The sequence below is a fragment of the Glycine soja genome, chromosome 14, assembly GCF_004193775.1.
Source record: "Glycine soja cultivar W05 chromosome 14, ASM419377v2, whole genome shotgun sequence".
Taxonomy (NCBI): Eukaryota; Viridiplantae; Streptophyta; class Magnoliopsida; order Fabales; family Fabaceae; genus Glycine; species Glycine soja.
Window position 1 is genome coordinate 28,660,688 of NC_041015.1, and position 72,089 is coordinate 28,732,776.

Sequence of the window (72,089 nt, forward strand, 5' to 3'; positions counted from 1 at the left end):
TTGAAACTTTGATGCACCCTCATAACATTGTTTGACCGCATTCTTGACCGCATCTTTACTATCAAATTCCATGCCAACATATAATTCTTGGCCAACATTAAAAGTGGATGGCATCTCCAAACCACAAATGTCCTCCTCATCAGGATGACTCCAGTTGATATTATTATAATGCAAAGCATCATTCCAAAATGGATTCTGAATTCCTTGTACATCTTATAGTCCAAAAAAAATTCAAATCATACTTATTTGGCATTAAATACAATTGTCGTGAAATAATAAATGTATTGAGTGAAGTATTTTTTAAGAGGAAATCATACATTCTGCTGGGTGAACAATTCTTACTGGTGGAATCATGTCGGGGACTTCATTGTATGTATCTGATATACCCTCAACACTGTCATCTTCGTCTAACGACTCTTCAACGTATGAGTTAGACACAAGATAATCATCATCATCATGATCATCATCTTCGTCAAGATTTAAATTGCTCATATTTGTTGGCGGTTGTGTGTAATCATTAGATACATAATTTTCACATGATGTAAGGAAATTTGCAGAATGAAACATTGAACCACCAGTCACATCATTTTCTATGTACAATTCTAGAACTGACATTTCTTGTTGTTGTTTAAAACTTTCCAGCATCGTTTCAACGTCTTCGTCATCGCAAATTTGCAAGGCAATATATTTTCCTGACACTAAAAATCTACAACTGATAGCAGAAATAATTTCATTATTTTCTAACTTTACCTTGTCTCCAATTTTTTTCTTCAATGCATTGAAACTAATTCCACGTTTAATCTGAATCGCTTTTTTGCTGCCTTCAAATATTACACCATCATTATCTTCATATACCCTTCCAGTGAAATACAACACTGTTATAACCAAATTCATCATGTACCTACAAAAACAATATTTTAATTAATTATTCATAATAAATTCAAAATAGTAAAATGTAAGAAATAAAAAAATGATAATACAAATTATTTTACTGCAAACTAAGAAATAAAAAAAAATACTTCAAAAAATTTACTTGAAAGTTGAAATCTAGTTTTAATTAAAAATTACTTAAAAAATTTATAATACAAATTATTTTACTGCAAACTAACAAATAAAAAAAAATTACTTGAAAGCTGAAATCTAGTTTTAATTAAAAATTACTTAAAAAAATTATGATACAAATTATTTTACTGCAAACTAAGAAATAAAAAAAATCTTCAAAAAAATTACTTTAAAGTTAAAATCTACTTTTAATTAAAAATTTACTTCAAAAAAATTATCATACAAATTATTTTACTGGAAACTAAGAAATAAAAAAAATTACTTAAAAAAAATTACTTGAAAGCTTAAATTCACTTTTAATTAAAAATTACTTAAAAAAAATTATCATACAAATTATTTTACTGGAAACTAAGAAATAAAAAAAATTACTTACAAAAAATAACTTGAAAGCTGAAATCTAGTTTTAATTAAAAATTACTTTAAAAAAATTATAATACAAATACAAATTATTTTATTAGAAACTAAGAAATAAAAAAAATTACTTAAAATTTTTTTTTTAAAGCTGAAATCTAGTTTTAATTAAAAATAACTACAAGAAAATTATGATACAAATTATTTTACTGCAAACTAATAAATAAAAAAAATTACTTAAAAAAATTACTTTAAAGCAAAAATCTACTTCTAATTAAAGATTACTTAAAAAAATCATCATATAAATTATTTTACGGGAAACTACAAATAATTACTTAAAAAAATTACTTTAAAGCAAAAATCTACTTCTAATTTAATTATAAAATTAATAAAAACTATACATTCAAACTGCTATAAATAATTACTTACATAAAATTATAACACAAATTATTAATTTCGAAAAAGGAACGTATTATTTTGACTTCCAAAAAAGGAACGTATTATCAATTACAATTTTTTTAATATATATAAGAACATGTTATTTTTAACAAACTATCAACACCAACCTAATCTAATTAAAAATATACTAAAAATTTCATATTTACCAAATTTTTTCAGGACTCAAAAATTTTCTTTAAATAAATATCATGACATATTTCTTCTATTTTATACATACAAACAAGGATATAAAATATAAAACTAATTTAATTAAAAAATTATTAACAACTATAAATTCAAACTGGTCTCAAAAATTACTTCAAAAATATTTTATAATATAATTTATTTGACAGAAATTTACGAACCTCATTCACAAATTTAACCCTCAAGAACCAAATTTCAAACCAATTAAAATTATGATGACAAATTTCTTCTATTTTTTACACACAAACAATCATATAAAATATAAAACTAATTTAATTAAAAATTTCATAAAAACTATACATTGAAACTACTACAAAAAATTACTTAAAAAAAATAATAATACAAATTATTTTACGGGACATTATGAAATAAAAATATAAAACTAATTTAATTAAAGAATTACTAAAAACTATACCTTCTAACTGCTATAAAAATATAGTTAAAAAAAATTATAACACAAATTATTAATTTCAAAATTACAAACCTGATTCAAATATTTAAGTTCAAGCAAACAAATTTAAAACTTTATGCAGATAAATCCCTAAACACTCAGAAAACTCAAAGCTCCTTGTGCATTCAGAAAACTCAAAGCCACTGATTGTGAGCACACACAGCTGAAAGAGGAAAGATTTCTTCGTCTAAGCTACTTCTGATTTCAAGAACAGCTAAAAATGTTATGTGATTGTGAGCACACAACTGAAAGAAAACGTTATGTGATTGTGAGCACACAACTGAAAGAAGAGTTTTCGTATTTATAAGCACAAAATCGCCACTTCTAATGGCTATTTTTTCTGCCCTAAATCGCCAATGGGAGTTGCAACTTGCAGGCAACTCGCCAATGGCAGTTGCAACTCCCCTTTCTCTGAAAAAAGCACCTGCAACCTAGCCTGCATTGAAAAAGCGCCTGCGACGTAGCTGCAGCCTCAGACCATGGAACTCGCCAGTTTTACTGGCGGTTCCCTACGCTTTCTGCATATCGCCAGCTTTAATGGCGATTTCAGGACTGCATGCACATATCGCCAGCAGCATGAGCGATTTGATCACTGAGACCAAACTCGCCATTGGCAATGGCGGTTTGGGTCCTGCATGGCATGCACTTCACGTTAAAAACTGCCCCCTGCCAGAAATAATAACAAAAGAACCCCATCTGGGGAAATACTTTTTAAAAGAACCCCAGATGGGGAAATTTGCCGTCCTGTGTCAAACATGGGTGATTCCACACAAAGAAATATTTGTGAAAGCATGGACCAATAAAGTAATGCATCTATGAAACACAACCTCTAACAGGTATCAATATTGTTTTTTGTTTGTGTTCATTTGTTTAAGTGTTGACTTAAATGAAAATGATGTGGTTGTTTACATGTTTTTGTATATTTCATCTGTAGGATTGAGGCGTCAGATCCAATCTTTCACTTGGTTATTATTCCTTCCTAGTTAAGTTTTGGTATTCATTAATCTGATTATCCAAAAGTGAGAGAGATTCAATAGCCAAAAAATAAGAGGAATACTATTTTGTTATTATCAACAAAGTATGTATATAATGCTCTTAATTGCTTTTCATGAAATTAATTCAATAAGTAAAAAATTCTTACTCCAAAGAGAAGACTTGCATAATTAAACAAAAATATATTCCCATATTATTACTACTAAATAATCAAGAAAACGACTGATATCAACTAAAAGCAGAAAGAGTGAGAAAACTGATGAGTTCGGACTTTACACGCTATGCTAATACCGAAGGCAAAAGACTAAGTAAGCAATGGAAAATCCTAACATTGTTCAATTAATTTTATTTTTTATTTTTCATGAACTTACTATCTTTTGAAAACGAAAAGTTTGCTACTTTATTTTCTATCGTACAAGGGGAAAAAGAAAATGAAAAGATGTCTTCTTTTCAGAAAAGAGAAAAATCAAATTATAAAATAAACTCGACCAAATAGAAGGTTGAGAAACACAAGAACCTGGTGAGGCTTGGGATGAGAAGACAAGCAGCGTAGAATCTCGACAAGAGGAATGACAAAAGCTAGGGTTTTGCAGGAACCCTTGAAGCTGCAGAGCAAAGGAATGGTGGCGGCTTGGACGAGGGTGCAGAACTCAAAGCCAGAGTGTGATAGAGCTTGGAGAAAAACGTGTGCTCGTTAACACTTTGTTGGGGAACTCTGATCCCATGGTTGTGCGCCGAATGCAGGTGCAGGAGAGGAAGAGGAGGCCAAGGAGAAAGAGGGTGGATAGGAAGAAGAAGAAAAGGAGAAAGAGAAAAGGTGGAGATTGAACAGGACGCGGAGGGATGTAGGGTTTGTAAAGAGGAGGGCAGCGCGGGTGAGCTACGAATTTAAAAGGTGACGCAATGTCAATTTTGTAATTAGAGGAAACGAAAACTAACCGTTATTTCAGTTATAAAAAAACTAGTCATTGGTAAAACTAACTGTTGAAAAACTAGTCATTGGTAAAACTAGCCGCTAAAAAACTACTCATTGGTAAAACTAGTCGTTGGTAAAATTAATCATTGTAACTCTTTACATATTCCTTCTAATGTTGTAAGATTTTCACACATCTAAATTGTGCAACACTTGTATTAGTCTTTTAGAAAATTATTACTTTGTAGTGTTGCTAAAGATGGATTCTGGCGATTCATCTCTTGAAGATGAAATCATTGATGATTTGCTGAAGGATGGGTACACGAAGAATATTACATGAGGTTGTTGATGGAACAAATACAACAACAACAAGACATTGAGAAGTAGTCATCCACGAAAATACATTGACAGATATCGTAAAGAAGGGCAAGAAAGATTGTTCAATGATTACTTCTCCAACACTGTAGTATACACAAATGAACAGTTTTGATGAAGATTTAAAATGCAAGGGATGTTTTCCTTTGCATTGTACAAGGCCTTGGCAATCATGATCCATATTTTCAGCAACATGTTGATGCAATTGGAAGGATGGACTTTTCTCCATTGCAGAAATGCATCGATGTTATTCGCATATTGGCATATGGGTCATCGATTGATAGTGTCAATGATTATGTTCAAATTGGAGAAATCATAACTTTACTATGCTTGGATAAGTTTGTAAGGTGTATCTACAATGTTTTTTGAGCTTAGTACTTAAGGAGATCCAACAATAATGACATCCAATACCCACTACAAATAAGTGAGCACCGTGATTTTCCAGGTATGTTAGGCAGTATTGATTGTATACATTGAGAATGGAAAAATTGTCTAGTAGCAGGGATAGGTCAATATTGTTGTGCTTAAAGTTGTGGCATCACAAGACTTATGGATTTGACATGCATATTTTGAGGTTGTGGGTTCAAACAATAACATCAATGTACTCAACGAATCTCCTATGTTTAAGGATGTTATGGAGTGAGAGGTCCCTATAGTACAATTTACAATCAATTGAACCAATATAACATGGGGTACTTTCTAGGAGAGGATATTTATCCAGACTAGGCAACGCTTGTGAAGATCATCCCAAGGCCACAAGGTCATAAAAGAAAATTGTTTGCTTAGAATCAAGAAGCGGCAAGAAAATATATGGAGCGCGCATTTGAAATGCTTTAATCTCGATTCACGATTATACATGGCCCTGCGTGTGGTCGGAGCATGGACACAATCAAGCATATATTATATGCGTGCATCATATTGCATAGCATGATTATGGAAGATGAAGACACACATATAATGAAAATTATGATCCCCATTATGAACATCCACTAATTATGTGTTGACAACTAACATACATATTGATCCTCGTCCAACCCTTGAATAATACTTGTTTAGGAGAAGAGAAGTTCATGACGTCATCACCAACTTCAAGTGGACTTTGTGGAGCATATTTGCGAACATTTTGGATGTGATAATCATCAAAATTAGTTATTGTTTTAATTATGTAACTTTTATTATTTAATTATTGTCTTTTATGTGGCGCTATTTGTGTGAAGTTAGTCACTTTGATAATTTTAAATAAAATATAATTTAGTTCTGTTTTTATTTATATTTGATTTTTAATTTTTGAATTTTTTAACATCCGCAAAAAATATTTAACATAATAATGCACTAAAATTATTCTTAGTTTTGAAAGTTTAATTAATTTATATAATATAATTATAAATCAATAAAGAAGTTATTAATAAAGTATAATAATAAATTCTTTTGGTGGAACTCATTAGAAGCAACAAAAGAAAGTTATTACATTGTAGAGATTTATTGCATAGAATTGCTTGTATATGAAAAAGTAAAAGTCAATCATGTATACACGCATATCCCAATGGAAGCAACTATTGTGAATTACTACAATGTGATGCTCTAACAACACTTCATAGGTATCGTTGAAAACTTAAAATGCTTCAAATAAACTATGAAGGTGCTACTCAAATAAATTACTCTGGATGATAATGCTTAATTTCTATGGGTGGCTAGCCACACATAGTGTGTTTTGTTTGTGCAGAACTCCTTGGAAAAGACCCCTACATTCTCAAGCGCAAGTATTGCATGCATATGCACTACAAGAATTTTTACAAATTTTTTATTATGTATTAGGTTATATTTGACAAAGTTGAAAAATTACTTGGAAGTTTAAAGGAAACTGTAAAGTTAGTTTATTGAATTATAAGTGTTTGATAATTTTTTAAAAGCTAAAAATGACATGCTAGTGCATCACAATGAGAAAAGCGATCCCAACCAAGTTGCTCAATCCTCACCGATCATTTGTAGCACACCATAGTATATTAAAAGATAAAACAAACAAAAACAACACAAAATGACATATATCAAACTCATGAACAATCATGTAAACCTAAAGTTCTTATTGGATAAAATTAGGAATAGTATCCCACCATACAAAACTTTAATGCTAGCCCATGCGAGACAAGTTTATCTATGCATTTGTTGCCTTTATGAAAAATATGGAAAAAAAATCGGAAGTTCATATGTTTAGTCAATTCTATACAATTTTTCCATATATTCCTAAGCCTCTAAGGAACCAACAAAAAAATATAAAATGATAGAAATAGAAATATTTATGTGATGTTTTTATATTAATAATAATTTTATTTGATTGATAAAAATATATTTAGAGGTATTTATAGTTTTAGTTTTTAATTAATTTTAAATACTTTTACTTTTCTTTATAAATCAATTATTTTAGTTATACTTTTTGTTTACGTATTGTGTATTTTCCTATCACTACAAGAAAAACTAGCTTTAACAGGGGCTTATTAACGAGGGTTCTTCTAACTGTCGGGAACTCATGAACTTAATAGGGGTTTATAACCCTTGTTAAGTACCTTTGGTTATTTAAATTGAGTATTTTCCGGCGGTTTCAAACAACCCCCAGTTTGTGTTAATTTATTTTCCTCTTTTTAAAACAATGTTTAATTTCTTTTATAAAAAAATTCTCTCTTTTTTTGTTCCCTCTCTCTTTTATTCTCGGGCCTTTTCTCCTTTATGACTCTAATCTCTTAGTCTTTCCCATTATTGTTCGGCCGAAGTACCGATTGGGTGTAATTTATGACTCTTACCTCTTAGTCTTTATGACTCTAATCTCTTAGTCTTTTCCATTATTGTTGGGCCAAAGTACCCATTGGGTGTAATTTTTTTAAAAAATTATCATTTAAGAATAGATTTTAAATTAATACTCATTTAACGATAAATCCTAATAAGTATTACAACTTCTAAATTGAAAGTCATAATTACTATTAGGATTTTTTTTAACATTGAGGTCATAAATTTTTTTACGACTTTAATTATTTTTTCTTAAATACAACTTTAAAGTCATAAGCTTTTTTGTTTTTATGATTTTAAAGTCATAATTTTTTTTTTCATTTCTTTACTTCTTTAAAGATATAAAGTATTTTTTTTGTTTTTTATATTGAAGTTGTAAATTAGTTTACGACTTTATTTTTATTTTATTTAATCATAAATAAGTTATTTATTTTAATTATTTAAACAATTAATGTATTATTAATTTTTTTTATTTAATATTTTTTATATTTTTTATATGGTTTTATTTAATATTTTCTATATTTTTCATATGGTTTTATTCAATATTTTTCATATTTTTTATAACATTTTATTTAATATTTTTTATATGGTTTTATTTAATATTTTTACATTTTTTCATATTATTTTATTTAATATGGTTTCTATATTTAATAGTTTCTATATTTTTTTACTATTGTTAAGAATTATTATTTATTTTGTAAATTAAAAAATAATGTAAAAGACTTAAAATTTAAATAAAAAATATTAAAATGTACTAAATATTCGTTTAACAAAAATAAAATATCAATGAATATGTAATATATTTTAATATTTTTATTTAAATTTAAATATTTTGTTTTATTTTTATAATTTATAAAACAAATAATAATCATTAACAATAGTAAAAAAAATATAGAAACTATGTTAAATAAAACAATATAAAAAATACTAAATAAAATAATATAAAATTATTAAATATATTGAATAAAATCATATAAAAATATTATATATATATATATATATATTAAATAAACTCATTTTAAAATATAGAAAATATTAAATAAAACATAAGAATAATCACACATTAATTTTTTAAGTAATTAAAATAAATAAATTAATTATGATTTAAGAAAAACAAAATTGAATTCGTAAACTAATTTATGACTTCAATATAAAAAACATAAAAATGTTACTTTACGACTCTAAAGTCATAAAAAAACAAAAACTTACGATTTTAAAATCGTAAAAAGAAAACTTATGACTTTAAATTCATATTTTAAAAAAATTGAAGTCGAAAATTTTTTTTTGACTACAATGTTGAAAAAATAGAAGTCGTAATAGGAATTACAACTTTTAATTCTGAAGTTATAACATCTTTTACTATTTACCCCCAAATGAATATTAATTTAAAATCTACCCCCAAATGATAATTTTTTAAAAAAATTACCCGAATCAGTACTTTGGCCATTATTGTTCCCTCATTTTCATCTCATTGACATTTGCACATGTCATACGCTTACACCCCCTTTGTTTCTCCTTCTCAACCCTAATTGTAGTAATATGTAGAGCCCCCATCACATCTATGCATCAACGATTTGTTCTGTTAATTACGATTTGTACTCTACAGATTTTACTTTGAAAACTTCTATCTGCTTAGGGTTTTGATTGCAAAATTGTGGTTGTAATTTTTGGGTGAGGATTTGACTCTAGATTTGCAAACCCCTTTCCAACAACGAGGAATGGGGCTCATGTTCAAATTGATTTCAAAATTGATATCCACAACTGATTAGAAGGATTTAGCAAATTCCAAACCAGTTTTCCCAACATAGCTATGTTTTACTCCCTCGCCACTCTTATCCTATGCCTTCCATTTTTCTTAGGCTGGATAATTGAATCTCACTTAATCATATGGAGCCCTCATTCCTTGTTGCCATTCTAGATAAAGCCTCTAATTGTGATAGGAAGGGGAAGATGCAGCAGATTCCCACCATAGGCTCGAAACAAAGACCCATGAGAAAGATCATCCCACCAAGATACCTCAGGGATTTTGTCTAACATAATCAGTTGGTATCTACTGAGTTGGCACGATATGGTTGGAGAGGTTGCCTTGTTATTGTCTACCATCATCATTCTATTATACTTTGTCTGTAGCAATTTTGTTATTGCATTTATGTTATGATAGGATATTAGCATCTTAGCATCTTATATGATACTTATAAATAACTATGAACAATGTAATAAGGCAAACCAATCAATACAAACCTCTTTTCTTCCTTTTTATGCATTGTAGGTTACCTAGGCCTTGAATGCTAGATCCCCATTCCCTTTTGTGTTCTTAACAATTTGGTGCTCTTGTTAATGCTCATGGTCGATTCTACTCAATCTAACTCCAACATGGAGAAAATCAAGGAGGCAATAGCCTAGCTTACCTCCAACCAATTATCCCTCATAGTAACCCAAAACTCAATGTCCATCAAACTTATCTAGAAAATGGCCAACTTAGAATCCCACCCATATTCCCCAACTTCATCCTCAGCAATACCACACACCGCTTCCCCTTCTAACCCTTACTGCATTAAGCTTGAAGTCTCGCATTTTGATGGCTCTGATCCACTGGTATGGATCTTCAAGATCACCCAGTTCTTTGAGTACCAATCGACCCCTAACCATGAACGTCTCACCATTGCTTCCTTCTATATGGACGATCATGCACTAACGTGGTTCCAGTGGATGGCTAGCAATAGTCAACTTGTTTCTTGTTCAGTATTACTCTAGGACTTACAAGCATGCTTTGTTTCTTCTTAGTATGACAACCCCACTGGTGCTCTGTTCAAACTCACCCAACGTGACACAGTTAACACCTATCTCCCTAAGTTAAAGGCCCTTACCAATCAAATCATTGGTCTTCCTCCACCCTTCCTCTTGAGCTGCTTTATTTCTTGTTTAGTGCCGGAAATCCATAGGGAGGTGCAAGCGCTACAACCCTTCGGCGTTGGTCCAAGCAAGCAGGTTAGCCAAACTTCAAAGGGAAAAGTTCAATGACTTTTGTTGTTCGTTTCACAGTAGGTTACTTTTTCCCCCCACTTCAGTTCCATAACATGGTTCTTCCTCCACTCCAATTGCTTCTTCACCATTGTGACCTTTTTCTCTTAAACTGCCACCCTCGATTCCGGTCAAAAGGTTGTCTTCGAAGGAGTTAGGTACACGTTGCAAGAGGTGTCTCTGTTTCAACTATGACGAGAAGGTCCATTGTGGACATAAGTGTGCCTCCAAGGTATTCCTATTGATCGCTAAGGATGATGATGATGGGCAAGAAGATCACCAACACGTGGACCATGTACCCAATCCACAAGAGGTTATCGCTCCAACCCCGACCCAGATCAGCTTACATACCCTCTCAGACCACTTAGCCCCAAAGACATTATACTTATTGGGCCAGATTGCATATCAACAGGTGATTATATTAATTGATGGGGGTAGCACCCACAATTTCGTCCAGGAGCATTTGGTTCACACCCTAGGCTTACCAACTCAGCCCACGACACCACTTTGGGTCATGGTAGGTAACGGTCATCAACTTGATTGTCATCTCCTTAATGAGGCAGTCACAATGCACATCTAGAATGTCTCATTTTCTGTCGACCTCCATATTTTTCCGTCATGTGGTGCCAACTTGGTTTTGGGGGTGCAATGGCTCAAATTACTCAGCAATGTTGATCCTGACCTCAATCTCATTACACCGCTATAACTCCTTCAATTGGTTCAAATCGACGGTGCAAGTGGATTCTTCCTTATTCAAATCTTGCCTAGAGAGCTTCCTTCGAACCAAACCAATTTTTTGGAAATAACCGCCCTTACCGACAAATTTTACGCCCTATTTCAAACCCCGACATCCCTACATCCACCAAAACCTACTGACCATGACATTCACCTTCTCCCAAATTTTGAACCAATAAATTTTCAACTATATTGTTATCCTTACTTCCAAAAGCAGGAAATCAAAAACAAGGTGGGATCGATGTTGAAAAAGGGAATCATCCTCCCAAGCACCATCCCTTTTTCCTTCCCTATTCTTTTGGTCAAGAAACATGATGGCTCATTGCGGTTTTGTGTCAATTACCACGCACTAAACGCGATAACCATAAAATATAGGTTTCTAATACACACTATCAATTAACTTCTTCATGAGTTAGGGGGTGCGTGCTGGTTTTCGAACCTAGACCTTTTACAAGGCTACCATCAAATATTGATGAATGATGACAATGCTAGTAAGACAACCTTTCAAATTCATCATGGTTATTATGAGTTTTAGGTTATGCAATGTTCTGCCATCATTTCAGGTGACCATGAACACAATTTTCCGTCTGTATCTCTGTCAATTCATAATTATTTTCTTTGATGATATTTTGATCTATAGTAGAACCCTTGGAGAAAATCATATTCATTCGGAGAAGGCTTTTTAGTTACTTTTGGACAACAAATTTTTCCTCAAGTTATTGAAGTGCTCATTTGCTAAGAGATAGGTCAAATACTTGGGTCTCCTGGTATCTGCAAAGGGTGTTGAACCAGTGCTGGCTAAAGTTCATGCAATCCAGTAATGGCCTACACCTCAGTTTCACAAAGCAATCCAAAGTTTCCTCGACTTATTTGGTTTTTATCATTAGTTTATTCGCAGTTATGCATCCCTTGCAGCTCCTTTAACCAACCTGCTAACACATGACCATTTTGAATGGACTTCTAAAGCTCAACTAGCCTTTAATGGACTGAAAAATGCAATTACGACAACTCTGATGTTGCTTCTGCCCAATTTCACTCTACCCTTCATTTTGGAAACAGGCGGGTCTGACGTCGAAATGGGTGTGATTTTGTCCCAACATGGTCACCCTATCATGTTTTTTAGCAAACCCTTCAGTCCCAAGTTGCTTCATGCCTCCACCTATCTCCGAGAGCTCTTCACCATTATAGCCACAGTAAAGAAATAGTGTTAGTACTTATTGGGCCATCACTTCACTATTCTCACAGATCATCGGAGCCTCAAGTAGTGCAAACACCTGGGCAATAAATGTACTTAGCCAAACTCATTGACTATGACTATTCGATCCAATATCATTTCGGCAAGACAAACGTGGTTGCAAATGCCCTACCTCGAGCCTGAGACTCCCTTAGGCACTTTTTTGGTGTTGTTGTTCCTTTGCTTTACATTTCTACAAAAACTCAAGCAACAAGTATCTAATGATCCCAGTTTTCTTGCACTTTGACAAGCCAGCTTAGATGACCCAGCCACTTATCCATATTACATAATTACCCAAGATTTCATCATGAAAGGCGGTCGTATTTGGCTGCCTCAAGGATCACCATTCATTCCAACTCTACTAATGGATTTTCATTCATCTCCGACAGGTGGGCACATGGGAATTGCAAAAACTCTCACGCAAATCAGCGAGAACTTTAGTTGGTCTGGGATAAAGAAGGACGTCAAACACTTTGTAGTAGTTTGTGTCGACTATCAACATACAAAGTATGAAACCAAAAAAACAGTGGGTTTGCTTTGCCCATTACCAATTCTATTTTGGCCATGGGAAAATCTCTCTCTAGATTTTACTATGGGCTTACCGGCATATCACGACTATACCACTATCCCTATGGTTATGGACTGTTTTTCGAAAGGAATTCACTTGGGGATGCTTCCACCTCACTGTACATCTCACACTGTCGTGCTACTTTTTATGGACATTGTCAAAAAACTCCATGGAATGCCCATAAGCCTCATCTTGGACCGCAATCCTCTATTCATCAGTCAATTATGGCAGGAGCTGTTCCGATTGAGTTGAACTAAACTACACATGAGTTCTGCATACCACCCGTAGACAAACAGGCAAACTAAGGTCTTGAACAGAGTCATCAAAGCAGTATCTTTGTGCTTTTGTGCACAAGAAACCTTCATCATGGGTAAAGTTCTTGAATTGAGATGAATGGTCCTATAATACCTCCAAACATTCAAACTCTGGTGTTTCTCCATATGAAATTACCTATGACAAGAAACCTCTTAGCATTCCACAGTACATTGCCAGCACATCGAACATTGACCCTGTTGATGAATTCATGACCAAGAGAGAGAAAGTGTTCGCAGATCTAAGGAAAGCTTTTGAAAGCCCAGGAAACCATGAAACAAATTGTTGATGTCAAGTGTAGGGAAGTCACTTTCAACATAGGGGATTAGGTAATGGTTAAATTATGTTGTCACAGGAAAATAACTGCCTCTGGGGTATGCTCACCTTACTCCAAACTTGCTAAAAGATACTACAGGCCATACTAAATCCTGGAATGAGTTGGCAAGGTTGCATACAAACTTCAATTGCCTGAGGGATCACCTATCCACCTTGTCTTCCATTACTCCCGGCACAAACCATTTCATCAGTTAGCTGCAAAAATCAACTCTCCATTACTTCTACCTGCCACAACAATTGAAAATCAACCTATCATCACCCCTTTAGCTATACTTAGTACTCATTGGGAATCTGCCTCTATTGATCCCAAACTATAGGTCATAGTTTAGTGGGAAAGCCTATCACCTGATGAAACTTTGTGGGAGGAATGAGAGACGTTGAAGGCCACTTATCACCTTGATGACAATGTACTTTTGGATGGCATAAGGGGTGGTAGGAAGGAGAAGATGCAGTAGATTCCCACCACAGGCTTGAAGGAGAGACCCAAGAGGAAGATCATCCCACCAAGATACCTCAGGGACTTTCTCTAACATAATCAGTTGGTATTTGCTGAGTCGGCACGATAAGATTAGAGAGGTTGTCTAATTATTGTTTGCCATCATCATTCTATTATACTTTGTTTGCTGCAATTTTTTTTTATTGCATTTATGTTATGATATAATATTAACATCTTATATGTTACTTATAAATAGCTATGAACAATCTAATAAGGCAGACCAGTTAATACATACCTCTTTTCTTCCTTCGTATGCTTTGGAGGTTGCCTAGGCCTTGAATGTTAGGTACCCCATTCTCTTTTGTGTTCTTAACAAATTGCCTTATCAATAAAGTCACAAATATATTCAAAATTTGCATTCCATAAGTTAGGAGAGATGCCAAGACCGCATTCGCAAGAGTCACCCTCCTCGGTTTACTTAACAATGTACTCTTCCACGTGTTCAACTTGAAATGAACTCTATCAATCTACTCTGCAAAATCATCTCTCGTTGAACAACTTTGGAAAAGTTTAAACCCTGGATACTTGCCTAGATGATCTATTAGCTTTATATGCGTGATCTCTTCCAAATGCCTCCTCATATCCATAGGAACCCCTTACGATACCATAGCCCTAGACTTCATTGTGCTACTTTGAGGCCTGACATCACACAAAATGAATCCAAAATGGTTGCTATCTCTTTAGCTTGACACGACCTTGCCTTAGCAAAAAATATGACATCCTTTGCACAAAAGAGATCAGATATAGTAGGACCATTTTTCGAAACTTTAATAGGCATCCACCTTCCCTCGTGCTCCTTGAAGTATCTCACAAAACAAAACAAAAATAGAAAAATAGAAAAAAAAACTTGTATAACAATTAATCAAAATATACTTTTTAGCTGGTAAAAGAACTTCAAAAACCAATTGAAATGTTTGGTCAAATGTTAACTATCATTTTTTTCTTGTTTTTTTAGGTGCTTGAGAAAAGAAAGAAAGGAAAAAAGGAGTGACAAAAAAATGCAAGCTTATTTTTCTTTTTTTTTTTACTAGATTTTAATCACATGGGTTCTATTAAAATATTTTTTTTAATATTTACATTTAGTATTTATATTGAAAATATATGTACATCAATAAAATTGATCTTTAAAATGTTTAGTAGCATGTTAAATATAATTATATTAAGTTCGAGGAAGAAAACTAATTGTTTTAAGAATATGGATTTCAATCTAACTCAACTTATAAAATTAATTTGTAAGGTGAGAATTATCTTAAACTTATATTTATTAATTAGGTCTTATCATTTGTGAATTTTTTCAACATGTTAAAAAACAAGCAAAGCAAAGCAAAAGTTTTAGAAAAAAAGACAAAGAAAGAAAAACAAATAAAAAATACGAAAATTTGGGCGGGAACACTGTTCATGCTGTTAACCGGTTTTTATTATAATAGGAACGGATAACAAAAAAAAGCAAGCTTGTTTGATTTAATGGAATAAATGGAAATTTTTAAAATAACTTTGGGCCTTTAAACCGAACTTCTCCATGTTCTGCGAAGAAAAGCGTAGAAAGGAACAGAGAATGTGGCTTTTACGAAAACCATCCTTTTTCTCGTGTTCCTCGTGTCTTCGTTTTGCTCCTCTCCTCTGCGCCCTGGTTGCTGCTGGTCTTCTTCTTACAAATTTTTCAGCTCTTGTTCGTTGGTGTTCCTTTCTTCTACTGAATGAGGAGGTAAACCCAAATTTTCAGATCTGCTACTGAAAATGTTATTATTGTTCTGAGTTTACTACTGAGTTGTATAATGGTAGTATAAATTAAAATTGCATGTTCTTAAGCTGAGGAATGAACTTGTAGTTGATTTATAACTTGCAAATGTGACAATGGTTACCCTTTTTCTCTTATTTGTGGAATGCGACTATGTGTAAACCCATGCTAAAATTGGTTATGCAGTAAGCATAATCGGTTATATTAAAAATAATCAATTATGCTTAGCATGATTAAGTATATGTTTGAATTAAAGTTTACAAATTTAAGTTTGAACTAAATTTAAGTTTGTAAAAACAATTCAAGTCTTACTTTTACAAAGCTGAGTTTTAAGGTAATTTTTTTATGTCAGATGTACTTTTGAGGGTAAACTTTTGCTCTCCAAAACAAAAGTACAAAGCTGAGTTTTTAGGTAATTTAACGAAACATGCTTTATGCTTATTGCATAATCAGTTCAGCAGGCAGCAAGCAGTATATAATTTGCATTTTGGGATCTATAGACAAGGTTTTATCTGTGGTTAGGATGAGTGCACAAGTTGAGCCTTTGAAACACGGATGCAAAACAACTTCAGACCTGAATATTAAATAATAATTTACAAATAGAAATATGTAGAATGATATTATGGAATTTATGTAATTTCAGTTTTCTATGATATATGTGCATGGAATTTACGAACCATTAATGTTCAGTTTGTAAAACTTAAGTTTGACTTATTTAAATAATTGAGTCAAATCCAAAGCTTTAGTTTGTTTATTTAATTTATTTAACAAGTCGAACTCAATAGTTTACTAATAACTTAACTCATTTAAGTCCCTAGTTGTAAACCCATTGATACCTAAGTTCAATTTTTTAGAATAAAAAAGAAAGAAAAATTCAACTTCAATCCTCTGGCTTTTTACTAAATTATACTAACACATGCTAAGTTTGTTTTTTATTCTTTTTAATAATAAGAAGGAACCGAGTGGAAATCATGTCATTTTTTTCAAGCTCTTCATGGTGTGCAACTGAGCATAGACATCGAACCATAGAAGAACACACTAGCTCCACCAGCACATGTGTCCTCTCCTCTTCCTGGTTCCAACTATGCTTCTAACAGGAAATGGTCCTTGCATCATTGAGAGACTGAAGCTTTGTCAAAACTTAGCATGTGCATCCTAATTATTGGATAGTCGTTGAATTCCTTTGTTCAGTTGATCTGGAAAACTTCTCGAGGTATTGAAGGAGGGATGTGCTTCTTGGCTACACATTTGTACTGTGCACAAGTGAAGTATGAGGAGGAAGTAAGCAAACTGATTAAAAGGAAAAAACAAATCATAGCAATTTTGTTTGTACGAAAATTTACCTTATGCTGACTGTATTTATCTCTGATTGCAGGTAAATTAGAATCATGGCTGCTGCAACAAAGACGATGGAGATCTTTTACACATGCACACAAGTCAGAAGGCCGGTAGAGCGTGTAATGCTGCAATGTAGAATTCTGTAGCCGAAAACAGAAAGTAAGCCATGAAATTGTTCAAAAAACTTTTCCTCAATGTAGGTACATGCGGTATAGAAATTGTGGCTAGCAGCATACCCATGGTTTCTTTGAAGGGAAAAGTATAAATCTGGCAAGGAAAATTACAGAAGCAGCTACCAGTGATGGAGGATAACTCAACATACTGTACTCCAAGAGAGATAATTCGGCAATAAAGTTGGTTAGGTACTCCAGTTGAAGTGAAGGGATCTGAGAAATGGACAGAAAACCAAAAAAGGCTAATATTTTAGAAATGCAATCTACAACAATAACATTGAAACAATAGTATTTTATTTACTTAACAATCAGATCCTTTCAATTTATTAAAGCTATTTTATTGGGGAAACAGCAAGTCTCTTTTCTTTTCTGGCTGATTTACGGCCAGGAGGCATTTGGTCTGCTTGTCGCATACTACTAACCTAACCACAAGTCAATCTATCTTATATATTCTTGATGGTACGATGAGAAATAAGCCAATGACAACAATGTAAAATAATGGTTGTGCTGATGCACGGGCAACATGCATAAACCATGTAAAAGAGCAGCTAGAGCGAGAAAGATACCTCCTGGACATCATGAGCAGCTGCACGAACAAATCGTCTGAAATTATATCACAGTAACGACAAAGTGAACATTAGAACAGTGCAACTCCAAAAGCTTCCCAAAATCATATTTATGATTTATCAGTTACATACATTGGTAACTGGTTATTACCTTAAGAAACATTTAACTGTTGGAGCTGTCATTTCGAACTTAAGATAATTCAAGACAGCAGATTCCATTTGCAAAACCTGCATTAAAATGATTTTGCTGACATTTGATCACTTCAAGTCATAGGAGGAAGGGACTAAAACCTGCAAAATTTAGCCAAAGAATTCAATGCAAACCTCTTCTTTTAAGTAAGTATTGTCGGTTATATAACAAAATTCTTCCACCTGAGGAGCACAAATCTCCTCATATTTACTGTCAACAAGAACCAAAAATCAAATTGTTGTTAATGCTAGAGCCTAGAGGGCAAGAAAAAATAACTATGAATCCCATTGATAAGAAAACATGAGGGACATTATGCTTCCTTACGAGGCAATCATCATGCATGAAACACCAAGTAGTTGTAACCTTTGCCTATTCATAGCATTCCCTGAAAGATACCGATCTAAGTAGTTCACTGTCAAATACAATGTTTCAGGTACAAGACGATACTCCTCAGCCACCTGCAATTGAAAAGTTGAAGTTTAGCATACATAAATGGGTGTGATAATGAGCTCTAATTTGAGTGAAGACTAATTTGTAATAATGGGTTCTAATTTGAGTGAAGACATTAAAAAGGAATAATGTATTAGCCCTAACTCCTTTGTTTTCATTATAACCAGATCATCAATATATCTTTTTTTTTTTAACTTTACAAATCACAAATTCCAAGACTCAAAAATGTTTATTATGAGCAAATATTACCTCAACAAGCCAGTCAACCAATATAGCACGCATGCCAACATTTATGTCCTTCTGAATTCTGTCCATGAAGTCAGGGGAAGCCCTTTTCTTTTCCTAAAATTGCAGAAATTGTAAGAACACCCGAGATAAGAACACTTAATATAAATTATCATCTGTATAGCAAACATTTCGCCAGTTAGTAATGATAAAAAGTAGAACAAGTCATTATATCCCATGTAGAAAGTAAGAAACACAAATCATTATTTTAACTGTGAAAAACAAAGTTCAACCTCAGATTCACGTAGGTGCTTGTAGATGTCACAAACATAGGTTGCACAAAGCTGCGTATCGGAGTAAATATTGTCAATATTGACAATCTTGTCCACTCTTTCTTCCAACTCAACAATTATTTCCCTACTACATACGTCTCCTGCAAACAAATCAACAACACTACCTTAGAAAGCACTGAAAAATGGAATGGTATAATTAAATATATCATAATCCAAAATTTGATTGACCATACTATTAAACTTAAATGTGATTTAGTCCAAAGCAAAATTGCAGCAGTGAACAACCTTCTGGCTCTTTGGTATCAGAAATGTTTAAATTGCTTGTTATCTCTCTCTGAATTGAATGAACATCTGAAACATCCCTGTTATCCATATATTCAACTTCATCAGGACTCTCGATAGAATCACAAGACATTGTCTCATCCATAGAAACGGACCTTCCATCTATTTTACTAGGAGAAACATCGATACTGCTATGGACAGGCACGGCGAATGTGGCAACTGTGGGAGCAGCATCCTTCCTTCGTGGTAAAGAATTAGCCCTTGGAATAACAACTGAGCTTGAGTTAACAGATTTTAACTCGGGTAATTTGTTCCAAGAAATTGTTGATTTTGTGATGCTGGTTCTTGCAGGAGCCTCTTTCTTGGTCTTGGAAACTTTAATTGAACCACCTTGCACCTTGCATTACAGAATTCATCTAATTTACAATCAGAGATAAAGTAAAAGCTTAACAAACAACACATAGGTAAGCATCAAACTTTTGTGATAGCAATCGATCAATAATACTAAATAAAAAGTATTGATAGAAATATGGGTAGCAGTTGGAGGGAAGATGGTAATATTGATAGCATCAAAAAATAAAAGAGGAAATTTCGCATCAATAACGAATTAAGCTTGTACTCGAGTTTTCAAGAAAATACCCTCAAATTTGTACCCCTGTTTGGTACAACGGAAAGAAAACAAAACGCAGAGAAAAATTTAAATTGTTGGTTTTTTTGTAATATTGAAGATAACGAGGTTAGAACTAGGACCTCGTGTGAAAACTATCAAAACCTCGTAAGATTGACCCTTATGAGTTGGAAAATTTTCACATTTAAGAAAAACTAATAAAAGAATGGGGAAAAGTGGTTCTCGAACTTTTGAAATATGTGAATTCAGTCTCTCTTCACAATTAAACTTATCATCTAGTGGCAATTTTTTATAAACACAGAATTGAAAAAGGGACAAAATTCACCATCAATCTGAAAACAAAGGACCAAAACCAAGTTTGACTGAAAGTTCAAAGACTAAAAACACACTTTTCCCAAGAATTTTTTAAAATTTTATAAAAAAAAACTTTCCAGTCTCTTCACTTTTCCATTTTTTTCTCCAAATAAAAAAATACATTCTTATCGGTGATTATAAAAAATTTTCAAGTTTTCAAAAAAAAAAACCCAGGACACAAATGACAAAACACAAACATTCAGCTGAAGATTCACACCGATCATAGATTTCTCGGCATCAAAAGCTTCAAAACTAAACTACAAACCTTGTTCCGAGCACACTGAAGAGACGGAATACAAATTGAAACACACAAGGGGTTTAAAAACCCTGCATACACTTATTATCCACTACCACTCACAACTTCACATTCATGAAACTTATACAAAAACCCTTTAGCACAAAAGAACACTCTCTTTTTGCTTTTCAAGCACAGAAAGAAGATAAAGTCAATCATTCATTTCGTAATGCATCATGATATAGTGATTTTGATACACATGAAAAGTTAAAAACACAAATTCTATTATTTTTCCAAAATTTCAGTGGCTTTTTTTTTCTTTTGCAGAGAAATTAACCGAATTAAACAACGAAACGATGATTACCAAAGAAGAAGAAGAAGAAGAAGACGCGTTCCTCTGATTGGTGAGGTTGGCGAGAGGCGCTCTCTTCACAGCCACGTTCTGAGTAGTAACCCTCTTCGCCTTCCCCGACGACGACCACAACGACACCGAAGATGGAAGTCGTTTCGCTTTTGCCAAAGACGACGCTGTCGAGGAAGTAAAGGACGAACGACGATTCTGCGTCGTCGACGACATTATTTCGAGCCTCCCAACCAAATTCAAACTCACCTTATTATGCTTTGAGCGAGAGTGCGTATTAATCAGAGAGATGTGGTTTTCATTTATAAGAGAAAGAAAAGAATAAACGGAGGGTCGTTTCGTTTCTGTTGTTGCAGAATGAACACTGTGAAATGAAAGTTAGAAACGGGATAATATAAACGGTGAAATTGGGTTTGTTTGTTGTTGTGCTTTTGAGGCGGGGAACGGGTTGATTTGAAATCCGAAGAGATCTCAACCGTTGATTCCGCTCGGAATTCGTTGGGAGCGGGTTCTGTCCCACGTGCTTCCAACCATTTCAAATTTTGGTTCTCACGCAAGTCCCAACGGTTTTCAAACTAGCCGTATAACAAATAAATATTTTTGTGACTCGATTTGATTTAATTTTTTTATTAAAAGGTTTTTGAGTCAAACTTAAAAAGTACGTGAGTTTCATTTAATTTTTATTTAAAATAAAATTTAAATTAAATTAAATCAATATTTTATGATTTGATTTGGTTCGATTTTTTAATTTATTTAAATATTACTTTATTATAATTTACATACTTTCTATTCAACTTTTAAATTAAATTGTATTTAAAAAATTGTTAATAAAAATCTATGAAATTTATTAATATAATAAATTTTTTACGATAATTTTTTTTCAAATTTGTATCAATTTTAAACTAAACATATCTTAAAAAATTCATATAAAAATGATATATATTGTATAACTTAAGTGATATACACATAGAATACATAACACTCAAGTGTTATATCAATTAACCAATTTGGCTTGTTAATGAGCTTAACAAAAATAAGTTGATCATATTTAGTAAAATATCTCATTTCAATCAATTTTAACCAATTAAAAAGTGTTGAAAAGAATGTGTCAAAAAATATAAGCTTGACATTTTTCATAGGTACATATTTAGGTAAACGACATAAGTTTGGAACGGTATAAGTAACTTGGTTTTGGCACGAATGGCAGGCTACACCAATTTTTAATGGACCAATGGCTTCCTAACAAAATGTTTTTTCTCGATAGCATCATCAAGCTGATAAAAAAAGCAACATAAGAAATAACAAATAAGGAAATCGCGAAATATATATACACGAAGAAGATAAAAAAATGTAAAATAACAAATAAAGCAACACACGACGAACCTGTACTAATGCAAATCTGACCTGAAAATGGCAGCATAACAAAAATATCACAGCATAACAAATAACAAATTACGAAATCGCAAACTTTGGTATAGAAAGTGAACATGTAGTTAGGGTTGGGGTTTACTTATTTCACCTTCTTGTTTTTCCTGCAAAGAAAAGGAAGTTGTATTGAGGTTGATGGTAACAAATAAGGAAATCACAAACTTTTCTTATGCAAAGCAAAACAACCTGTACCTCGGGTTAGGGGTTAGTTATTTCACTGTTCTTTTAGTTGCAAAGAAAACGAACTTGTACTCAGCTTGCTGGATTCTTCGTTCAGTATCCAACAACTTCCATTTCGCCTTCTTTCTCGTTCTCGGCCAAAAACAAAAGGGAGGTGGAGTTAGGGTTACTGGTCACTTAGCAGTCTATCTTCTGCAAATGGCACTCTAACCCCACACCTAGTCGGTCATAGGAAGCCATTGGAAATAGAACCTTTTTGAAAATAGAAAGGCATAAAAAACAGAAGCGCAATAAAAAAAAAAGACAAAAAATATATATATAGCGTGATGTTGACATTTTTGGGCGAGAAGTACATTGCATAATATTGTGACATGTCAGCAAAATAGGGACTTTTTAGACATTTCGCAACAATGTCAGGGCCTTGTTTGTATAAAGATAGATGATGTTCCTGCAGTATATAAGAATTCATATTGTCATCTTTTTTACTACCACAATTAGGACTTTGACTTCCTGTATGAAAAGACGGATAAGATTTTTGTTATAATTTCTTTAAAAGTCATACTTAGAGTAGAGTGATTTTTAAAGTGCATCAAAATTAAACTCGGAAAATATTTACCAAAAGGTAAAATAAGCATCACATTGAAAGCATGCAAAAATAATGTAGTATTTTTTAATAGTTAAAATAAATATTTATCCAAATAATATAAGTGAAAAAAAATATTTATACGAATGATACAAAATATTGTATAAGGTGAGAGATCGATTCTCCTGAATTGATTTCTCATTTTTAACATTTTTTTAAAATTCACCTTAGAAATTTGTTTCCCATGAATCGATTTTCGAAGTGTGTATTTATGTTTTTTTTTAGATAGTTTAAAAATCGGTTATTGGGAAACCAATTTCTAAACTCAGTTTTTTTTAACTCAGTTTAGAAATCGTTTTTTCAAAATTGAGTTTTCTATTTATTTTTTTTTATTTCTTTTAAATTTTTTATTTTTTAAATTGTTTTTCTATTTTTTCCTTACAATTTATTTTAAATTTAACTGGTTTTTTTGTTTTAATTTTTTTATTTTACTAATTTATATATTTTTTTTATAAAAAAATATAATTTATCTAGAATAATATTTAAGAAAATACATATATTTAAATACTCAATATAAATAGAATTTAGTTAAATATTCATAAAAAAGTATAATTTCAAATTATTTATATTGTATTTAAATTTAGTTACATATTTTCCTTGTTATGATTTATAACTATCATATGAAAAAATATTTTTGTTTAACTAAAGTTAAACAAAAAAACTCAACATAAATATGTAAATACTCATAAAATATGAAGTTGTATTACTTTTATGGACTATGAATATGCATTTTTAGGAAAAATATAAATTAAAAAAAATAAGTACAATTAATATCTTATATATTAAATAACACCGTGGTAAATAAGTAAACCCAGTCAATGAAATAAAAAGGAACCATTTTAAATTTTCTTACATCATATTTTTATTAACTTTCTTATTAAATATATTTCTTTTAAGAAAAAAATGCATATATTTTTTATTTTTATAAAAGATTAAGAAAATACTATTATTAGAGTACATGCAAAATACGATTAGAATCGTGTAGATCCTTATAATTGATGTTTGACTTCCAATACACCTAAATAAACACTACAAGAAATAAGGTTATTACTTTTATCTTAACAACTTTAAATTTGTTGAGAAAAACATACATTTTATGATATCTTTATTGTCATTAAGAAAAGAATTATTAGTTGTCAACAACATTAATAGCTTTGAAGAAGAGGATTTTATTTGAATTGTTTTCAATTAATCGATAGGTTATAGTATTTGAGTAATTTTTTTGTCAGGTTGGGTTAATTGTGATTATTTATGGTTAATGATGTTTATTTTATTTGTAAAATAATGTGGATATTTAAAAGGCATAAACGATTTCTTAGAATTTACTTTTTTTCTAGGTGCACAAGTCAAGATTCAAAGATTAGGTGTTATGTCGTATGTGCAAACAATCTTTTCTTTAGGGGAAGAGATGAGAGGGCGGGAGTTTAATGGGATAATTAGAAATATTTTTGAAGTGTCATATTTAGAAAATAACTTGGCCATATTATTTAAGTGTGATTGGAGTAGAGGACACAAGAAATATGAATATGGATATTTTAGCATAGCTATGACAAGGTTGTATTACACTAATGATTCATTTGTCTTAGTTTCTCAAGTTGGTTTATTATGTACGAGATAGTGACAAGAAAAATTGATATAACATGGTTAAAGTCAAGCCATTTATGCCATGGCAGATAATTGTGAAGATGAATTTTAACCATATCAACTCAATGAGTTGGGTGATACAAGAGGACAAATATACACAAGCAATTAACAATAGTAAACCAAGATGAACAAATTTTAAATAGGGATGATGTTAATGGACTGTGCTTGGATAAATATGATTTACATCAGGAGTCACTAGTCACTATGAATAATATATTTTTAAAAAAATTGTAAATTTTGAACAAAATTTAAATATGTTAATAATTTGACATTGTATTTTTTTTCGTTAGCACACTACACGACAACGTAGAAATAAACGCGTCTACAACGACGATTTTTAGACCGTCTTAAAATGTGCGATCGGTCCTATACACGCAACCGTCTTAGAATGTAAAGTCTTAAAATGTGTTACATTCTAAGACGGTCCTCACGACAATGTTGTAATGCCTTAAGGCTCCCTAAGTTTTGTTTCGTGGTTTTTCCCTGGTATCGAAAAAAACCAAAGCCACTAAAAACTCCTAAAAATTTACATATCTCTTATTTAGTTTGAAGACATGATTTTAATCGTGGTATTCACTACCTTCAAAGGCTCTAAAATCATGCTATTGATCACCTTCAAAGACTCTGAATCATTATATCCATCACCTTCAAAAACTTATCAAAATACCAATATTATAAATAATAATATTAATCAAGCACTCAGACTAGCTTTTTTACTCCCTAATCTATCTAAAATAATACCAATACTCTACTCATTTTACATTACATTTAGACGCCAATGTTATGACTCTAGCTCATTTAACCTGTAATCTACTCCTGGATAATCTAATGTTAACGCACGTAATGAGTTAGTGATTCATATTAAGGAATATCAACAATAACTGTTGAGAATCTCACAACCATCCCCTTTACCCAATTGGAGGACCGACTATCAAAACCATAAGTAGAGTAGTGATGACTCTGAACCCAATAAAAACATAAATATATCCTGCACTAATATTCCTAGCAGATCACTTCAATTGATTGATAAAGATTAAAAAAGAAATGGATTTTATATAAATTAAGAGTTCAATAAAAAAAATGTGGAAGCATCCAGAAGCACATTACAAAGCTGTCTCTCGATCCTTCTCCGTTTTTTTTCAGGTTCAGGGAACTGCAAATAAACAAAATTGAAAATAAAATCAGTGCATATAACAATGCAAAACATAGAACGACTTAAGAAAACTATGCTATTTCTAAACCAAAATCTTCTTTTCTAAGGGGGTTGAAACAAACACCAATTCACTTAACAAGTATATGATCCTTGTGTATTATTGATGTAAAAGCTTACTTACTGTATGCCTAACACAAATAAATAGCCTCCTAGTGCTTTTAACACACAAGCCAAGAAAAGTTGTATAGTAAAACATGCTATAGTACCTCTTCCTCATAAGTAAATGTGGAACCCGAATCCTTTTGGAGCCATCAGGTAGACGTTTAGATTGTGAATGGTTTTCCATATCAGCAGAAGCATAGCGGACCTTCATACACATTAAGAACATATATCAGAACCGAAGAGGCCTGGAATCAAACCATTTAATTTAGGTAAAAGTAAATAAGCTTATTCACAAACTGCAATTTATAGCACCATCTATTGCTTCAGATCCAATATCGATTCATGAAGCATACATCTCAGCAAATTAACTTATTGTGGAAAAATTTATCTGGAGAATTAATTGCTCTGACTTTGGATGGCCCCTATTAACATATCCTAACAACCAGATGCATGCACATTTTCCAAATTGGGGCACTGGAGCAACAGTCTCCCTGAACATCAGATAAAGCTAATAATCATCAGGGACATGCTTCAAGGCCTCCTCCTTTGTTTCAAACTTTAAGTAATGACCATGAAGCCTGGAGCGCCAATTCTTATATAAACGGCCTGCTTTACGCAGAATAGCCTTCCGTACCATATCTGTATCTCAAAGTCTCCAATTGTTCTGGGAACAAGAATTAAAGCAAAGAAAGCTACTTTACCCACACAAATTTGAATAGATTAATATAAGAAATGAAGGATAAAAAATTTACACAAAACAGACCAAATAGAGCAGCCTTACAAACAACAAGGCAAGATTTCACTTAAAGCACACATACACACAAAGAAGTGAACAAGCTAGAGTGATAGGAACCTAGTATCTTGTCAGAAAAAAAAGGGAATTGTCACCTTAACAACAGCCTAACTTGCGTAACTTTGAGGGTCTGCACCTCCCTATCCCAAAGGCCCCAATTTTCTCCTTTCGTCTCTTCTTGTATTTTATTTAGGATAATATAAAACTTAAGTGTTATTCTTTAGGTTGTAATGTTCTTCTCTAACTAAAATTAGTGTTTCACCTTGATAGGTAACCCATGGTGACCTTTTATAAGTGCGGGTTGAGTGAGAACATTAGAATACTACATAAATGAGAAGCTCCCATAGAGACAAAAAGACAAGATTTTACTTAAAGTGTGCACAGATACAAATACAATGGAGTACCCAAAATGAATATATATACACTATACGAATTTTCATAAGGCTCTGAACACATGTTTGCTCTAATACCTTTTTACTTAGTCACATGATTAATGGTACTACACGAAAGTACAAATAGAGGGCTTATGAAAGAAAATGGGGAAAAATTAGATATATAATCAGATAAGCCTTACAAACAACAATATCATAGGGTGAAATATATTCTAATAGAAACAAAGAAAAGATCAACAGGGTGAAGTAAATCAGTCTTTGCACATAAAAGGATTGGATAAAAAGAATCACTAAGTAATTACCATGATCCAAATAGCCCAGATTAGTTCATATATCCCTCTACTTATTCCTGCATAACAAAATGAAACTGTTCAGAATTGTATAAAAATCTAAGGTATTTAGCTTTCTGAGAATGATATAATAAAAGAGTTTAGCACACTGTCTGTTTTTCTAGTTTCCAAAAAATCTATCAGCACATTCAAATCCACATTCATAAATAGAAAGCTACCAAATATATTGGATTATACAATGAGGCAACATTATTGTCAACCTTTTGCAATAATATTAGATGGTGTCACCTGTTTCCTTGTAAGCTGTGCAACAACACTTCAGCAAGCACCTTACCAGTCTTGTCTGATCTGCTTCAACAAAGAGGACAAACCAAGCTAAATATAATGTAAAAAAAATTAAATGGTCATAAATAGATGACGTACAACTGGATACTAAGCACCATATTTTTGTCCCCAGCAAAAACAAATATTCAAGAGAAACCCCACCTTAAAATTATTTATACTTTCCATGGTGAAGACAAATTAAACGACATAACAACTACCCAAACTTTGATGTCCACATTCCAATCAACAGATTTGAATTTGGAATTCATTTGTATCAATATGTAGATATGAAATCTTTGCTAGCTTTATAGTTTTTATTACACAAGAAAACTAATGCCACAAAGAGGAATTCAAAGATACAAGGAAAACTGCATTTTTGTCACAGAAGAGCACATTTATACTATACATTAAAGCAAAAAAAATCTAGTTGTTGGGAATATTTTTTTCATACCTCCCCATCTTATCATCGAGACTTCCCAAGGTTCTTCGAAATCTTTCTCCTTAAATGCAAGCCCAGAAATGGATATTCTAACTGCTAGGTGATGAAAATATAAATGGGAGGTTTCACTTCAAATTTCCACGATCATATTAGGGTAGGTTACAATTAAGCATAATAAGATCCTTTTGGGTTCATATCATCAAGTCATGCACAATACACAGTGCCTCCTAGTGAACCTACCAAGTGTAAGTGACCTTGCTTCATCCAAACCCCCGAAACTCATAATAGTCCAAAGAAATGAATATAATGTAATGACATTTTGGAACTTACGCCTTCATTAATGCCTCCAACACCTTTTAACTCAAATTCCTTAAGACTTCCAATTCTTTTAGCCATCTTACTCCCAGTAAGGCCAGCTCCAGCAGCTGAATTACAAAAGAAGCAGGTAATTGAGCATTAACCCATATATTGAATAACTGTCAAAGTCCCACTCGCCACAAATATATATTTAGGTTTATGTATATATTTCTAGTTGTTCTATTGATAATGAATGCTTTCACAACGTATATAACCCAAATTTACTCCTCCACACCTCCAAATGATGCAGCAACAGCCACAGATCCAACAACAGATCCTGTAGCAGTTGCTGCAGCAGCAAATCCACCACCAATGGTAGGAACAATGCCGCCTAGTGTAGGAGCCAAAACACCCAATCCATGCGCAATAGCCGGGGCAGCCAAGCCTGTCAAAGCATTTCAATACTTCTTAAGATATCGATATTATCTCATCCTTGGGTTAGATAAATCTACTTGTAAGTTAGAGATGAAGTAGCAGATATATACCACCAGTTATAATCATTATGGTTCCTCCAGTTACAGCAGCTACTCCTATGATACCTCCACGCTTCCATTTATCTCAGCTGGTTTCAGAACCTACAGATTCTTCTTCCTTGGCACCTTCTTTACTCACTGAATTCATTACAGAAAAAGCAACCACAGACTCCATTGCTTCCTGCAAAATATCACAATGAAGGTAAACTTTGTGCAACAAAGAGCTTCCCAAAAACTATTTTGTTAAAATCACCAAACCACAAGAGACATACATCACGAACTATCTGGACCACATCATTAAGTAGAGAAAACTTTTTTCTGTGAAGATTCACACATCATTAAGTAGAAGGTCACCTGGCAGCAAAGCTAAGCTCTCCATAATTTCACACACGTCATCTTGGCTTCTAGTTTTCTGCCCATGGCCCCAACTTGGAGAATCGGAAATAGGAGTAGTGTTATTCATGCTCAAAGCCGAGGCATCAATAGCTTTGGTCAACGCAGTTTCTTTATCCAATCCTTCAGGAGTAGTTGCATCACCTTCCTCTGACAGCAATGTCAAGAACTGGAATGAAACAACCATCCTTTTAGCCTTATATTTTAACAAGCGACTTGCAATTCCAGAGATGCGAGTTTGATGAATTTGAGAGTGGTGAAGTGCGAGAGCAAACAAAGAAGCCGTTGCGTGTCTCTGAGTACGCGACAAGGTTGAAGAGCTTTCCTCCATCACTTAATTTAAAACCAAAAGCAACCAAAACATTAATTGAAATGCAATAATCGAAATCTCCCTGCTAGTTGAAACAGAAAAAAAATGTTGCTTCGTTTCGAAGAACAAGTATGGGATCAGATCAGAATGTAAAACGCCTTTACTTTTTCAAACATCAAATTCACTTCCGACTTTGACGAATGAATGAAAAGTTGTGAGCGTTGTGCTGGCAATCCCAGGTGGAGCTGGAAGGAAATCCCAGTTGGAGCTGGAAGGAGGCGGCGGAGACGACGGCTTCGAGCCAGAATAGTCACGCGGCAGAGAAAATACAAGGTAACGAGCCAAGTGCGCGTAATCATAACGCGCACGAGTCTGAACTAAGTGAAGAAGGGGAGCAATGGGGTGGAGATTTCATCGCGACAAAGGTTTGGGTTTTTTGGGGGTTAGGGTTTTTTGCGGTTCCATTGGAGGAGAGGGTTTTTTGCGGTTCCAAGGAGAAGGTGGAGAAAGGGTAATGGGAAGAGGAGAGAGGAGGAGAAGATAGTGAGCGAGTGGAGAGAGGAACAGACACGAGATTTGTGGAGAGAGGAACGCGACATTTGTGGAAAGAAGAGGAACGAACGCGAGGGGTTAAAAATTAAAATGGCCCGCATTCAAAGACGGTTTTTGCGAAACTGCCTTTGAAATGTTCACAATATTTACGAAATTGCCATCGTTATACATACTAAAATGGTTTTTTATGACCGTCATAAATATAAAAAAAAACTTTTTTTTTTTTTATATATAGAAAGCTAATTAAATAAACCCATCTTTGTAAAATTTGGCTTTGCTAAAATTGGTGTTGCATAGAAACATGTGAAACATAATTCACGTGGTTATCATAAAAGGATAACTAGAGACACCAACCTTTACTTTAAATGAAATTAAAGAATTGAATAAATAAAATTGAAAAAGAGAATTCAGGTCTAGCACAAGAGAACTCCCTTTATTCCAAATTAAAGAAAGGTGGACCCCACTTTCATTTCTCTAAATTAGAAGTTTAAAATAAACAAATGAGAGGCTCCATTCACATGGGCTGTTCATATTGTAGCTTTGAAATGAAATTGACAAGAAAGTGAGAAGTCAAAGTTGTACAGGAAATACTGAGCAAAATAGATAAACCAATAGGGACAAAGTGGAGGTTGTAAACAAAGGCCTATCTGTTAACGTGTTCTTAGTCTAAATTGGCATTATTGATCTTCATGATAATATTTGGTTTATTGGTTACACTTTGTTATATGAAAACTTTTTTTTCTTCTAAGGTTTGACAAACAAATTAAGGTGGCTTAAATATTATTTCGACTAAGGATCAATGGAGGCCTCTATAATTGTAGGCTTAATTGTTGCCAAAACAACTACATGAAAAAATGGACAAAAAAAGATTACTGAATGGGTCAAACTGACTTTTCAATAATGATTACTGAATTCAACTTTCAGGCCATGATGCATAAATAAAGATTAGTCCGTCATAGTTATTATTTATCAATCTTAGATAGCACAAGCAGTTATCTAAAGGATAAATTTTTTTGCAAAAGAACAATACACCAAACAAGTCATACCTGCCATACCAACACCCCAGTGCCTTCCATCAGCACTAGCAAGCTCGGCACGTAATTTCTCAACTTTCCGGGCCATGGAAACCAAATTTTTCTGCATTGACTGCCTCTGTTCCATGAACTCTATGTTTGCCTTCTTTTCATAATCCACCATGGCTCTAGAAAACAAAAAAGAATCATTATCAGTTTAAGTGTTTAACTGTACAAATGCGGAAATGCCTATCAGGCTATCGCAAAAGAGCTTGACAATAGAAAATGGAAACCCTGTCAGCAATTGAGCCAAGCACCTGGCACGCATTAGCTCTTGGTGCAGGCCATCAATCTCAACCCTCATCATAGGAATTTGCTGATTCTCTGCTTGTAACCTTGAAAGATCTTGAGTAAGTGTCTGAACATTTGCTGTCAGATCTTGTTTGAGACTATTAAGTTTCTGAACCTCGGCTCGCAGTTGAATTACTTCATTCTTCAAGGTCTCGCTGCAATGCTATTCGGTCATCTATCAACCTTCTGTTGTCTGCCACGAGCCTCTGCATGTCAGCATGCTGAAATTCAAGTTCCTCTTCCAACACATCTGGATGTAGAGGGCAACGGTAGCCTTATCATGAGTTAAGCATACCATAAAAGCTTAATGTGAAGTAGGTGTGAAACACTTGCATTACATCTGCACTACAAAGGATATATATGAATGCCTACTGGTACTACATTAGTTACAACTCTGCTTCCAATCTAAGATTGAGCAAAGAACATTACCAACTCTGCTTCCAACCCCCTAACAGCAAGTAAGAACAATCTAGGGTTTCGAAAGAAAACAAAGGGAGAAATCAAAAGAAACATAACAGTTTGAACCGAGCAACTACATCACCTATGCACGAGAATCAGACTCGAAGAACTAAAATGCAAAAAAAAAAAAAATGAAATTAATTAAATCCAATGGAACCAAATTCGTAGAGCCAAATTCAAAAAAAAAAAGAGTCAAACCTGAGAAGAAGCCATTAGAACTTCATTATAGCGGTGGTGGAAACAAAAGCTCGTGGTTCTTGTGGAGGTGAGAAGAGTTGCGAGAACGAGAACGTGGAAATGAAAATTACTGGGAACATGGCGAATTCTTTTCTGTTTTAAAATTTGATTTCGTTTTTGTGAATATGTTTGGTGCTCGTTTGTGAGGAAGGAAACATTCGATTCGCACGAAACTTATGGTATAATATATTATGATGATTAATTATTATTTTTATTGAAATTATTTTTTTAAAAAAAATTACTTAAATATTATTTAAATTTAGTTACAAATGTAACACTATAATCCACAACAAATATAAAATATTACAAAGGTTCCAAGAAAACAACAGAGAAATCAATCTAAAACCAAGCTTGTGGTTATTCCTCTATAATATTAATGTTCTACCTTTTCTTATATTTAAAAAAGCAATTTAAATAAATAAAGTAATACAAATTATAAAATTTATTTTTATTTTTATTTTTTTCCAATTTGTATTTAGTAATGGAATACTCAAGCTACGTTTCAAGTTCAAGATTTCCAAATTCTTCAAATCACACTATGACTCAAGAAGAAGAAGGTACTTATAGTTTTATTTTCTTTCAAATTTTAAATTATTTTTCTATTTTTTATCTATTATGAATTTGGTCTATATATATTCTTAAATTTTCATATCATAATGGGAGTTTTCTTATATTTTTTTTCGGTGAAAAATGCAAAAAGACGTACAAATACAAGAAAAGTTGGAAGGGGAGTAACTTATGATTTAAGTGTTGAAAAAAAAAAAAGGAAAAGTGCTACAAACAAATTGTGTCTTTTCATTCCACCCGATAAGATGGTGGCTGTTGAACTGGAGTTGCAGATTTTTTCACTAAAATTTATATTATTGTTCAAAAGCATGCTCCTTTTAACATTGGCAAGTGGAAGCAAGTTCCAGAAGATGCAAAAGGAAAAATAGTTACAAAAGTGTTAGTAAATTTAATTTTTGTACACAACTTTTTTTTTTACTTTTTTTTTCATGTTATTAGCCTAACTTTACATTAATTAGTTCAATTTATTTATCATGTACATGATACTTTTGATGTTGATGATGCAAAGCACATTAAAAATGTTATTCTTTTCATGTCAGGAAGACTATCCTGAAGTCATAGATGTATACTTCACCAATATTTCAAACAAAAGATATGAAACGAAGGAGTTGAATTTGAAAAATAAGCCTAATGATTTAAGTGTTCAAGATTGAGAATATCTCTTAAATTACTTTTCAAGTTCTAAGTTCAAGGTATGTTTGACATTAGCATGTATAATAATATATCATTGCTTCTATTCAACGTGTATAATAATATACCATTACTTTTCCTTCTTGACTTTTATGTGTTTAAATTGTATTTTTTTTAGGAAATGAGCACAAGAAATAAAAGAAATAAATCAAAGAAAATTATTAATCATAGATGTGGAAGGAAGTCATTTCAAACTATTAGCTTCATAGCAGAAATTTTATTATTATTTAATTATAATTTTTCATTACAAAGTTAAATTAGTCTTGATAATGATTTTTTATTGTTGAATTTTTTTTGTTAGAGAAATGGTGAAGCTCAAAAGGAACCTAATTTTCGAGATTTATTGAAAATGACTCATACGAACAACAATGGAGAATGGATAAATAAAGCAATTAAGGAAGTTGATGTATGGTCTCTTTATGTGATTCGTAAATTATAGTTATATACCTGATAAATTATTCTTAATTACAAATTATAATTATGATATATTCATTGTTTTTATTGAATAGATGAGGGTTCGAGAAATTGTTTATGAGAAGTTACAATACATAGATGAGGAGACTGATAAAGACTAAATTGTTAATGTAGCTTTTCAATTAACTATAGGAGAAAGGTCGTGGTCTTGGGGTATGCTGGCATTCAACCAACTAAGGGAAGATCTGTTGCAGGGCTATGTGAACAATTAATAAATGAATGTGAAAAACGTCAATCTATAGAAATGAAATTGATGAAGATTGAGAACCAACTTCAAGAATAGCATAATATAAGAGAAGAAATGGCAACGCGTTTGGAATAAAGTCAAAGGACATTTGAAGAAAGATTAGAAAAATAAATTGAAGAAAAAATGACATATTTTTAAAATGCATACTATTTCAGTAAGTATGATTAATATTTAACTAGTATATAGTTACAATTTTTTTTTTTTACACATTTTAAAAGTTTGTTCAATACATTGAATTATTAATTAATTTGTGTTTTGTTGATTTATATAGGTTGGACAATCCTCCCCGACAATGGATATTTATGTTACAATTATAGGTCAATTGTATTAAACAAGTGGTTTCAATAACTTAAGAGGGGTGAATTAAGTTTAAAAAATTTCTCCTAACAAATTTTAATTCTCTTTTTAAATGAAATATACATACTTAATAGTAAAAGAAGTAAAAACAATTCAATTGATATTTCTTTAAAATATGCAAAGTAAAATTAAAATGCAATAAACTATAAAGTGGAGTTTAGGAAAGAGAGAATTGCAAACTTAGTTTTATATTGGTTCGGGCACACCCTATGACTATGTTCAGTCTTCAATTAACCCACTTGAGATTTCCACTGACTTCTAAATTCTTCTACAAATTCTAACTCATCCATGGATACTCTTCCCTTATGTTGAGAGAACGTTACAAATTAACGGTCTCTTGATTAAAAATTGATTGCTTTGAAGTACAGAAGAATATTTGTTAGAGAAGAATGATACAAGTTGAAGAACTTATAAGAGTCCTTAATGATTTTGCAAGTATTTGACCAAAAGTTTTTCTTGTGAGAGGATAAGACAATGAATGTTCTAAAAAACTCTGTGAAGATTTTCAAACTCAAACACACGTGTATATAGGCCTTTGGTGGCTTTTCGAAAAAGGAATTTGACTTTTCAGAGTAACTTTTAAAATTTTAAATTTCAAATTCAAATTTAAATTCAAATTTCAAATTTCAAATTTCAAATCAAATTTCAAAATTACAAATTTTAAATTTCAAATTTTCTGAAAAAGCTTTTTAAATTAATTTTGTTAAAAATATTAAACCTTTTTAAAAAATGTCTTTTTCAAAAAAATGTTAAAAAATATTTTAAAACTTTTTTATAATCAAGTTAAAAATTATGTTGTGAGGCCAAACATTTGCCACCACTAAGAGACTCTTTTAACAAGGAAGACTTAACTTTCTTCTTTATCTTTGTTTTTTTTTTTTGGTCTTGATTTGGACTTGAAATAAAACTTGTGTTGTTTTGTCTTGGCATCATCAAAACCTTCATATACATATTTTCACAAATTATTTTCACTCAACTATTGCATAATGTGATATTCAAAGTAAAGCTTAAAAGGGGAATAATTGTTGCACTACTTAGACAAATTATTTTTATTTTTTTAACTTTTAGTTATTTCTTTTTTAATTTAGTTATTTCTTAATAATGAGATTTTTTTAATCATTAAATTATGTAGAATGATGTTTCATGATATTCAATCAAGTTTGCATACATTGTCTTTATCTTTTATTGATATCATTTGTCTATATTTTTTTTATTACTTTTACATTGATGTTGTTTTAATTATTTATGATAATTAAATTATTTTATTAATATAAATTTTAAAAATTGAATAAACTTGTTAGTAAAATAAGTTTAACAGCATATACGTTGATTAGGGTTGATAAGTTATGATTGTGACTTTTGTTATTAAAAAAAGATATACAACAATTAATGTGGCTGGAAAAAGAAATATTACAACAAATTTATTTGTTGAGAAAATATATTTTATTACAACGACAATAATTGTTAAGAAAATTATCTTCATGTAGCAACAATAGTTGTTTTCACATGTAACATACGATGACTTCAGTAGTTACCACAAATCAGTTATGGCAACGATAATTGTTTTAAAGTGACAACGACAATTTTTGGCTGTGAAAGCATAAATAATGGCAATGAAAATTTCCTTTGTGAAAACATAAAGTGACAACAATAATATTCATTGTGAAAACATAAGTAGTGACAGCGTGAGTGTTTTTTTGTGAAAGTACTAGTTGTGGCAATGAAAATTTTTGTTGTGAAACCTTAGGTAGTGGCAGCGAAAATTTGCGTTGTGGAAACATTGAATAATAGCGGTAATGTTTGTTGTGAAAGTAGAAGTAGTGACAACAATAATATTTGTTGTGAAAACAAAAGTAGTGGCAACAAAGACTATCCCTTCATATGATTGAATTATGTCACCATCACAATACATAAGAGCGGATACACTCTTCGTGTTTTAAGCAATAAGGTGAATATTAGACAAAAGGTGTTGAGTTGCATCCAACCCCTACTGTTATATATACACATTGTCATACCCTAATTTTATATGGAGACTATCATTCATTGATGTTTTGTTTCTCGCTAGCCGAAAGGTGTTGTTCGACACCAGTTCCTACACAAGGCGTAAGATCGTTCAACGTTTTGATTAAGAATGCAAAAAGTACCCAAAAAAGGGGACAAAAGGGTCCTTTTAGGGAATTTTCTAGACCACAGGTCGCCCAGGCTAGCATCTGGCTTGCCTGAGCCACCCAAATTTCTTAGGGGTGAAGGAACCAACTCGCCTGGGCGAGCCAGCTTACTTCAGGATGAAGCAACAGTTCGCCTATGCGAGCAGCATGTCCACCAAATGCCATTTTTGGCTATAAATAGGCATGATAGAGGCTAAGTGAAGGGGTCCTAAGCATTCAGTAGTGAAGGAATTGAGAGAAAGAAGATAGAATAAGAACAAAGAAGAGGAAAACAAGGCCGAGGCATTGTCGAATCATGACCATGATCAACCTCTACATCGTTCTTCGCTCTGTGTTCTTCATTCATCATTCGATTAGTGTTTGTTTTTTTAAGGATTTGAACATGATCTATGCACCCTTAGGGGTCTTCTTTGTTGTTTTGTGCATCTTCATCTCCTTCTTCTATCATCAGTAATCTCTTTTCTTTTGTAAAGTAGGTTTTAATCGATCATTAGTGTCACAAGTTATCTTTAAAAAAGGATTGAAGGTTAATAAATAAAAACCAAGATAAAACCAACTCATAACTAATTTCTTTTTATCAAATATCACTTGAGATTGTTTTAAGGTCCAACGCTTTAACGACTCTCTCCTCTTTTCAAAAATCGAAAGATTGTTTCAAGGTCTAATGCCTTAACGACTCTCTCCTCTTTTCTAAGTGTAAAACATCATTTCAAGGTCCAACGCCTTAAACGACTTTTGTTCGCAATTAAAATCAATCTTTCAAAAAGCATAAAATCAATTTAACACACAAACTTTCATACTTTAAAGAACTACGTAGATTTTAATTCCTTATCGCACCCGAGGATACGTAGGAGCAAGGGCAACACCCTTGTCGACCCCAAAAAAATAAAACTACATAGGTCTTAATTGCTCAGTCAATTAATGCATTGTTTAGTGTTCATTCAATTAACAAGGGCAAAATAACAACCATCACAATAGGAAATAATTAACAAGGGCAATTAATGTTGTCTCTGTCCACTAATTCCACATATGGGAGGTCGCTTGTTTCTTGTCAGTTGTCAACGTACTTGTCCATGTTCTTGTGGTTGAAGGTTTTCATTAGGAACAACATGTTGCTCTTTCTTAGATGAAGTCATTAGTGGAATAATTTTCAACAATACTTTGGTGAAATGGTGTAAATAAAGGTATAAACATACTTTGCATGTATGCACAAGTAGACTTTGGTATTTGAAGATTTGTACCTATGAGGTTGCTCACAAAGTCCTATCCGCTATCACCGAAGAATTGCAGATTGTACCCATAATCTTCTTGATGATGATGAGATCATGACATGAATTCATATAATTGAGGAGGTGGTTGTAGTCCTTTGTCATGCATGCTAGCAACCACTAGTGGGCTTTGTGATGGAGATGTTGTTTGGTTTCCATCTTTGGAGCTGAGCGAGACATGGTGACAACGTTCGGATGAGTTGCAATGCGTTAGCCAAAATTTTGAATTTGCTTGGTACTAATTTGTGGTCGATTAACACATATTTGCATCTTTCCTTCCAAATTACAATTCATTGTTGATGTTCCTTTACCCAAATTGTGTCACTATGTCCTCTCATGTCAGTATGATGGATTTTGTGAAGATTATGCGATGGATTTGATATGTTTTAACAAAGTCCAAATTAGAGCATGACCTTGTCAGTATGCTACCATACTACTAGTGGGAAATAGATTAAAGCGACACAAGTAATCCATATTTTGGAATCCTTGTATGCATGTTTTGGCAAAAATGATTGAAATCCTTTGTAAGGCATCCAATGAAACCAAAAAAATAGCTTGCTTTAGTAATTTTAAAAACAATGTAATTGGCGTTTGAATAAATAAAACAAAATTCAAATGGTTCAACCTCCTCGTTATGCATGTGGTCAAATCTCGACCTGTAGCATATAACATCATCGCACGAGATTCCAAAAAACCGTAGCCTTTTGCTACTCCACCTAATGAAATGTAATATTTTAATGTCAAATACATTACCAAAAATGGACTTTGTTTTAGTGGAAAAAAATTTCTTACTTAGTTGAGAAAGGATATGACGGCTGACACTCGACCTTTGGTTAAATGAATGACATGTGATACCATGCCCAAGAGTAGTGCAACAACATTGTACATCTTTCCATTTTTTTTGGATGTGAGATAAATTATTCTACACATTTCTTTAAATGTGCTAAACATGACGAACCCCAACTGTACCAGCTAGCCCGATCAAGATTTTCTAATAGAGGTAGATACATAAAGTGAACTATGTCCCCTGACTTGTCTAGCATCAACACCTCACAAATCAACCCTAAAAGGTATGCTCTATAATGGGCTGTTGATTGTTGTGGTGTGGGTTCTACTAAGAGAGTCAACATATTTTCTTTTAACCAATTGAGTTTAGGTGTTGATCACACTAGTGCATTTTTTGGGGGAACAACACTTATATATTTTGTGCACATGATTTATGTTGTTTTCCAACATGAGATTCTTTCATTCATTGAATTGTATGGAAACATCCAATTACATACTTTTCCCACCCCAAACCCTCAAATATTATCTCATGAACCTCAATATTATCCTCAGTCCCATTATTCACACACATCCAATGCAACCCAAGACATTTTTTCTTTAACCCAACCACAACAAAAAAAATTGAACAACACACATCTTTTTTTACTTAACTTCTTTCCGCACCATTTTCCACCAACTTTTTAGACTTACAAACATTTGATGCTACTAAGGATCAACCTCACCCATACTTAAGTACCTCTACAGTAGAGCCTACCTCATCAACCTAACCAAATGAGCTTGAGTTTACACTAGATCCTGGCTTACCTAACGAAGAAATCAGTCCCTTTAGTGAGGTTGAAGATGAAGTTTTATGCAATCAACCCCAGAAAGATGATGAGGAAGAAACTGAGCCTATTTCACTAATAACATTTGTACACCATACTACATACCACTACACACGCATAATTTTGAAGAATCTAATTTTGAAGATTCTAAATACGACTATAGCTTGGATCACGAAGAAGTCCAACATCTGATGGAGACGTTCTTTGAAGGGAAGTGTTTTTATAACAAAACAAGAAGTATGACACCATCTACCCCACACATATATGTGCTAATAATAAAAAGAATAAGAAATCAAAATTAATTAAAAGTTTTTAAAACAAATTTAAATAAAAGCATTTAAAAATGGTAAAAGGCTGGCATTCACTTCACTATTACCAAATAAAACTTTTTAGAAACATTTTTTGCTCAAAACATCATGTAATTAAACAAAATTCATGTCCCAATGTCACATCCTATCCGAGCATTTTCTCCCGACGTCCTTCAACACTAAGTTCCTTAAAGCAATTCACCTAGACATCTTCTCCCATGAACACAAAGTTCGAGATTATCACAAGATCTAAACACAAACAACACATGGGGAGTGAGTTATCACATTTCTAACTAATAGAGAGAAATAAGACAACATATAGATATACATATCATATAAACAAAATACAACTTACTTAAACATGGCTCACGTCATTCCACCACTTTGTTGCGTAACATCACATCACATCACAACACAACACATCTCATTCATTTTCACATCATTCATGTACTCAAGGATCTAAGCACAATATCAATAAATCAATCAATATCGATCAATATACAAGTATTATGCAACAAATACACTAAGACTCAATCCTATATGCAATGTGGTACCATGTCATTGAAAAACTTCGTCGTGCGCCTAAGAGTTCATGACAAGACAAACCACACACTAGTAAGTCAGGTCACTCTCACTAGGTAAAATCATAGGGAGACCATTTAGGGTCATGCTATTTTTGCGAGAATGCTCCAACCATGTGGGATCGACATAGGCTTAAAGAGCACTTAAACCGGGTGTATTTACCCCCAAGGCCTAGACTCCGAAGAGTCCATTAGGGTCTTTCCCTCCTGATTCAGGTCTAACCCAGGAAACATTTTAGCACACAGACTTTATCTATGAACTGCACAAAATACACGACTCATCATTTGTTCTTAAAATAATTTCATCTCATTGTGCTTGTGATTAAACTTGTCGGATCCCCACAGTGGTTCCCATCATAATACTCGTTGTGCATTAACTCGTCACCCTTAAAAGGTCTTATAATCACATGATTGTACGATTCATAGCTCACAACTTACTTAAACAAGTCAATACATACTTAATTTATCATATACACTCGGTCTCAATCACAATGGTATAATCTCAATTTAACATGTTATCACACCTCATGAATCATACACACTTTATCTATGAACTATGCAATACACACAACTACTCAATTGTTTTCAAAATCATTTTAACTCGTTGTGCCTCAAAGTGATTCAACTCGTCGGGTTCCCACAATGGATCCCATCACAATACTCGTCGCACAAAAACTCATCACCCTTAAAGGGTCTTACAATTGCATGATTGCACAATTCATAGCTCACAACTCAATACATACAACATCTCAATACACATGTATCTCACCATTCATCATAGGTTCAATTCGTCACTTACTTACAATTTGAATCACCATTTCATAATGTTAATATAGAAATTTATATAAAATTCCTCTCACCCTATGGGGAATAAAATCCCTCAAACAATTCCACACAATCATATTAAAATCAATGAATCAAAATCATAGGTCAAAAACACGAAAACACCAAGAGCACTTAATTTTATCAACCAATTCGCATCAGAACATCAATTGGTTCGTGAAACACAACAATATTTTATTTATAATTGTAAGGGAAAATTATAATTCAATAAACATCCCAAAATAAGTCCCAATTTAATCTTCTAAGGATCCTTACACATGTTCACTCTAACCCCAATTGCGATAAACTCATCCCTTACCTTTAAGTGGGCCCATGGGTGTAGTCAGATAGTAACAGTGACATCTCTAGTGATTCTATGAGACTCCTCAAGTTTTTCCTTTGATTGTTTTGCTAGAATTTCCAAGCGTCACAGAGAAGAAGAAGAGATTGTAGCCTCCAATTCACTGTCAAAGTGCGAGACTAATTTATCTCTGCAAGAACATTATTTCGCAAATCCCAACGATGTGTATGTTAAAAATTAAGTTTCCAAGGTGATTTTAAAGTTTTACAACCATCCAACGGTTAATGAGCTTGGGATTATATTTTTACTGTGACAGGTTTGGGTGTATGCGGGAAAAGAGAAAGATCAGTGCGAGGGATATTTCTTCCACCTTGTAAATCATCTTAAAATCCCAACGGTTTATATGTGCAGAGATAAGTTCCGAACCTCGTGTTCAAATTTCATGATAATCCAACGGTTAATGAGTTTGAGATCATTGGTTTACTGAGACAAATTTGATTGTATGCGAGAAAAATAAAGTGTTTTGGGAAGGGGAGAAGGAAAAACGAATTTGAAATGAATAACATTATGATAAACTTATTTATTTATTTGTTTTATAAAAAGAACTCTATTTTATTTCCTATCAAATGAATAAATAAAATATCTTTTTTATTTTCTTTCATACTATTATTTTAATTAATAAAATTATTTCTCCTTATTTATTTAATTATAAAAACCTCACAATTTTTCTAAAAATATATTTGTTTTTAAATAAAAATCATTTTTAATTTATTTTACGAAAAATGGGACGTTACAAGAAGTATAACATGCTTTGTAGTAATATCATGTGAGCATAAGAGAACTACAAGATACCTTATCGAACCCAACAAAGTTAATTGTCATTTTTAATGATGATAGTTGTGCTTGGAGGTGCAAGGAAACATACATTCTTGCAAATAAGAAAGCTTCGTGAATCCCATACATGCTCAAATCCATCAATCTCACAAGATCATGCAAAGTTGTCACATCTACTCATCAATAAAAGCATCCACTCGTTGATTGAAAATGATCCACCAACTTTAGTGTTAGCCTTGATATCACATATCAAAAACACTGAAGGATACACTACCACGTATTAGAAAGCATGGTTTGCAAAGCAAAAGGCCATTGAAAACATCTACAACAATTGGGAAAAGATTGTTCTATGACTTACCGAGATTATTGCAAGCTATGCAAAAATTTCTTCCTTGTGCAGTCTTGGAGAAGGAAACACTACGAATGCGACCATAAAGAGGTCAACCAGTAGAGGGTTTCATGAAATTCCATCGTCTTTTTTGGAGTTTCAGACCGTATATCGATGGGTTTCAATGTTGCGAGCTCGTGGTTAAGGTCGGTGGAACATGGTTGTACGATAAATACAAGGGAACCCGCATTGTGGCAGTTGCATAAGATGGAAACAATAAAATCCTTCCAATAGCCTTTGTCGTTGTCGAGAGTGAAACAAAGAAAGCATGTGGCATAGAGTTAGCCGATGTTTATTCCCCGAATACTGTCATTGCCTCTTCTCTGGGAAAAGAAGTTCATCTGCCATAGGCCTTCTACCCTCATGTGGCATTGGTTCGTCAGAATTTTGCTCATTGTGGAAAATTACCTAATATTGCCTCCCATAGGAGTCTAGGCCGTGTCTCAGTCCTAGTGTGATTGATCATCCTCTCAGACTAACTATTGATCATCACCTTGGTAAGCTATTACCTTACCAACTAGCTAATCAAATGCAAGCCCCTCCTCGAATGGAATAAAAAGGCATGTCACCCCACAACATAGTTTATGTTTGATTTCAGATAGACACGAGTCAATAAAAAATGTCTATCAAAGACCTGATAATGGGTGGATGACAAAAAAATTTGTGCAAATGTTCTACATTCAACACATTGCACAAAATTAAATGAAGAAGTATAAGAACAACGACATAAAAAACTAATTATCAATACAGTTGAATGCCAAACTTCTTTGTCTTCATATTAAATATCACTTTATTTTGTATTATTCATGATATTGAAATTGTATGTTTATAACTACTTAACATATACAAGGACAAAGCCTACATTCAATCACTACTACAACATTCTGAGGAAGGAAGGAGATGGTCATCAAGCAATTAATTGGCTCAACGAGACTCCGCAAGGAAAATGCACTCTCGCATGGGATGGTGGTTGACAATGGGGGCAAATGACCACCAATCTTGTTGAGTCGACTAATTTGGTACTCAAGAAATCAAAAAATCTGCCAACAAGTGCACTAGAAAAATCAACATGTCTAAGGTGTAATGCATTGTTCAATAAAAGATGGAAAGAAGTTGCAACAATGCTTGCATTTGGCCAAGTTTATACACAAATACTAAACAAGGCCATCGAAGACACATAGAGAAAGGCAAACACTCACATTGTTCTTGAGTTTCTTCGATGCGACTCATGGTTGTTGGTCTAAGAGACAATAAACCCGAGAGAGGTTCAGCCTACTAGAAATTTCACGGTCAGACTGGATGAAAGGTGGTGTGATTGTGGCAAATTCCAAAAATTGCACATGTCTTATTCTTATGTCGTTGCTGCTTGTAAGCATGTTCACCATGAGTACAGGAACTAAATACATCCTATGTAAACATTGGAAAGTGTCTCCAACATATATAGATGATTGTTTGAAGAATTGCGCAATGAAGCATATTAGTTTGACCCAAACAAAAAAAATAAATTCTAAGGGTCATCTTGTCTCCTCTCGTATTCACACCGAAATGGATATCCAAGAATCGGGTCAAACAAAGCAATGGTGCACGTGTCACATCCAAGACCATTCAAAGAAAAATTGCTCCCACTGTGTAAGCTCAAGCCAGCGACATTAAATTTATGTCATATTCTTTGTATTTTAAAATTTTTGTTGGATTATTTCAAATTATAATATTTTATTCTATTGTTGGTAATTATACATATATTTTTGTAATTTAAATATTTTAGTTCAATTCAACTTGTTGTTATATTTTTTATCTTCTTTTGCTCATTTGCTAGATTCTCTTTTTCTTTTTTATTACCCTTTCTATTTTTCTTCACTTATTTTTAATAACCTAAATGTTTTTATTTAATTTAAAATGATAATAATAAATATTTTTAATAATTCATAATAAATAAACATATATTTAAATAAATAAATTATACTTTGATTTTATAATGAATAATTAAAATTGTGATATAAATTTATTTTTAACTATAAAAATATTAAATATTAATTTAAAGATGAAAATAAAAATAAACAAGTGGTTTAAAAGAGATAGAATTACAATAAAATTATGAATATGCAACAAATTACTTTAAAAAGATCTATTTAATTTTAAAACATTTGTCATTTTAAAAAAGAAAAAATCATTATAATTTTAATGTTTTCATTTTAATTTTCTAACTAAAACATGATTGTCCATTTAAAGACAAATGATAAGATTAGTGGTACTACGATATCAAGTATGGTTTGAGTAATGTGAACATGATTCCTTATTACATACTAGTAATAGTGAAATGATAGTCTTTTATAATATAAAAAAAATAAAATTTCAAAATAAAATAAAATATATTTTATTATTGTTGGAGACTCAAATGTTATCCTAAACCTAGTAAGAAAGATAAAAAAGAGAGAAAAATATAAATATGATAAGTGATATCATTTGATATAAAAAATGTTTAATGAACATTTATAATATTATTATTAGACATCTAGGGAGAGAAAGAGAAAATAATTATAAAAATATAAATCTGATAGGATTTATGATATGATAGAAAAAGAAATGTGTAAAATAAAATAAAATATGTTAATAAGTATGTAAAAAATGTAAGGATTGAATTTGGTCTATTATCTATTATAGATTTTATTTTTAGGTTTACTTTAATCTATTTAAAATTTAATTTGATCTATTAATGTATTTAAAGATCTATTTTATATTAAAGTTTTTATATAAGTCTAATTTTTCTTTATATTGGACAATAGACTCATAAATCATTGAGAAAGAATCTATCTAAAACAAACTATAATCTATAAAAATTAAAATTATCATGACTCAAAACATGATAAGGATGAAAACAAAAAAGAATAAAAACCCATATTCATAGTGATTTCCTCAATAAATAATAAAATAATGAATATAATTATCATCTTAAAATTGTTTTCTAACAACATTTTCTTTCATATAAACTTTATTTCATTTTAAACTACAAATAAAATTAAAATAAATAACAAAAATAATGCAAAGTGTTCTCAAGCTACAAATAATTTTCCGTTTAAACAATTTAAACATAAATATACATAATTAAAAATAAAAAAATTAAAAGAAATTACAAAAAAATCATGTTATAAATCGGTTCATGTGAAACCGATTTCATATCGAGTGTTATTAAAAACACCTTAGTCTAGAAATCGGTTCCTTAGCTAAAAGGAACCATTTTTTTAATGTGAACGGTAAAATGTATTATTTCTTAAAATAATTTTTTAGTTGTATCACTACAAGAAAAATGACTTATACCTACATACTTCTTTTACCTACAGTCATGAATTAGTGTAGGTAAAACTAAAAAATACTTCTATCTACAATGGATAAATGTAGGTAAAACTTAATAACTTGTACTTACCATTATTTGGTGTAGGTAAATTCCTTAGACTTTTACCTACAACTATTTTATGTAGGTAAAACTCAAAAAAAAAAAAATGTTTATGATCGATTAGTGTAGGTAAAACTCACTACAAGAAATTCGTTATATACCTACAGACATTTTCAATGACAATTATTATAAGTGTTTAATTTAGAAAATATTTATTTTTAGATTTAAAATTATGAATATATGTAACTTATACCTATATATGATAAACTATAGATATAAGTATCATTTAACTATATTTTTTTATTTATTTCTATCGTTCAGTTCTGTTCTGTGGTTGCCGACGCAACAATGTCTCTCGTACTCGAATCTCTTTCCACTCTTACTCTCACAACAGAGATCACTACAAATGCAAGACATTTTCGGATCAGTTCGTCGATCACTGGTATTCCGCGGTTCGCCGGAGAACGAAGAAGCCTCCTCGCTCGGAGTCGGAGGAAGCCTCGTCGATAAGATCAGTTATTGTATCCGAAGTTCCAGAGTCTTCTCCAAACCCTCTCCGCCGCCGTCCTTTTCTAAGAACGCTGCTCCTCCGATCCGATGGCGGAAAGGCGAGTTGATCGGTTGCGGCGCCTTTGGCCAAGTCTATGTTGGAATGAATCTCGATTCCGAAGAGCTTCTTGCGGTTAAACAGGTCAATTACTTTCTGAGTTTTTTTCTTCGCTTCACCATTAATTTCCGCTTTCTAATTTTATCTTCATTTTAAACTTTTTATTTATTTCTTTCATTTTGGAGTTCGGTTCTTAGCTTCTGTTTGTTTCTCCTTTTCGCTTGATTCTTCGGAATTGACTTTGTTGTAGTCTCTTCTTTTATTATAGTTTGTCATTTCGGTTCGCTTTTATTGGACTTGAGTGCGATTTTAGCTTTGTTGCTTAAATATAAATGAGTAATTTATCTTGATGAGAGAAAGTTAGTTGCATATTTTGACAGGAAGATTGTTCCTGTGCCCAAGGCTGAGGGGACTGAGTACGTAGCTTCAAAGCAAAAGTCTCCATTTGGACCAACCACTACTAGAAAAATGGCATTTTATGACACAGAGAGTACGACGGTTATTGGGGAACCGCCTTAAAAAGATGTGCGGTGGCTTTTTTGTAATTATCTGAATAATAATAGGATTTTACGATATTAAATCTAAGACGGTTATTAAAATCGCCTTAGAATGTGCTTTTACAATTAAATTTATTAACACATTGCGCGCTTCCTCCTCTTTCCCCTTTCGCGCTGAAGTCTCTCTAACCCTCTCTTGTTGTCTTGTTGCTTACCTTTCGAAACTCTAAGTTGTCTTGTTGCTTACCCTAATCTTCTAAGCTGTCAGCAAAGTGAGGCGCCCTTTCGAAGAACCTCCCCCGTCGCCGCTGAACACTTTCTTTCAGCTGCAAAGCGAACCTTTTAAAGGTTCGAAGAACCTCCCCCGCCGCCGCCGTGGAACCGTAGCCTCAGCTCCGTCGCCGCTTTTCGCTGGAGTATCACCCCAACGTCGTCGTCACTGGTGAGTTGTTCTTTCTCCTTACCACTTGCCCCTAAATGTTCTTCTTTCTCAGAAATTAGGGAACATTTTGCACAGAAGCCTCACCATAACCTGCATTTCTGAATAGTGCTTGCTTTATCTCTTCCTGGCTCATACAATTTCTCTGCTCTGCATTTTTTTATTTTGATTAACGTAGGAGCATCATTTGGATCTGGTTTCTTTCTGGGTTTTGAAATGACAAGCATTGGCCTCAGTTCTAGCAATGCATGTTTGGCTTTAACCTCCGCATATTCCCCCTCTTTAGAACCGTAATTTGTTCTTAATAAATTCACACGTCCTCGGCTTTTATACTGATAAGTGATAACACGGGTTTACTGGTGGAAAATTGAAACAAACAGTTAAGTTAAGTGATTACTTCTCAGTGATATGCATGAATGCTCTGAATTTTTCCCTTATGGCCATAGAATATAGATGGGTGTCCAATTAGTCACAATGCCCTCCCTAGTTTGTTAGTTTCGAAATTTCAAGTCATTTGTGGACCCTCAATAGGACCAGTACTTTAGAAATTTTCGTGTTTAGATAATTTTTAAGCACAAGGAATTCTCCTGTTGGATTTTCTGTTTAATTTCATGCTTGATAAATTATTGTAAAGGACTATCAATATTTGACGCTCCTCTCTTGGTTATTCTAGTGTGTCATTGCCATTCTCATTAATTTTTTGATGTTGAGAGAGAAATTTGGATCCTCTATAATGACAGCTACCCAGTTCCTTTGTTAAACTTTTCATAAGTACTAGCAATAATACTTTTATTATTTACTTGGGAAGGAGTACGGGTATAGATGTTATCAAATCACTTTCATAAATCAACCAGTTCCAGAGCTTTTATATGCTGTTCCTTATTCCTAAGTTGTATTTTTCTACTTAGTGTATAGCATATTTTGATGCTACAAAGTTTGTTGCCCTATTTGAAACTATCTTCAGTTGTCCATGGTTGCAGAAGGAGAAACAACTGATGGAGATTGTGAGTTCAGTTTTCTAGCTATATCCTATGTGTTTGATCCTTTTCTTTACATGTGAATGCCATGTTTGTTATAATGCTCATTTATTAAATGTTTATAGTTCGTAGAACTAAGCTTTAGTAAGTTCAAAACCAGAAGCACTGGACCTGCTTTAGTAAGTTAAGATAAACCAAATTTGTGTCTTGCATGTTTTAGAAAAAGTTTGTCAGTATTAATTATTTCTTCTGCTCATCTTCAGAGCAATCAAAAGTTATACAACTCTGCATAAGATCTCAGTGACTGAATTGTATTCTTTGGCAGTGACCACATTTTTGTCTCTTATAAATACCTGGGAGAACACCCCTCCTAATTGGGTGGGTTCAGATCCTTGTGATGATTGGGTTGGAATCAAGTGCAAGAATTCACACATTACATCAATGTAGCGTCTCTTACCTGATACGCTCGGTTGTTGTTTCATTCTCCAGAATTTGTTTTTGAGATATTAACTTGATTGCTAGTATTTCAGAACATTATCAAGCACCAGTTTGGCTGGTCAGCTTTCTGGAGATATTGGATCACTATCTGAATTAGAGACTTTGTAAGTATTTTATTTTGAGTATGTGCTTGTACCATATCAAATTTAAGTCACACCTGGAGGATGTCAAACACTGCTCAGTTTCCATCCTATTAACTGTGACCAGAAGGCAATGATCAAGCCATGAGTGTGTGTCATATACCTCAAGCGAGGACAATTTGCCACTGGGATTTGCATGATGCATCCAGAAAGTATTAGTGTTAAGCTAACACTTGGGAAATGGCTTAAGACTTGTATATTATTTCCATGGTTTTTACGTATTTTATTATTTATCAAGAATTTATTTTTAAAAAATAGGGATACAGAAAACAAGGATCAGGAATCCTCAGAATCCATGTAACAAAATCAGCATATGTTGCATTTCATTCTATCCAAATGCATCTTTTGCATGCAAAAGGAGCATTACTCCATAACATCTAACCTTCTTTCTACCAGTACCCAAACATAAGGCACAGAAAAATGTCTAATACTTGCTACGAACCCAAAGAACCTACTTCCACTCACCACTGCTTAGAAATCTGACAATGCAGAAAGGGATGTTTGGCAGAAACTCCTGTGACATAGCACAAACATCTGATGACAAACACTTCGTGTGGACAATGTACTTGAACCAATAATATTAATTCCATTAATTATCTGTCTAAACTAAGCTCAGAGAGAAAGCAGTTTTTATGATTTGATCTCTTTTTTAATTCTTGATTTTTCTTTTTCTGCTTTAAGTAACTACCGATTTTTCTCTTATAGGGATCTATCTTACAACAAGGACTTGAATGGACCACTTCCAGAATCCATTGGGGAATTGAAGAAGCTGGCAACCTTGTAATGCAGAATAGATTGCTACTAACTCAAATCTGAATTAGTTTTGATAAAAAAATCCTAACAAACCAGATGTTTTCTCGTTTGTCAACAGAATTCTTGTTGGTTGTAGCTTCAAGGGTCCTATTCCAGACAACATAGGAAATATGCAGGAGATTTTATATGCTGTTTCTTATTCCTAAGGTGTGTATTTTTTTACTTAGTATATTGCATACTTTGATGTCACAAAAATTTGTTGCCCTATATAAAATTATCTTCAATTGTCCACAGACCACTAATTCCATTGCATATTGACAAAAGAGCATATGCTTCTAAGTTAAGCAGAACCCAATTTTGATGCATAATGCATTTATCTTCTGATAGATATGACACGGACAGTTCATTCCATTGCATGTCTTGAAAGTTCAAAAATATCTAGAGCCATATGAATTTTTTTTCTTCTGAGAAATCTGAGAAAACTCATTACCCATAACTAATGACCCAGAAGAACCAGCTTCTGTTGTTGGTAAGCAGTATGAGAAAACTCCTCCAAATGTGGCATTAGTTTGAGATACCAATGAGAGGTAACTTCTTCCCAACCCCATAAGGCCAGAGACTCCTCCAAATAGACCTTTGTTGTTCCTACCACAACCAAATACAAAATCACTCACTGAAACACCTCCAAAACTAAGTGCTTCAACACCTAGCTCACCATTAGTGTAAGATCCATCACCATAGTTAACCACATAGTTACAAGTTGATGGATTACTACTTCCACAGGCTCCTGTGTTTCCTGTGGCAAATTGAAGAGATTGGCAGGTTGATGAATTGCATGAAACTGATTGATAGGAAGAGGAGGTAGAAGGTTTGAATATTGGTCCATGTTGATTATAACATGACATGCAAGGCTCACATTGGACCCATGTCAAGTCGCTTCCAGTGTCAATTATCACAGTCATATTCTTGCTACCCAATCCCATTGTCACTATGTAGTTTAAGGTTTGCAAGTTTATACCAGAAGATAATGGAATTTGGGTTTGTGAAGCTTCTACATTATGGGTGGAGGCTACTCTTCGAATCCTGTTTTGCATTGAACGAACGCGAAGATCATCTAATATAAGCTGCTTCTGAAGCCTTCTGTTCCAATCAATTTTCTTCTCTGAGCAATGTCCTCTGTCCTTCATTTCCAGTACAATAGCACCTTTCTCCTTTCCTGAGAATTCATATTAAAAGGGATTTCATTTCTGAACTAATAAAACCATAGAGGCTTAAACTTTTAATTTGAAGCACACTATTAATACAAGGCATAATATACTATAATCCAAAGTGATGTTAAAGCAAGACATGCTTTGTCAAAGGCAGTAATCTCTTGTTTAAGACTTTGACAAAGAGAGAGAGAGAGAGAGACCAAATAATGAGGTTTTTCTTTTACTTAGATTCTAACAGTAAAAAGGAAGAGTGGTTTTCATTAGATCCAAAGAGAAACATGACATAAATTACAGCTCAGAAAAACAAAAGCTATTGAAGTTCAGCATTCCCGCTAATTAAACTCACTTGATTCCGGGAGGAGGCAAGCCTGGTTACCAAGTTGGTGTTTGTTCTGCAACGTTTGCACGTTGAATATCTTCTTCTCTTGAAAAGAACGCATCACTCTGTTTGCATTGATGAGGAGGCAGAGAGAAAGAAGGGACAGAAAGAATGGCAACAATATTGGCGGTGCCATAGGCATTGATGGTAAGGAAAGATAAATTTGGAAAAAATTAAAGGAAGGAAGCTAGCAAGGGAAAGAGAGAGAGAGTGAGTGGAGTAGGAGTAGGAGTGTTGAAGTCGAAGGGCAAATGGAGGAGATTCTGAATTGTGAGTGGTGTATTTTGGCATGAGAACAAAAGAGGAAGTGGTGGCATTTAGACCCCACTTGTGCATGAGGAATTATTGGTGTTTCACGTGCACATACTCACAAGTCTTCTGTTTGGTGGGTCGAGTCGAGGGAGGGACTTTGGATTTTCAATCATCTTATTGGCTTCTTAAGCCATTTTAGATAAGACCCACTTCCCTTCAATTCAAGGTACTACGTAACATGATGAGAGCCAGAATCCACACAACCAATACACCAAATTTTTGTAAAATCTCTTATTTAATTTCATTAAAATCTAATAAACTACATACATTGATTTTAATTTATGAGAAAAAAAATCAATTCATTTTATTTCCTGTAAATATTACTGGAAAAAAAATCATCCAATTAACCTTAGTGTGTCCTGAGCCTCCTGGCAATGTCTCTTACTGATATGTATTTGTTGAATCTGGAAGACATGACATGTTCCGATGTGTACTAGCTGGCTTTATTCTTTTTCTATGAGAAAACAGAAAACGTACAGCGTAATCAGTTTTGAGAAAACGATACGTGAAACAGTTCCACTTCAAACCAATCAATTTAGTGGCATTTCTTCTGGACTTTTATACTAAAAATTTATGTGTTATATTTGTTCTTCCGAGACATAGGCACTTGTGACTCTAAACGGAGTTTATTTTCTAGATTTGTGCATTCCAACAAAAACAATTTACTAATGTTGGTAGCTTTATTATAGTATATTTCTCTAGCATGATTGTCTTTTCCCATAAAATATCCCGCGGCATTTTTTGTATCAAACTCAGAAATATATATTGCACACAGGACATATCCGTAGGTCATGGAGCATGCCATGTCTTTTAGATTCAGCAAACACGATCTCGGAAAAAAAAAATAATGTAAATTCCTAGCTAAAGTGTTGCAGTGTCAGAAAAGTAGCACACCTAGGATCTCTAATTGATGAGTTATTGCATAACTAGTTAGTTGTTTAGTCATGATTATCAGTGTGTTTTATTTTTTGTTAAGTTTAGAGTTAACATCTTTTGATTCTAAAATTTGAACTATATCATCCTCAAGTAGCATGTATTCAGGTATAATCTTTTGTTACGTCTCTGGTAAACACATCCCATATTTAACTAAATAAGGACAAAAGGCTACCCTTGTTGGAAAGTCCTTAGTCTCTTCACTAGGAGTTTTTACACTAGTGGTTATCTCATCATACATGTTTTGTATGGTCTGGATATAAGGCACTAGAACACCCTTCTTTTTCATAGCCTTTCACAATACTTCTCTTAGCACTAGATCATATACTTTTTTCAGGTTAATAAAGAATCCTAGTTGGCAGTAGAAAATGTTAGGGACAAACCTATGTCAATCGCAAAAGGATCTTGCTTATCTACTGTGCTCGAGGAAGACTTTAAGAAAGGAGGACTGGAGAATAATTGTTTTAAATTTTCCAGTCTATTAGTATGAACTGATTGATTTGCATTCTGATCCGCATTCCCCGCTTTAAAGTTCTTAGCTATATTAACAAAGATAGAAGATGCTCCCTATAGCAAGATAAGTTCAATTACAAGTCCTGAAAAAAAATAATGGGAGAAAAAGCACTGCAAGCCTGAACAAACTAGACCTTTCTTTCATTTTGCTTTGGAGATAGACTTGCTGTAGCATCTACTGCATCTGCAAGAACTTCATCATGAGACAATAGATATAATTTTGTAGAGAGGCTGATCACATTCAGCAGCCACCTGTGGGTTGTCCCAGGCTCTCTTTTATTGAGCAATTAGTCATCAATTCTTAGAGCTTTGCTATGTTGAAACATTTTACTCAATACTTTGAATATGAACAATACTAATAGTGCTTTATACTGTGGGGTTAAAAATTGATGACTAATTGCTCAATAAAAGAGTCTCAATTTCATCTTTTAGAGTCTCAAAGTCAATAATAAGGATGCAGTAGATCAAATAATAATACTCTTGAGTAAATCTACACAAAATTGAAATAAGGTAAAAGCAAAAAGAGAATTCAGATTTGTGTGAATCGATCATTGGGTCTCCTTAGGCTTTTACATAATAATTTGCAAGTGGAGGCAGCCTTTTAACGCATCAGTGCTTGGTCATAGCTAAAGTGTTTAGGTGAATTTTATTTGTAACATGAGATTGTCACTTTATAAAGAGAATTTTAATTACCCTACTATTACCTCTAACTTAAAAGTTAATATCAATCAATGGCCCCCCAAAAAAAAAAACAATAGAGGCAGTCCCTGGAGCTGGAGAAGAAAAGTAGCCAGAAATGGCGTCTGTGTTTGTTAAATGGGAACATGCGGATCAATAGGGTCCCAATCTCCCCCGACCCAACAGTATGGTAGAAATTATAAAATGCACCCTTTGGTCTCTGCTTTGTGCTTTTCAATCCCAACTTTAGACAAAATCTCCATGTTATTTAACCAAACCAACTCTCAAATAAAAAGATCAAAATCATCATTTCCAAAATGCACCCTTTGGTCTCTGCTTTGTGCTTTACAATATTTTTTGGATTTCTATTCTTTGCAAATGAAGGCCTAACAGATAAATTGCATGTCTAATTGCCCCTTGTTATTAGAAAAATAAGAAATTATAAGCTTTTGCTTTGACTTCTGAACATATTTTACACTCTTTGCAGGTTGCTTGTTATCTTGGAAGACCAGAGGAGTTCAAAATAACAGTGTCGCGGTAAGTAATTGCTCATACATTTCCTAGGTAATTAGGTATGTTATTGCGTATTGTTGCCATCATTTTTGAGGCCTTGTCTGGCTTGCATCACAATTGAAAGACATTAGTTTGATGGTTAAAATGGTATACCTTTTGTCTTCATTATTACTCGAATTACATTTAGAAAGACCTATTAAGAAAATATTTGTCAATTAAACAATTTATTAGTAATATTTTTTTTATAGCATTCCATTTTATTTTTTTTGGGAATTGTCTGCACAATGTTTCATCTTTCCCCAACAGTTATAAATTGCTAATGATATTATTTGTCTTGAATTGGTTCGTTTGACTCTGCATGGATTCATTCCCCCTCCCTATTAACTAATTATATAATATGATGAAATAAGAAATTGATTAGTGGCTTTCTATAATTAGGACAGGAGGCTGCTATGTTTGGTTTGGAAAAGATAAGAGGGAGCATATACATATATATATGGTTGTGTGAGAGAGAGAATTAGGGCGTGAACATGGAAAAGATAAGAGGGGGTTGGCTGTTCTCCACTGTTACAACACTACTCTTACTGTGGTCTTACAAGGTTTGCTATGATGCAGGTGTTACCGTTAAGGCGTGTGGCGACTGTTAAGGATAGCAATATAGTTGATACACTTCCATTTAGCATACTGTCATCTCATTGAAAGTTGCATCCCCGACAACAAAGATTTCCTTACTATCATTGTTCGAGGTATGTATGTGATTCTCACACTTATGTGCTTAAGTATTATAGGCACTGGTTGACATGTTACTATTCTTTAGTAGTACATTGTAATTCATTGAGTGAGCCATAGTTCCCCGTTTGAGATTGAATACAACGATTAATACGGATAGTTTGGATTAATTGTTGTATTCAAACTTGAATTGTCCGTTTGGACAGTTTGGGAAGACAAATTGTTTTTACTTCATTTTGACTTATAAGTTAAGTATGTTGTGTTATTTTTGACTAAATTTCGAGCAATGCATCTTGCTTTGTTCTCTGGGTGCATACATGATAGGCGTGAATTTATGTCACCCCTTTCATGTTGTGTACTTGGAGACCAAAGCGAAATGCTGCCGAAATTTTGTCAAAATTAACATAACCGTCTTAACTTGTTTGTTTGAATGAAGTAAAAAATTGTCTTTCCAAATGGGGTAGGGTCATACCTTTTTATGAAAAAGAGAGGTTGACATGCATATCGGTTAATGTGCGGGCTATGGCAGTACACCAAAATGGATCGAAGTTGGATGACAAGACCACGCATAAGTGACGAGTATGACAATGGAGTTGAAGATTTCTTGCAATTTGCCAAACATAATGCAGCACCCATTGGTGGACTATACTTATGTCCATGTGTTAATTGTTTGAATGGACGACGACAATCTTTGGATGACATTAGAACACATCTTATATGTGATGGTATTAGTCCAAATTATACGAAATGGATTTGGCATGGTGAATTACCACAAATGTCATCAAGCCCTTCGACTGCTCCAGTTGACAAAGAAGTTGGTGATCGTATAGAAGACATGCTACGTGATCTTGGACAAGAGGGTTTTAGGCAAGCACATTCACCTTACTATGAAAGCTTAGATACTGATTCTACGACTCCATTGTATATGGGATGCACAAAGTACACACGGTTATCAGCGGTCTTAGGTTTGGTGAATTTGAAAGCAAGATTTGGGTGGAGTGACAAAAGCTTCAACGAATTACTTTTGTTATTGAAGAATATGCTTCCTGTAGATAACACATTACCCAAGAACCATTACGAGGCAAACAAGATATTATGCCCTGTGGGTATGGAATACCACAAAATACATGCATGCCCTAATGATTGTATTTTGTATAGACATCAATTTGCTGAAATGCGCAGCTGCCCTACATGTGGAGCGTCACGTTACAAAGTGAAGTCTGATGAAAGCAGTGTTGATGGAAGCACATACAAAGATTGTCCATCAAAAGTGTGTTGGTATCTTCCAGTAATACCAAGGTTTAAGCGATTGTTTGCTAATGCACAAGACGCGAAAAACCTAACATGGCATGCTGATGGGAGGATTAAAGATGGATTGCTCCGTCATCCTGCTGATTCTCCTCAATGGAAGTCAATTGATGAGTTGTATCCGGAATTTGGACAAGATCCCAGAAACCTAAGGGTTGGTCTCGCCTCCGATGGAATGAATCCTTTTGGGAACTTGAGCTGCAACCACAGTTCGTGGCCTGTTTTGTTGATGATTTACAACCTTCCTCCTTGGTTATGCATCAAACGGAAGTACATAATGATGTGTATGATGATAGCCGGTCCAAGACAGCCAGGAAATGACATTGATGTGTATCTTGCTCCGTTGATTGAAGACCTCAGGAAATTGTGGGTAGAAGGGGTTGATGTGTATGACAGGAATGCTCAGGAGACATTCAGGTTGCGTGTAATGATTTTTTGCACCATTAACGACTTTCCGGCATATGGGAATTTGAGTGGATATAGCGTCAAAGGCCACCACGCATGTCCTATATGTGAGAAAGACACAAGTTACCTCCAATTAAAGCATGGGAAGAAGACAGTGTATACAAGACATCGAAGATTTTTAAAAGCTTTTCACCCATACAGGCGAATGAAGAAGGCATTTAATGGCACATCTGAGTTTGACAGTGCACCGATTCCTTTGTCAGGTCATGAAGTTTTTGATCGGGTAAAGAACATCGTCACTATATATGGGAAGACACAAAAAAAGGATGGGTCCCACAACTAGCTTTGGAAGAAAAAGTCTACATTTTTTGATCTGCCTTACTGGTGTCATTTAGATATGAGACATTGCTTAGATGTTATGCATGTTGAGAAAAATGTATGTGATAGTCTAGTTGGGACACTGCTAAACATTAAAGGCAAGACAAAAGATGGTTTGAAATGCCGTCAAGATTTAGTAGAGATGGGCATACGACAACAGTTGCACCCAGTTTCAAAAGGTGTTCGAACTTATTTGCCGCCCGCATCTCATACAATGTCAAAGACTGAGAAAAAAAGCTTTTGTCATTGTCTGAAAAATGTCAAAGTCCCACAAGGATACTCTTCAAATATAAAGAGCCTTGTATTTGTGAGTGATATGAAATTGGTTGGCTTGAAGTCTCATGATTGTCACATTTTAATGCAACAATTATTGCCTATAGCCATCCGGGGTATATTGCCTGACAAAGTAAGGGTTGCAATAACTAGATTGTGTTTTTTCTTCAATGCCATCTGCAGCAAAGTAATCGACCCAAAACAGTTGGATGATTTGGAAAATGAGGCTTCCATTATCATTTGTCAATTGGAGATGTATTTTCCACCTGCATTTTTTGAGATAATGGTTCACTTGGTTGTTCATCTAGTTCGAGAAATACGATTGTGCGGGCCCGTTTATCTGCGTTGGATGTATCCGGTTAAGCGGTACATGAAGGTATTGAAAGGTTATACGAAAAATCAATATCGCCCCGAAGCAAGCATTGTTGAAAGGTATGTGGCTGAAGAAGCCATTGAGTTTTGTTCTGAGTACATTGAAAATGGTTCACCTGTCGGTCTTCCTGAAAGCCGTCACGAGTCCACCCGACAAGGCAGGGGTACACGAGGATTCAATGTTGTAACCATGGATCGGGAACAGGTCTCTCAAGCGCATTTATATGTACTAAACAACACTGCTGAAGTTATACCATACTTAGATGCTCACAAGGAATATGTTGCAGCTTGTCACCCAAACATGAATATGATGCACGTGTTGCAGGAGCACAATAGGAGTTTCATTAATTGGTTTAGAAAAACAATTTTTGGAATTAACACTGCTTCTAAGACATTAACAATGTTAGCTGTTGGGCCTAATCTGAATGTCCTTACTTGGAAGGGGTATGATATCAACAATTATTCATTTTACACAAAATCGCAGGATGATCACAGTGTTGTACAAAACAGTGGAGTCACCATTGATGCTCATTCGGACCACTTTAGTAGTGCAGTGGATAACCATCCTATTCGAGCGTCCATGCCTTATTATGGAAAAATCAAGGAAATGTGGGAGCTTGATTATGGTGAATTTAGAGTGCCTGTTTTCAAGTGCCAATGGGTTAATGGAAATGCAGGTGTCCGACAAGACAAAATGGGGTTTACTTTGGTTGACCTTCAAAGGATTGGTTATAAGGACGAGCCATTCATCCTGGCAGCACAAGCAAGACAGGTGTTCTATGTTGAAGATCCCAATGACTCAAGATGGTCAGTTGTTCTTCAGGGGAAAACAATTGGTATATCTCCCGATATTGATGCTTCAACCCTTGATGTTAACGACATGCCGACCTTCTCCACAGAAATGCCTCCCGTAAATGATGAAAATGAGGAGGATGATGTATATGCGAATTGTATCGATCATGACGAAGGTTTATGGGAAAATACATCTACTTGAATGCGGTATATAACACCATTTTGTTTACCTTATCCATTGTCATTTTAAATTTCTTATTATTTGTATTTCATTACTATTTGATGCATTTATGTTGTGGTAATTTAGTTGGCTTAATTTATTTCCGTATTTCTATGCAGGCATGGCAACACCCCCGAGGTCCCCTCCACCAGCAGATTCTCCTACGGAAACCACAAAAAAGAAGACTAGACAAACTACCAGGATGCGAAGGTTGACTGCCAAAAGCTTAGATCAACCACGACCAACTGTCCACGTCAACCCTTCTACTGGTAGAGGATCTGGTCCTCATAAAGAAAAATTTCATAGTTACTTGGGGGTAGTGGCACGGGAGAAAATCCCTATCGTTCATACAACTTGGAAGGATGTCCCAGAAACTCTAAAAGTTCTTGTATGGGATGACATTTTGGTAAGTACGCTAAACTGGTAACTATATGTGTCCCAGAATCTGCATGCTGTTTATGAAACTACAATGGCTTTGAATTTGGGATCCATAACTGTGGTTTGTAGTTCTGGAAGGTTTTGTGGCTGTATTAGCCACATTTGCCTGAAATTTCAGTAACCATGACTGTGATTGCAACTGTAATTTAAATCCTTGGATACTAGCAACTGAAAATATTTGTGAAGATGTTTTATGAATTAGATTGTTCTGCTCAATGGGATGAGTAAACATGAATTGGATTGATATGCAGATAGAAGTATGAGAGGTTGTACTTATTGATTTAGATGTCAGAATAGGAGTTCTGGTTGTCTAGATTTCAGAACATGTTTGTACTGTTTTTTTATGGCATAATTACATGGAGAGTCGTTTTTGTTTGATCTGTTAGACATAAATTATGGGAATCTTGCCTCTTAACTTAGGTTTATTTTGTCTCTATCTCACTTGTAACATTGGACATACTTATTATTTTTTTTTCATTTATGTTCTTATGGTGACCATATAAATTGCCTCTTTGACCCATAAATGGTTGTTATTAGTAGTTGCTCTGGTTTTTGGTGTGGTATGTGTCTCATTCTTTAAACAAAACTTCATTAGGACTGAAGAAAAAGCAAAAGGGTAATTTGAATGCATTGTTGACCTGATAATCAACTTATTATTTCTGACTTGGATGCCTCCTGGCTTGATGGGCCCAAATTTCTTAAACTCCAGTTCCAACTGAGCAGCCGTCACATTTAAAGGCAAATTTCGAATGTAAATGGAGTGCCCCTCAACTGTTAGAAGAATTTGTTTATTAGAAGCACAAATATGTTTAAGAAAAATATTTGGCTGAGTTACAAGCAGCCAACTTAATGACTTACAAAAATAAAATGATATATTGCTTTAAAATTCATTTTCTCCTGACTTTGAAACACAATACCAAAGCATGACATATGTGAAAATTGAAACAAAGAACATGTACCTTCCTCATGAGCATCACTACTTTCAGGGTTGTTAACACTATCCAAAGCTGCTTCAGACACTTCAGTAGATTCTACTGACTCAACTACCTTGTTCTCAGTTTTGTTAGGCCCTGACTTCAGTGTATTAGTTTGCACATACACTTTAGTTGCAACTGAACCCTCTTTTTGGACTTTCACCTACAACAAATCTAATAAGCTTCGAAAACTTAATAACAACAGTGCTTGTAAGTGAAAGGTTTCTAGCAATACTCACAATAGATGCATAAGACTTCTTCTCTTGAGCTGAAGAAGCCAATTCTGTGGCCTGAGAATCATCATTACCATTTGACTGAAAATGTGGTTCTACATTGTCGACATTCTCAACAGGTATGTGTCTCTCATGATGATTAGATGGCTCATAAGCATTCTCAGCAACAGTTTGACCTTTGTTCACATGAGAATTTGTGGGGTCTGGTGCAGAAGAATTAGCAAAATGACTGGGTTCTGTAAAGAAGGAGAACAACATGAATCCAACTCCTGAATAAATTTTGAAAGAGAAGATAAAAAAATTTTGAATTATAATCTTGCCTGGTTCTGGTGTTACTGTAACAGCAGCTGCATCACCATCTCCAGTAACTGGAGGCAGTTCTGATGGTTCATGGTCTTCTACATACCTAAAAACATCATTCAGAACAAAATAGCCATTGTCTTGTGGAGCAAGAAAGAATGACTGTGCAAATTTTCTTCTTAAGTTATCCTTGCCAGTCAAGCATCCAGTCACCAAAACAGTCACTCCTTCCTTGTATGATTTTTGAGCATCTGCAGTCTTTATCTCTGCTTTAAATTCCTTGAAATTTAGTGATAGAATCTTCTCATTAATGCCCTGCACCATAAACCCTTAGCCTTAGATTGTAGATTGTGTTTGTACAGCTTTGTTGATGCATGATTACACAGAGAGTTATGGTTATTTGTTAAAACATAAATTTGCTGAGTCTCAATTTTCAACTTGGTGCTATTCTGTGGCATTCATAACATTGGTGCTATTCTCTTGGACCCATATATGATTGTAATTCATAGTTCTCTGGTTATTGGTGTTTTCTGACATTGCTATGTTGGATGCCAAAGAGTTCCACTTGAAGTATATAGTCACAAAATGATTAACTTTTTATTCTTCAAATTATGCACATGTTAATTGTTCATGCGGGTGTTCTGTTTTAGTGAGGTAAGTACTAAGTATAAGTACTCTAGTTAGCTAGTCTGGTTAAAATAGTTGCTCAAAAGATTCCATTTTGGACATGCTGGACAAATGACCCCCTGTGCGTGATATTACCTTGAAACCAATCATGCATGAAAAAAGCAAACATATTGAAATGTATTGACATTTTATAAGCGACAAAATCCATTTAGATGACATTGTCACAACTTTTGTCAACTCAAATGACCAGCTTGTAGACATCCTCATAAATCATTTGGAGAACATTATTTTTACAATAAGCTTGGATCATATGATATATATATATACATACATACACTCCAACTAGAGAGGTAGTGTTAGACATATAAGGATGATTCAGTTAGTCATATTATTTTCTGCATCTTTAGCTTAATGTGTTTTTTTTTTTTACAGCAGTAAAACAAGCTCTCTTTACTATTGAAATTGAGAGTGTTTTAACAAGACACATAAGGATTCTTCATTTTTGTGTTTATCTCTTTTGTTTAAGAGCTATAAAATAAGAGATGGAAAATAAGAGATGGATTTTTGTGTTTATCCATATAGTTGAAGTTCCAAGGTGGTCGATCAACTTAATAAAAGAGTTAGAATTCTTTCAAAGAATAAAAAAAGACTTGCAGAAATGAAGAAATAAAGATTAACCTCTATAGTAGAAAGTCTGGGCTTGGGGAGCATACACATTAGGAGGATACAGAGGACAATCTCCAACTGAACCTAAAGATCCTGATTGACTTGTGGTCTCCCTTGAATGACCTATAGTTGTTGTACCCTGAGAAGAGTTCAAAGGTATTGAACTTTCAGGTATTGATAAATGAAACTGAAAAATATGACATAACATATGCAGGGGGGATATCTAGTGAGAGGACTACTTTTATATGAGAGCAAGAGAACCACTACCTGCTACTTTTATATGAGAGCAAGAAAACAAGCAGTAGCAGTACAAATTATTGAGCAACCAAAGCTAAATTTGGAGATAGCAAATCTAGACGTGCAAACAAATGCACACATGATTAAAAGAAAGAACGTGAATATACTTTGAAATGGAAAGCGGGCAAGGGCGCAGTAAAACAGTATTGCTGGAAGCATAAAATGAAGTGTAATAGATCCCACATACAAAAATAAAATGAATTACCCTTCAGGATGATAATTTAAGCCATAATTATGAAATCAAAAAACGGGGAAGCTTGACTTAAACCACCACCCACACACACTATAAAAGCCTTGATGTAAGTATATTGTAAACACATTTGGTTTTATGCATGTTAAAGTGTAAATTTGCTGGCTGTGTGTATAGGGATTAAATATAATTAGTTTTCTTTTAATTTCCTGTTGTTTATAAATGTAAATGTAAATTATGCATAGGATTTAAATTATTGTGTATATCTTTTCTCAGTTTATTGCTTATAAGTTTATTTCTTACAAATTTAACTTTGTCTATTTATTATTTTAGGCCAAATTTGACATACCTGAAGGTTTAACTGCGAAGAAGAAGGTTATGTCCACCGTTGGGACCAGATGGAGGCAATTTAAGTCCTCCCTGACGACCAGATATGTATATGCTGAGAATGACGATGAACAAAACAAGGATCCATCTGCTAAGTATGGTATTGATCGAAATACATGGGAAGAATTTGCAAAGACTCGACAGACCCCTACTTGGAAGGTTTAAATTTCAATCTTTTTACATAACATTTTAGTTACGTAATTTAGTTGTTAATGTCAAACATGTTTGAGTTGTATTTGAAAATGCTGACAGGGAATACGCAAAAAAGCACAGGAAATTCAAAAATTCAATGAATCTCCCCATGTACTCTCTCGTGGAGGCTACGATGTGCTTGAAAAAAAATTAATGGCCGAGAAAACCAAGTCAAGACTGAATGAAGGTGACAATAGTCAAAATGCAGATATGGTCGTTGACCCTCCATCCCCTATTGCGAGACATGAGAAGTGGAAAAAGGCTAGGACAAACAAATTTGGATAAATGACATCTGCAGCAGCTCAAGAAATCGCAGACAAAATTGTAAGTCTAATATATGCCACAATTATAAATTGTAATTTGTAACCATAACCACAAGTGAATTTGTTGTCAATGTCATAGGATGAATTACAAGAACAAGCTAAACAGGGAGCTTTTGTCCCACATGGTCGTCAAGACATCCTAAACACTGCCATTGGTCGTCCAGAGCATCCTGGACGTGTTCGTGTCGGTGGACATGGTGTGACCATAACCAGCTACTTTGGACATGCTTCCTGTGGGTCCCACAGTTCTTCGCCTGCGATCACCGCCGAAAGATTGGTTGAAATCATACAAACTATAAAGCAAGAGGTGAAGAAAGAGGTAGAAGACGAGAAAAAAGATCGTATGGACAAGATGAAAATGGAGTTGGATGCGATCAAGAGTGAATTATCCCAAATTCATACGCAACAGTCAGCTCCCCCAAGACCGTCTAACCCTGACGTATTTGTTGCACGTGTTAGCACGAAAGAGAGTTGTGCTGAAGCTGCTAATAATGTTGTTGGTAACGAGCGGTCTACATTTGATACATGTAGTATGGGCTTCTACATTGTTTGTGGTGACAGTACACAGCTGGTGGCAGGGGGAAAGGTCTTTGGAGTAGGTGGCATGATACACACTGTTGCTTATGGAGATGATGTAGTAAGGGTGTGTGTTGACACTGTATACGATGGTGAAGCCATTGTCCCGTTACCCACTTCAGAGATTCAGTATGTCAGGGACGTCGTGAACTCATTCATTGGATGGCCCAGACATCTAGTGAAACCTTTATCTTATGTAAGTAATATAATAATCCCCCTGCCAAATTGTCATTTGAATACACACTTGTAATATTTGTTAAGTTGTTGATTAAATTTAATACTTATTTTTTTGTACCACTTAGGATTCTGACCTTAATGTGCGGAAGCCAGTTGAACATAGTAGTGATGCAAAGCTTGCAGGTGAATCCGATCCATTGGGAGAGTTGATGAAGATATTGTTTTATGTGTACCAGAATCCAGTGGAAGTGCCGTGGGAGGCGAACCAATTTGGACTTCCTGAGATTGGGGCAAAATTTTACATCACACATGCAGATCTAGCGGAAATAATATCAGGTGACAAGTGTTTAAACATAGCGATACTACAATTATGGACCATGTAAGTCATTTTCCTACAACCTTTATGTTTGATTACCTGATAACCAATATTTTTACATTCAAACATTTAAAATAATCATGACTTGTCTTCGAAATAGATTTATGAATGAGTGCGGTAGAAGCAAAGCTGATCAGTCACTATATGGTTTGTTGGAGCCTCAATCTATACAAAATGCTAAGGAAAGACGACAACAATGCCAACAATACATTGAAACATGGGTCAAGGAATCACAAAGGCAGTTGTATTTAGGAGCTTACTTGAATCAGTAAGTTCAATTGTTCTTTGAATTTAATTTTTTTTTTTGTTGTTGTACAATTTTGTTATTATAATTGTCCAATTCAGGGCACATTGGCAACTATTTGTTCTCCACCCAAGGGAAAACACGGTCGTTTGGTTTTGTTCTCTGGGGAAGAAGCCTGATATTAACATCAAAGGCGCAATTAACAGGTTCTATTCAAATATACAAATCATGGCATCATTTAGTTGGTAATTGTTGTTACATATACAGCAAAAATGGTTGTCATATATATGCTATTTTTTTTAACTAGTGCAATGAAGACAATAACCAGTTCTTTTGAAGGCATGTCTAATCAAGGTGCACCTCGGTGGGTTGAACCCAAGGTAATCAATACTTGTTTGTAATGAACCGTTTGTACATCTTTAAGTGTTGAATGTTAAGTAACCATTAAAAATGTTATATGTAGACTAATGTGCAAAGCGGAGGGTTTGAGTGCGGATATTATGTCATGCACTGGATGTGGTGCATCGTGACTGCCGGTTTGAAGGATGACTGGCACAAGGTAAACATAATGCATGGAGTTACAATTGTAACTTTGGTTAATATTTGTTAAGTTACTAATAATTTTATCTAATGTTAATTTTGTAGTGGTTCTCTGATGGCTCATCGTTAGACGTGGAGGCCATCACATCAGTTCGACAGAAATGGGCAACTTACTTTTTATCTTTTAGGAAAAGCAGTTGCTAAATTTGATTTGTATTATGTACAAGTACATTTGTATGTTGGATACATTAGAGGATCATTAATTCAAAAAAGGGTATTCAATTTGCATGACTACAATTGTTGGCTACAATTATGTCATTTGATGCTATTGTTCAGATTTCATTTGATGCTATTATTTAATTTGCATGGTCTGATATAATTTATAGGTACCAGAGATCAATGTAAAAAAAATGCATCAATAAAACGAAATAAATAAAAAAAAAAATTATACATACAAAGACGGTTCCCGAAAACGTCGTAAAATTACAACATAATGTAGAACTACAAAGTCGGTTTCCAAAACCGTCGTAAATTGGCACAACATACAAAGACGTTTCCCCTAAAACGTCTTCGTATGCAGTCTTGACATACCATCTAAGACGGTCACAAAGACCGTCGTAAATGGGCATAACATACAAAGACGGTCATCAAAACCGTCTTAAAAATGTAGACGATGCGCACCTACTAAGACGGTCATCACAACCGTCTTTATAACCCAAAATTATCTGTGCACTTTAAGAGGGTTATCGAAGAAACGTTGTAATATTTGGCGCATTCTAAGACGGTTATATATAACCGTCGTAGTATTGAAACCTTACAACGACGGTCCCATAACCGTCGTAAAATAGCTGACACATTTTATGACGTTGGCATTAACGACGGTTGAAAACCGTCGTGACATGAGTATAAGAACCGACTTAAAATCCAATTTTTCTAGTAGTGAACGTTCATTGGAGCAGCTTTTGTGCAGCCAAACAGACCAGTATTCAAGATCAATGGCCACTCTATCAGGTAATTAGTTCATATATATGGTGACTTTTTTAGTCTCATCACTTAGAAGAAATATTATTCTACACTACACCCTGGTTGAGATTCTAGAAATGAGAATGTTGCATTACTATAATATTTGAGAAATAAGGACACACACAAGTTATAATTTAATTGGTGGACGAAGTTCATATATCTCTAAAATCTACCATATTTTTGAAGCAAATATAAGGAAAGTTAAAAAGCACTGAAACACGCATATATGCATTGTAGGAACTAAGAATAAATCTTATAAAGTTGAATTTTATGAAATATTATTTTATAAAAATTGTGTTTATATCTTTTTTTACATAGAGTCTCAATGTCTAATCAATACTTGCAAATATTTATAAAGTGAAAATTAAGTACAAAACGAAGATTTAATATGCATGGCTGGACCGAAAATTAGGTCCTTATGTCTGATGTTCTCCAATTTGCTAAATCCAAAGAATAACTTTTTTCCTGCCAAATTTTTCTTTCCACAGCTGATTTATATAATCATACCGATTCTGAGTTGCTGAAATCAGAAAATAGCCATAATAGAGATGCGGGATCAACTGCTTCCACTGCTATTTTAGTTGGTGACCGCTTGCTTGTTGCAAATGTTGGGGATTCCAGAGCTGTTATATGCAGGGTGGTAATGGTAAGGGTGTTAGCTTTATACACACATGCACGTATACATCTATCTATTTATGTTTAGATATGTGTAGTTAATTATTAACTGTGTTGTTGTTTAATTTGTCTATTGACAGTTTTTATTGTATAATTTACAATTCAATTAACTGTGACTCCTTGTTGCATCATAAAAACAAAAAACTATTGTATTGGTGTTCTATCTGTCCATTATTAATCCTGAATGCTTAAATCGGTTCCCTAGCTAAAAGGAAGCATGTGAAATCGGTTATCGAGTGTTATTAAAAACACCTTAGTCTAGAAATCAGTTCCCTAGCTAAAAGGAACCAGTTTTTTTAATGTGAACGGTAAAATGTATTATTTCTGTAAATAATTTTTTAGTAGTATATATTATTTGTGTAAATAATTATTTTTTTTCTATTTTTTTAAGTAAAAAACTCTAACCTTGTATCTTCTGTATTTTTTTTTCTTTCCTTTTTTGTGTTCTCTTACTTTGTAACTTGTTCTGTACGGATCCCTAATTTCCAATGAGAAATGGAGGAAATGAAGCAAAAACTTTCAAATTATCAAAGCTTTTTTGTCTCTCTGACTCGAGCCACTTGCATAAAAATTAGTCTTAACTCTTGGTCCACTTACATTCAGTCACTAGAATGTTTTAGTCAAAATATTTTCCAAATTTACTTCAAAGTATATCAATGCCATTAGTTATTCATTTATTTGTTACACTAAATTAAATTATTTTTAGAATTCTCTAATCATTTATTTCTTAAGGATTAAAATATAGTATGTGAAATAAGACGTTTTATGAATTAAATTTTATGAAAGGTTAGAGTGTGCCACGTTATAGGTTATCAACTAATTGGTGAAATGGACAAATCAGGTATTATGTAAAGACTAAATGGAAAGTTTTTAAAGACTACTATGATGTCAATAATTGAAAAGGATTTAAATTAGGTGTAGTTATACATTTTTCTTTGTTAGGCTGGAAAACAACGAGTATCAATTTGACACGCCAGTATAGTCATTGATGTTTGATGTTTCATTTGTTAGTGCTATTGGTGCCTTTTCAAGCAACGTGAAGGTAATTTTATGATAATGAATTGATATTTCATCCATTAGTGTTGACAAAAACGACGAATAGATTATGTATTAGAAATTCTAGAACCTAACTTCTACAAGCAAAATTTAGTTCTTTTTATCGGTTGTCAAAAAAATTGAAGAAAGAGATATTTTCACATTTTAACATAAGAGATCGTCAGTTGTAAAAAAAAAAAAAAAACCATTAGAGAAGGTCACCATCCAGTCACAAACCTTGACAAATAGTTTATAATAATAAAAATATTGAACTCCAAAACCTTTTAATAAATTAATGTAGTAATATCTGTCACTAGTTGAGTACTAGCTGGACCCTCATGAGAAGCACAATTTGATATTTCCTCTCAAAAGTCGACATGTACAGAGTTGACGGGTTGAATATTGAAAAACTAAACATTATAACAAAACTGGGTCTTTAAAATAATAATGAAATTGTAATATTTTTTTTTGTTTTGTAAGCAAAGAAACTTAAAACACATGTATTCCAAGTTTCTTGCTTGAAAAATAAAAAAAAACTAACAAAAATTGAATTTAACAAAAATGACTAATCTCATGAATCAAAGTTTGAATTTTTATTAGAAGAGAATTTCACATGGCCAATCTATCCCAAATAAGATTGTCTCCAAAGTAAAAGAGATTTGGAAAATAAATAAAAAAAAAAACAAATAAAAAACTCATTTCGGTACATTACTAAAAGCCTAAACCACGTATTATCTTCACATGACTTACACAACAATAAATACTATTTTTGTTTCTTTCTTAATTTTGCTCTTTATTTATTGTTTTTTTTATGAAAAGTAAGTACACCTGGTCACCTCAATTTAAGGGTGCTTATTTGAGCTTTATAATTCATAGAGATCGAGATAGAAGATTCTCCTGAAAGCTGGTTATTGATATGGAATTGATAAGAGTTAAAAGAAGCTAGTGGGGGACCATACTAGATGAGGATACACCATTGAAAGTGCAAAATGCATGCAGACAAAACGAGAATCATATTCATACTAGACCATCCACTACACACCACTGAACCGTTTCCAAAATATATAATAATCGAAACTAGAATTTTGAAAAGTGATAGAGCTAGGCTAATGCTGATGGGTGATAAGTTATATATAACTTGAAAAATGTATGCACTACTAAACAAAAACTTTCAATGTCGGTTCCAAAATACATTTGACGATGGTTTCAGAATTGTTTTTAAAGCTACCATCGTGAAAATTGAACACTTTTTATGATGATTATCTAATCATTTTAGTTTGAAATATTTCTACATCAGTTTCATAGGAAATCATCTTAGATAATTTTAATTATTGTTTAAACAATGTTAAAAACGTTAGTATTCTAAAGCGGTTTTTAGTCTTATGTTTATTGAATGCTACTCATTGTGCAAGAAGTGCTTCTTACATTGTCAAAAATGAATAGACGGTTTTTAGACAAAATCGTCTTAGAATGATACATTTCTAAGACAGTTTTGACTGAAAATTGTCTTAGATTCTATAAATTTTAAAACATTTTTCAATCAAAATCATCTTAGAAACATGACATTCTAAGATTGCACTAATAATAGCGCTATCTAGGTTCATTTTTGACAATGTGAGAAGCACTTATTGCATCATCAGTGGCATTCAATACACATAAGTAGAGGCAAAAACCAATAAGAATCAAATAATAGTAAGTTGGTACCTATAAGTATGAACCTGGAAAAACTCCAACAAATCCATTTTCCTTCTCAATCAACAAAACCAATAATCATTACTTACTATTATTACCTGTCAAGGATGAACTACAGTGGCTCATCTATCACCTTGAAGGAACTTGAATGCACAATTAGTCAATTTAACAACATAAATATCTAAATTTGGTGAGTAGTTACAATATTTTGGTCTCCAATATTCCAAGTTACTATAGCAATTAGCAAAGCACATCAAGTACAACAACAATGGACATCCTCGACAAAGAATATGAGTAGCAAATACATGAGTTATTTGTATGCCATAAGCCATAACAAGCTATTGTTAAACCCACTAAGTAGTATTGATAAAAAAAAGCATTATACTCATCTGATTATGGCTTCAAATAGCCAGAACTGGCTTTGACAATGAAATTAGATAGCTCAATACTAAAAAGTTTAACTCTTACCAACATTACATCATTCACTTTTGAAATTAGTTTAGTTTCATCAGCCTTGGTTTGAGCAGTCTTAGTTGACTCACGAGCATGGTTGTTTGCTTCAATTTCTTGTTGTTGTTGTGCTTGTAATCTGCATTGGTCCATGACATCAACATATTTTCCAGCTCTTCAATCAAACTACCATACCTATTTTGTAAAGTTTTCTCAAATTCCTTTTGCTTTTGTGATTTAGCCCATATATTATTTATCCTATGTGATGCTACTAATTGCTCCTACATTTGCAAAGCTTTAAAGCATTCCAACTCAATTGCAGTTACATCCATTTGCTTGAAAATGGTCTCAATTTATGGCCAAAGGCTTTTCTTTATTCTCATCTTATGTAGCTCCATGTAGAGCTTGTAGGCCTTGAATCTTTTTCATCAATGAAGTCATTTGCTTCTTGAAAATCAATGGTAGTAGAATGGAGAAGGAGGAAAGGTGATTGGAGACGCCACTTCAAGGAGAAGAAGAGTTAAGAACAAGCTCACCACCATAGGAAGCTATGGATAAGAGTTTGAAGGTAAAAGAAGATGAATGGAGGGAGAAGGATAGAGGGGGCACGAAATTTATGCCTTAAATGAAGTCTAAACTTTGAAGTCTAATTTCTCAAATGATCAAAGTTGAAAAAAATGCACACACAAGGCCTCCTTTTATAGCCTAAGTGTCACACAAAATTGGAGGAAAATTTGAATTTCTATTCAAATTTCACTTGAATTTCAACTAGAAGTTGTGGTACCAAATTTGGAGCCAAAATTTTACCAAGTATGATTTGTGAATTTCAGCTATGGATCAGCCCACTAATCCAAGATCAAGCCCAAGATTCACCACTAAGTGTGCTTAGGTGTCATGAGACATGTAAAGCATGAAGGACATGCACAAAGTGTGACTATATGATGTGGAAATAGGGCGAAGCAAGCAAATGCTCACCTCCCCCTTAGGCTGGTCCAATATTTAATTGGATTGGGCTTCTCCCAATTCAATTAAATTTCTCTCCCAACAC

At 33.5% G+C, this 72,089-nt stretch overlaps 6 protein-coding genes and 1 long non-coding RNA gene across 11 annotated transcripts; 3 read left to right on the forward strand and 4 right to left on the reverse strand.

Annotated features, from left to right (window-relative positions):
• Positions 1-16,690: 16,690 nt before the first annotated feature.
• Positions 16,691-21,474, reverse strand: LOC114383729 (cyclin-A1-4-like). Of its 2 annotated transcripts, XM_028343464.1 has the most exons (12): positions 21,104-21,474; positions 19,678-19,919; positions 19,526-19,602; positions 19,241-19,380; positions 18,972-19,064; positions 18,597-18,730; positions 18,407-18,482; positions 18,234-18,310; positions 18,083-18,119; positions 17,580-17,729; positions 17,349-17,483; positions 16,691-17,258 (listed from the first exon to the last, which is right to left on the reverse strand). In XM_028343464.1, the coding sequence occupies exons 1-12, from the start codon at positions 21,314-21,316 to the stop codon at positions 17,193-17,195; spliced, it is 1,440 nt and encodes a 479-aa protein (XP_028199265.1). In that variant the 5' UTR covers positions 21,317-21,474; the 3' UTR covers positions 16,691-17,192. The 2 variants fall into 2 exon arrangements, with proteins under 2 accessions (XP_028199265.1, XP_028199264.1); XM_028343463.1 differs by having other exon boundaries at positions 19,526-19,919.
• Positions 21,475-25,826: 4,352 nt separating this feature from the next.
• LOC114383230 lies at positions 25,827-32,837 on the reverse strand. Of its 4 annotated transcripts, none has more exons than XM_028342854.1 (7): positions 32,655-32,837; positions 31,964-32,337; positions 31,680-31,834; positions 28,074-28,133; positions 27,798-27,844; positions 26,415-26,515; positions 25,827-26,148 (listed from the first exon to the last, which is right to left on the reverse strand). In XM_028342854.1, exons 2-7 carry the CDS (start codon positions 32,011-32,013, stop codon positions 26,064-26,066), a joined length of 498 nt encoding a protein of 165 aa, XP_028198655.1. In that variant the 5' UTR covers positions 32,014-32,337; positions 32,655-32,837; the 3' UTR covers positions 25,827-26,063. The 4 variants fall into 4 exon arrangements, 1 of the variants encoding a protein (XP_028198655.1); XR_003660430.1 differs by having other exon boundaries at positions 26,110-26,148; positions 26,415-26,974; XR_003660432.1 differs by lacking the exon at positions 25,827-26,148 and adding an exon at positions 26,623-26,974.
• A 16,390-nt stretch (positions 32,838-49,227) lies between these two features.
• LOC114384390 lies at positions 49,228-49,899 on the forward strand. Its single transcript, XR_003660666.1, has 3 exons — positions 49,228-49,246; positions 49,545-49,662; positions 49,750-49,899. It is a non-coding gene; the product is annotated as an uncharacterized LOC114384390 (long non-coding RNA).
• A 1,139-nt stretch (positions 49,900-51,038) lies between these two features.
• LOC114383981 (aspartyl protease family protein At5g10770-like) lies at positions 51,039-52,581 on the reverse strand. The gene is made up of 2 exons (XM_028343668.1): positions 52,168-52,581; positions 51,039-51,826 (listed from the first exon to the last, which is right to left on the reverse strand). The coding sequence occupies exons 1-2, from the start codon at positions 52,340-52,342 to the stop codon at positions 51,039-51,041; spliced, it is 963 nt and encodes a 320-aa protein (XP_028199469.1). The 5' UTR covers positions 52,343-52,581.
• Positions 52,582-56,416: 3,835 nt separating this feature from the next.
• LOC114383982 lies at positions 56,417-57,934 on the forward strand. Its single transcript, XM_028343669.1, has one exon. It carries the CDS (start codon positions 56,417-56,419, stop codon positions 57,932-57,934), a length of 1,518 nt encoding a protein of 505 aa, XP_028199470.1.
• A 2,608-nt stretch (positions 57,935-60,542) lies between these two features.
• Positions 60,543-61,895, reverse strand: LOC114383983 (putative G3BP-like protein). Its single transcript, XM_028343670.1, has 3 exons — positions 61,278-61,895; positions 61,024-61,201; positions 60,543-60,835 (listed from the first exon to the last, which is right to left on the reverse strand). The coding sequence occupies exons 1-3, from the start codon at positions 61,893-61,895 to the stop codon at positions 60,543-60,545; spliced, it is 1,089 nt and encodes a 362-aa protein (XP_028199471.1).
• A 2,701-nt stretch (positions 61,896-64,596) lies between these two features.
• On the forward strand, positions 64,597-65,654 carry LOC114383984. Its single transcript, XM_028343672.1, has 3 exons — positions 64,597-65,025; positions 65,132-65,385; positions 65,483-65,654. Exons 1-3 carry the CDS (start codon positions 64,597-64,599, stop codon positions 65,652-65,654), a joined length of 855 nt encoding a protein of 284 aa, XP_028199473.1.
• Positions 65,655-72,089: the final 6,435 nt, after the last annotated feature.

Coding starts and splice junctions, on each gene's coding strand:
- LOC114383729 (XM_028343463.1), bottom strand. CDS start 21,316: ATGTCGTCGACGACGCAGAATCGTCGTTCGTCCTTTACTTCCTCGACA. Junction 19,920..21,103: donor CTTCTTCTTCTTCTTCTTTG/GTAATCATCGTT, acceptor CTGTAATGCAAG/GTGCAAGGTGGTTCAATTAA. Junction 17,259..17,348: donor ATAAATACAGTCAGCATAAG/GTAAATTTTCGT, acceptor ACTTGTGCACAG/TACAAATGTGTAGCCAAGAA.
- LOC114383230 (XM_028342854.1), bottom strand. CDS start 32,013: ATGATGAGGGTTGAGATTGATGGCCTGCACCAAGAGCTAATGCGTGCC. Junction 31,835..31,963: donor CAAGAGCTAATGCGTGCCAG/GTGCTTGGCTCA, acceptor TTTGTTTTCTAG/AGCCATGGTGGATTATGAAA. Junction 27,845..28,073: donor CACAGCTTACAAGGAAACAG/GTGACACCATCT, acceptor TTTGTTATGCAG/GAATAAGTAGAGGGATATAT.
- LOC114383981 (XM_028343668.1), bottom strand. CDS start 52,342: ATGCCTATGGCACCGCCAATATTGTTGCCATTCTTTCTGTCCCTTCTT. Junction 51,827..52,167: donor TTGCCTCCTCCCGGAATCAA/GTGAGTTTAATT, acceptor ATGAATTCTCAG/GAAAGGAGAAAGGTGCTATT.
- LOC114383982 (XM_028343669.1), top strand. CDS start 56,417: ATGGATCGAAGTTGGATGACAAGACCACGCATAAGTGACGAGTATGAC.
- LOC114383983 (XM_028343670.1), bottom strand. CDS start 61,895: ATGGTGCAGGGCATTAATGAGAAGATTCTATCACTAAATTTCAAGGAA. Junction 61,202..61,277: donor AGAAGTCTTATGCATCTATT/GTGAGTATTGCT, acceptor GATTTGTTGTAG/GTGAAAGTCCAAAAAGAGGG. Junction 60,836..61,023: donor TAGTGATGCTCATGAGGAAG/GTACATGTTCTT, acceptor TTCTTCTAACAG/TTGAGGGGCACTCCATTTAC.
- LOC114383984 (XM_028343672.1), top strand. CDS start 64,597: ATGGACAAGATGAAAATGGAGTTGGATGCGATCAAGAGTGAATTATCC. Junction 65,026..65,131: donor TAGTGAAACCTTTATCTTAT/GTAAGTAATATA, acceptor TGTACCACTTAG/GATTCTGACCTTAATGTGCG. Junction 65,386..65,482: donor ATACTACAATTATGGACCAT/GTAAGTCATTTT, acceptor TCTTCGAAATAG/ATTTATGAATGAGTGCGGTA.